At 35.3% G+C, this 72089-nt stretch overlaps 1 protein-coding gene across 1 annotated transcript; it reads left to right on the top strand.

The window, feature by feature from the left end:
• The first annotated feature begins 13513 nt into the window (after window positions 1-13513).
• Window positions 13514-61140, top strand: LOC129877424 (coiled-coil domain-containing protein SCD2-like). Its single transcript, XM_055952921.1, has 18 exons — window positions 13514-13720; window positions 13801-13899; window positions 14004-14491; window positions 14581-14656; window positions 17529-17570; window positions 17704-17766; window positions 17908-17957; window positions 18024-18051; window positions 19079-19153; window positions 19241-19288; window positions 19377-19437; window positions 19552-19665; window positions 19744-19856; window positions 25037-25100; window positions 25266-25316; window positions 25943-25983; window positions 41911-42037; window positions 61022-61140. Exons 1-18 carry the CDS (start codon window positions 13514-13516, stop codon window positions 61138-61140), a joined length of 1866 nt encoding a protein of 621 aa, XP_055808896.1.
• Window positions 61141-72089: the final 10949 nt, after the last annotated feature.

The following is a 72089-nucleotide window of genomic DNA, read 5'->3' as shown; positions in this document are numbered from 1 at the left end:
TGGCCTTTTCCTACTTAAATGCCAAAGTGATCGAATACCAAGTTGAGCAAATACCCATATCACATCCCATGTGTACCGTCCTTCACTATCATTTTTTTGTGCATATGTTCCATCATAACCGCTGGAAGATTGATGGCCCCAAGTTTACTGGGAGCTTCCATGTGAAACAAGTAAGCAGGAGATGCTACGGTCCTCCTTTTTGATCTAGGCAAAAGTACTTTATTGACAAACTCAACATAGAGTTGATATTGACCCTTCAAGAAATTTTTTGAAACTCCTATAAAACTCAACTTCAATAGCTTACCAACTTCAAGGATAAAACATTGTGAGGGACTAGCTTTATCCACCAAAGGATTCCCCTCCCTAGGCACTCCAAGAATTTCACCCAAAATTTCCTCAGAAATATGAAACATAATTCCACCAACATTTGTGTTGAAACTGCCATCATCAGTGAAATCCATGTTATAGTAGAACTCACATACCTCTGGTCATGAAGACTGGGAACAAGCCACTAAACAATTTTTCCCAACCCTGAATCTTAATAGCGTCGACTAGGTCCCTCATTCCTGGTTGCTCATGAACCTCTGGATCAAAAACTCTACCACTTAGCACCTTTTGAGTATGCAGTATTTTGACTCTCTCATCTTTGTTCAAGACATTTTTAACTTTTTGCCTCTTGTTAGCCGAACCTGGTCCTTTCTCAGGAATAGATTCGTCTGCAATTACTGGTTTATTTTCTTTAGCAATTTCTTTTTATTTCTTTTGCCCATCCTTGGACATAGTAGCGCATTTTTTGGAAGAAGCAATTGAAACTTCATGTCACCTTTTCTGTTACACCCCACACTTTTGAACCTTGAAACGTGTCCCTAATCTTCTTGGAAGTAGCCATGAGACCCCTACTATCCACACACATTAAACAACTTAAAGGAAAGAAGACTGTGATACCTCGTGAGAGGGGAGGTTGGAAATAGAGTCATGAGAATCCGGAAAGTGTTGGAGGCTAAAAAAATGAGTCGTAGGACTCGATTTACCTGTATAAGCTACTAAGTTAAAAGTCTTATACACTTGAGCTACTTAATAATATATCAAGCTTACGTAGTACGGATTACATCGACTCTTAAAAGAAGATGAGATTACGAACCCACGGGGGAAAGGAGAAGGCGACACATGGCAGCAAAAGGAGGTGCCACGTGGCAGCCTAGGGAAGTGCCACATGGAAGCAGGTGACCCACCTGCTTGGGGTCAAGTAGGTGACCCACCTACTTGGGGGTGGGCCCCACCAAGGACACATGGCAGCCTTGGAGGCTAAGGGTGGATCCGTGGCCCAATAAGGGCTTGACATGTGTCACCCTTAGGGGCTGACACATGTCACTTCCTAAGGGACCATATATATGTATGTTAATGACTCTTAAGTCATTTGGAACTCAACAATCATCCCAAAACAAAGAGAGAAAAACGTGGAGAAGAAGAAGAGAAAGGGGCAACCATGGTTTCTAAGAAATTAAGGTAAGTTCTTCACTTTTCTTCCGTGAATTAATTATCCACGGTGTTCTCTAAGTACGTGAATATGTATATATGTGTTTTATGATGTTCACAGAACCAAAACTTCAGCTTTACAATTGGAAAATTGGAAGAAAAAGAAGAGAAAAATGTTAAAGGGGCAAGGAAGGAGGGCTACGGGTTTGGCCCTTTTGAGGTAAGCTTCCGGGTTTCGTTCCATGAATTAATTATTTGAAGTGTCCCTAAGTTGTATATTGGTGTTTAATAACCTAAAAGTTCAATTTGGGGTAGCGAAGAAGTAACACAAACAACCCTCTCAATTTCAGCGCATTTGGAGAAGTTCCAAGTTGCGCTTTGATGGTTTTGGCCAAATTCGGGTAAGATGATGTTTGTCCTTTCAAATTTGACTTTATGGTATTGTTATGGAGTGTATTATACACCTTGTGTGTGGCTGGAAATGTGAAAATATTATACAAATGCTTGGCGTTGAAGACAATCCAAATTGTAGTCATTATAGTCGAATTGTCATCAAAGTAAGGCGTTGTTCTTGTGAGTTGTTGCTGCAGGGGTGTGATGTGTTATTGCAGGGCCTAAATATTTTCTAATGTGGGTTAGGGTGCTGCTGGTTGAATCCACATGACCCCTTGTTGCGTATAATTAAAGGCATTACAAAATAAAGGCTAGGCTCCCCATTGTGATATTATTTTTGAATAAGTCGTTTGGAGTTTATGTTGTATATTGTTGGTGTGAATTGCTGCAGGTTGTTGTTGTTGGTTGGCTGTAGGTCTTAGGGACCTAATTGGAAATTTGGATAGGGCACATTATAGGGGAGGTGCTGCCCAATTTTCGGCAACGCCTTAGCAAATAACAAAACTAGTCGGGGAAACAACTAAGAAAATAGATTCCATTAATACTAAGGTGTAACCTAGGGTGCTGGAAAGTTAAGAGGGGTTGATATTCATATTACTTTCATGTTGAATAGGTTCAAAGGACGGCGAGGCAAATAGGATAAGGAATAATTCAAACAAGGTACGTGAAGCTTCTCTTGGTATGTTTTTGGTATAGGTATGTAAAAGCATATCTTTTCTCTTTTGACATGTCTTAGATGTAAGCAGGATATGATATGAGCTTTGGGGGTAATTCCATTCCCAGGTTCTGAATATGACTTCAGGACCCTCACTCACTTTTGAATGTTTAAACTTTAAAGTAGTAAGCTGCTATCTTCGAGTCTTCTATATGACTGTATAACAATTGATTCGACTAAGCTCTTGTTTGTAAAAAAAGAAAGTCTCTGAGATAACCAATGCTCGGACTGCTATAAGATATTTCACATTGGTATATGTCTAAGAATTCCAAAAACTCCTTTTTACATAGTCCTTAGTGACAGTTAGAGAGTATATGTCAGATACCTTCTGCCCTGATCCCCAAGTGAGGGTTCACTTGATGACTTCATTGAGTCTCAGATAATGATTTAAACTGTGTTTTGTTTCTCACTACTCTACTCGTGTATACTGTAACACTTCTTCTCTGAGTCCCGAGCTGGTCATCAGATTCGTGCAATTCACTGCATTATTCGCTGAGTCCCTCACTAGAGGGCCAGCATCCGTATGTATATATATGATATATTATGATGATAAGGTGACGATGGCCTGGGGCCTGATACTGATACTATATGATGTGTTGTAATAAGGTGACGATGGCCTGGGGCCTGATAATGATACTATGATGATATGTTGTAATCAGGTGGCGATGGCACGGGGCCTTATACTAATACTACATATATGATTCATCGGACCCCTGACGGGGCCGGCTATATTGAAAATTTGAGCATGCATGTTTTTGTGAGTCACAGAGTACTGGTACATATTTCTGATTTGATAATTGGTTCCCCTGCTTCTCTATTTTGGATATACCTCTAGTGGTACTATGTTACGTTTTACATACTCAGTACATATGTCATACTGACCCCCTTTCTCGGGGGGGCTGCGTTCATGCCCGCAGGTACAGATACAGGTTTTGGGAGTCCATCAGCTTAGGATTCCACGCAGCTCAGCTAGAAGAGGCTCTATTGTATCAGAGCCTAGTTTTTGATACTGTCCACTGATGTATAACATTGTTTTGTCCATTTAGAGGTACGGCGGGGGCCATGTCCCGCCATATGTTGTCATTTATATTTTTAGAGGTCTGCAGACATGTATATGTGAGTAGTGTATGTCAGTTTGATTCAGATAGATCTACCTGATATATGATATATGTGATTATGTTATGGTAGCCTTGTCGGCTTGTGTGCCCTATCATGTTGTGATACAAACGAAAAGGGCTACAGGTTTATGAAAATGTTATCACCCAGTGGGGCTCTGTTATATGATATTGTCTTATTTACGATTCAATGTGACCACAACTAATAGACATGTGTACTGTGGAAGTAACAACATCATCAGAAATAGTATCACTTCCTTTAGCAACTTTAGACATATCGATCACTTTATCTTCAGAAACATCATCCTCCTAAACAACTGTTCTTTATCTTAGCCTTGTGGTTTTTGACTTATTTATAGCCATTGCATCACTTAGTAGTTTCTTCTGAGTTCCTCATGGAGCATAATTCTTACTGATCATGGAGGACTCGGTAACTACTTCCTTTCCCTTCTTAGAAGTAGTCACAACTTCTTTAGGAATTAATTTTCATACACTGCCTCTTTCTCCTTGCTTTCTTGATGCAATTGTTGGATTTCATTGCCTTCTTCTTAGTTAGGACTCGCCCTCCATCTTCAAACCTTTCCTCTCACTTTAGGACGCTATTAGAAACCTTTTGAGTTTTCCTTTTAAACCTGGTCACAAATGGTAACTTATCTTCATCCTCTTCTCCTTCTTCGATCGGTGCCCTAGGTAAATCATTCACAAGGGTCTGGTTGAAGACAAGCTTAGACCCTAAAATAGGTGCATCATGTGATTTTCCGTTCAAGTCAAAGAAGGGAGTTTTGATTTCATCCCCTCACATATCTGTCAGACTTTAGACAACTTATTCCTCACTTATTGCTAGTATATTCGACCCATCTGTGCGTTCGTTAGGAAAATCTCCATCAAAGTGTCTTTCTAACATATTTAAAGACACTAGACTAGGTTGAGAAGAGGAAGTGTGGTCAACTAAAGGCTCATTCTTCGTAGAATGGAGAATCGACCTAGTCTTAGAATGAGTAGAGACTTGTGGTGATGACTCTTGAGATTTAGAGATCAAACGAGTTGGAGAATAAATTGGGGTGTTGTCATTTGGAGGAGAGGATGGAGGAGTTGTGTATAAGCATGAGGTGACAAGAATCTGACTGGAAGAATGGGCAATTTTGGTTTCTGATATGGGTATGGTCGTTGAAATTTGAGATTGATGCACAGAGGTAGATGGGGAAGTGTCAACCCTTAAAAAGACGAGAGTGCCAGTTTTTGACAATAGAGGTCTCTCACAAGAAGATAGATCAAGAGACATACTTAGAATAAGAGAAGAAAGAAAAAGAATTTTTTGGAGTTAGACTTGAAAGCTTATATTTTAAAAGAAGAGAGAGAAAATGAGAGCAAGATAAAAGAAAAGAATTTGAACAAAATGGGAGATATAATAAGGGTGAAAGTGGGTGTTTGGTCCCTATGGGTAGTGTCATTTGGGTAAACAGTTTTGAAAAGATAGCAGATCAGAAGTGAAGTGATTGACACATGGTAGTTTTGGCAGTTCTAGAGAACAGTTCAAAATCAGTAGAGAGAATGTTAATATATGAGTAGGGACCTAGTCCCTCTCAAGTTTTGAATGTCAATTGCTGGGATCTGATTTGCCATTTCCTTCCCTATATTTGATCTGCCATGTACCTATACAGGTATGAAACTGAATTTAGATCACATGTGTATAATAAAAGTAAGGATACATGTGCCTGAATCTAGCCAATAAAAATGATAAACTAGATCACTTGGTTGGTTAGTTTGGCTTGATCATTCCGAGCTTTAGTGATTATTTTCAAACTAATCCTTGCTTAAGGCTTTTGTAAAAATGTCAGCAATCTGGTCCTTCTTTTTTCAAAACTTCACACATATATTGCCTGTCTCTACATTATCCCTTAGAAAACGATGTCTCACATCTGTATGCTTTGTTCTCTTGTGTTGGACTAGATTCTTGGCCATGTTGAGAGAATTTGTATTTCAAACAATAATAGGATGGTATCGGTGAATACTCCAATATCCTCCAACTACTATTTGACCCATAGTAATTGAGTACAGCAAGAAGCTGCAGCAATATACTCGGCTTCTGCAGTAGATAGAGCAACTGAGTTTTGTTTTTTGGTTCCCAAGAGATTAGAGAGGATCCTAGAAAGTGATCCATTCTTTATGTAGTATTCCTATCAACCGGGTACCCTATGTAATCTGCATCAGTGTATCCTACCAAGTTGAAAGAATCCCTAGACGGATAGTACTGGACTAGGTCCTCAATTTCTTTCAAGTACCTCAATATCTTTTTGCAGATTTCAGATGGGATTGTTTAGGGTAGGCTTGAAACCTTTCACACATTCCTATACTACACACAATATCAAGCCTACTAGCTGTCAAATATATTAGAGACCCAATAATTCTTCTATACATGATTTTATTTATCGCAGTACCAGGTTCATTTGTATCAAGTTTGGAGTTGGTTCCCATGGGAGTATCAATTGGCTATGATTATGTCATGTAGAAATTCTTCAGAAGATCTTTGATGTACTTCTCTTGGCATATAGAGGTACCATGTGATGACTTCTTTATCTGAAATCCCAAAAAGAAAGTTAATTCTCCCATCATGCTCATCTCAAATTCATTAGCCAAAGAGTGGCAAAGTCCTTGCATAGTGAACTCTAGGTAGCCCAAAATATGATGTCATCAACATAGATTTGAACTAACAACAAATCCTTTCCTCGTGCCTTCAAGAAGATTATATTATCAATTTTCCCTCTCTTGATTTCATTGTCAAGAAGGAACTTTGACAGTCTTCCATACAAGCCCTTAGCAGCCTATTTCAGGCCATTCAAGGCTTTATCAAGTTTAAGAACATGATTTGGCGGATCAATATCTTTGAATCTAGGAGGTTGCTTGACATACACTTCCTCTTTCAAGTACCCATTCAGAAATGCACTCTTTACATCTATCTGAAACATGAATTCCATATACGTGGCAAAAGCAATTAGAATTCTAATAGCTTTCATCCTGGCAACCAGAGCAAATGTTTAATCATAATCGATCCCCTCTTCTTGATTATATCCCTAAATTAATAATCTGGATTTGTTCCTAGTTATCACTCCATTTTCATCCATCTTATTTCTATACACCCACTTGGTCCCAATAATGGTTCTGTTAGAGGGATGAGGGACTATGCATCATACTTTGCTTCTTTCAAATTGGTGAAGTTCTTCTCGCATAGTTTTTACCCAATTTACATCCTTCAGTGCCTCTTTCACATTTGTGGTCTCAATGGAAGATAGAAATGCTGAGAAAGCCACTAAATTTCTAGTTTTAGACATGGTATGCATTTCAGACTCTAATGGTGAGACAAGATTATCCAAGCGGTGAGAGGATTGGTGTTTCCACCCTAGATGATTCTGTGATTGTTGATCAATAGCAATATTTTTCCCTTAGTCATAAGACAAAGTATCTTCCGGTTGAGCTTGACTATTCTCGCAAGTGTCTAAAGGCTTAACAGGTGCCTCTTCTCCTTGAGTTTAACCAGGTCTCTTATCTGGTTCCTTATCTTTATTAGTCTTATCATCCTTCTCAGCATCATGAGTTTGGACTTCACCATTGGAAATAATATTCTCTCTGAATTTGAAGGAGCTATTCAATCTCAAAATAATTTTTATCTTTTTAATTCTCGACTTTTCTAGACTCATCAAAACTAACATGGACACTTTCTTCAATGCACAGTGTCCTTTTGTTGTAAACTCTATAAGATTTTCTAGATGATGAATAACCAAAAACTATCCCTTCATCACTTTTGGGATCAAGTTTACCCAGATCATCCTTTCCATTGTTCAGTACAAAGCATTTGCACCCAAATGCTTTAAAATAACTTAACTTTGGCTTTTTATTATTCAGTAACTCATATGGAGTTTTGTTAAGTATTTTCTTGATCATGCATTGATTGACTACATAGCTAGTAGTTTTCACTACTTCAACTGAAACGTTCTTTGGAAGATCAGAATCTATTAGCATAGTTCTTGCAATGTCCACCAGAGTCCTGCTCTTCCTTTCAATGACCCCATTTTGTTGTGGACTTTTGAGGGCTGAGAAGTTATGATGTATTCCTTATTGCAAAACAAAATCTTTTGACTTTAGCATTCTCAAACTCTGTTACATGATCTGACTTGATCCCTACTATCTTGTAATTTAGCTTTGTTTAGATCTTTTTTGAGAATGTTATCAACATATCAACAGTCTCATCCTTGGTTCTTAGAAATATTTTCCAAGTGTACCTTCAGAAATCATTAAAAATGATAAAAATATACTTCTTCCCTCCTCGACTTTGAATCTTGACCGGTCTACACAAATCCATATGAATGAGTTCAAGAGGTCTGGTAGTACTTATCTCTTTCTTTTGCTTAAAGGAGGTCCTGGTTTACTTCCCCTTGACGCACGCATCACATACCCCATTCACTGCAAAGTATAAAGCCCATGAACTAGGTCCTTTGTTACAAGTTTGTTTAGCAAGGATGAGCTAACATGCCCCAACCTCCTTTGCTACAGCTCTGCACTTTCATCTTGAGCTCTAAGACATGTTAAATTGTCTCCTTGAGCAGAGTTCAGATCAGCCACATACATGTTCTTGCATCTTTTTGCAGTCGAGATCACTTTCTGCGATGACAAATTTATGACAATGCATTTTCTAGACAAAAATATGAGTTTATTTCCTTTATCACAGTACTTTAGCCCATTCACATAGTACACATCTTTAATTGAATTCTACAGTGATTTTTTAATTATTCCAATGCCAAAAATATACCCCTTTTTCAATTTCTGAAAGAAACACTTCCACCTTGAATTATTTTGAGAAAGAATAAATTTTCAGTCCTTCCAATCATGTGGTTTGAGTAGCCACTATCCATAAATCAGCACTAACTGCTTCCTCTGGACTTTTTCTTCACAAAAGTTACTAATTATGTTTGGGAACCCATCTATGTTTGAGCTCCCAATATGTAGGTAGTGGTGTAATCAAAGCTTTTCTAGTCCACTAAGGCAGCGTCAGCTTTCTCATTTTTATGTTAAGACCTGGTGCCTTCTTCTAACTTTCTTTATACTGATAGTAATTTGAGAAGCTTTTCTCAGTTCTTTTTCAGGCATCATAGTCCTTTTTTAGTTGATCATTTCTACCACAATGAATACACAACAGGTTATCAGACACAGATACATACATGCTATAAGGGTTGAAGGGAGGATCTATCATTTTACATCCTAGACCCTTTCCACCATTGTAACCTTGATTAGTTAGATTTTCTAAAATTTTGGAAAATGTAGTCCACTTGAGAGATTTACCTAACTCTTCCTTGATGTGGACCATGTCCTTCTCTAGTTGAAGTTTTCTCTCTAGTGCCATAGCTAATTTTAATTCAGAATTTTTAAGACTTTCTTCCAGCTCCATCTCAACTCTATTAGCCTTACCCTTTAACTTGACATTTATTTCAAGACTATGCTCTAGTATTTCCTTGACATTATTATTTTTAGCTTCCAACACAATAATTTTTTCTTCTAATACTGACATTTGGATGACCAAGGCAATTTTTTCATCTTGAAAAATGTCAATGCTATTATTCAAGAAATCTTTTTCAGAGGTCAACTCACATAATGAATCAACCAAGACACAAGCTAATTTTTTTTGTTTCCTCAGAGAATAGGCATTGAGATTTTCCTTAAGGTCAAGCTAGGTTACCTCTTCATCTGCTTCATCATTAGATTTCACCATAAAGTAAAACATATTGTTGAACATATAATCATCATTATCCTTTATATCCAAATAGATGCATCCTTTAGATGATCAAATTCTTCAGAGTCGCTTGAAGAATTTCCCCAGATAGCAAGAGCCCTCCTCACTACATAATCAACAGCAACTCTTCTTTCTGACTTGTCGGGGACCTGGTCCCTTCGTTTGTCTCTGTCACCTCCAGTCTTGCCATAATCTATGTATTCTCCTTTTTGAATGGGACAATCTTTGATAAAATTTCCTGGCATTCCACATCTATGACACAAGTCAATGCCATTTGCAGCTCTACTTGTGTTGTCTTTTTTCATGAATCCTCTATGCTTCCTCATGATTTTGTGAAATCTTTTGGTAAAATATGTCATATCCTCATCCTATTCATAATTCTCACTCTGAGTGACATTAAGAGATGAGGATCTGTCCTTCTTCATGTCCTTCCAGGAGTAGTCTTGTTGCTTATTTAACTCTTCAGTCTGAAAAATTTCAATTAACTCATCCATGGTGAGAATGTTCAAATCCTTTGCTTCAGTAATGACATCTACTTTTTTCTCCCAGGACTTGGGAAGAATTTTGAGAATCTTTCTGACTTGTTTACTGGGATAAATAGGTTCACCTAAGAATCAAAGCTCATTGGTGATGGAGCTGAACCTAGTATGCATCTCTTAGATTGTTTCACCATCTTTGATAGTGAAGCACTCGTATTAAGTGGTCAACATATCTATTTTGGACTCCTTCACTTGAGTAGTTCCTTTGTGAGCGGTTCTCAGACAATCCCATATTTCCTTCACTGACTCACAGACAGAAATCATGTTGTACTCATTAGGTCTTATCCCACAGATCAACAGCTTTTTTGCTTTGTAGTTCTTTTCAATCTTTTTTCTATCAACTTCATCATATTCCTTTTGAGTTTTGGGTATAACTCGTGTGACTTCTCCTTCTTTTACTACTCTTACAGGAACATAAGTTCCATCTAAAACAACATCCCAGAGTCTATTGTCCTCTCTCATGAGGAAATCATGCATACGATTCTTCCACCATCAATAGAACTGACCATTGAATCTAGGTGGCCTAGTGGCGAATTTTCCCTCTTCAAGATTAGGTAGAGCAGTCATCCTTCAGCTTACAGGATCTTCTCTCGATGTTAACCGCATAGAGAATACAAGCTCTGATACCAATTGATGGTTTTATACGAATCCACCATAGTGTCAATGGACCTGGTCCCTTGATAGAAGTGTAAATACTAAGATAGATTTAGAAGTAAAGATATTGCACACGATTGTCTGTGGAAAATTTTTTTGCTCAAGGGAGGAAAAACCATGACCTGTTCCACAGGGTTTGACAACGATTCTTCACTAAGATCCAAAAGTAAATTACAACCTATTGTTACTAGACACTAACCCTCTCCATCCCTTGGCTTTCAATACCTCTATTACAAGACTTTGAGCCTAAGCAATATCTCTATTGCCCACTACACAACTACCCCTTAGTTAATATATACTTTTATAACCACTTCAAAGCTAACTTCAGCAATGAAACAATATAAAAAAAATAATCAATATTTATTTATATGATAGGATTTAATTTTACAATATTAACATAAGACTCAATATTACAACAAAGCAACAAAGAAAGATATTTCTTAAACAACTCTATCATGTCCCTTTTCTGCGTTGGTGAAGTTGCCTTTTCTTGAGAAAACCAAATAGCCTTTTGATTGTCAATTCTTGATGTGAGAAAAACCAAAATCTTTATTATCCAAGGTTTGAGTATTAACGTTGGACATACTCATCCTAGGTTTCATTTGATTGGCTGTTAGGTCTGCTGCCTCGGCTGTTTCTACCAATTGCAGCAGATGGTGGCGGCTTTACAGTTGTCCCTATTTTGTCTGAAATACAATTCGCTCATGGGACCAGGTCAGTGTATTGGTTCCCATAGTTTGTTAATTCATCAAAACTTAAAAATAACACAATTCATTATTACTCTCTCGGCTTGTGAAGATGTGGCAGCAACATCATGCACATGTCATGATATTTGGTTGAGAAGATTGTTGAAGGAACTCATTTTGCTGCAAATTGAAGCCACAATGATTTGTGTTGACAACATATCTGCACAAGCACTTGTCAAGAATCCAGTGTATCATGACCGATGCAAGCACATACACACAAGATATCATTTTATTTGAGAATGAATTGCCAAAAAAGAGGTAGAGTTCAAGTATGTAAAATCTCATGATCAAGTTGCGGATATCTTTACAAAGCCTCTCAAGTTTGAAGATTTTCAAAAATTGAGATCAAGCCTTGAAATAAAGAAGAAAATTAAAATTAAGAGAGAGATTTGTGGGATCAAATGTTGGCAGCCATGACAGGCACATTTGTTGAAATTGGTAGTTAAATTTTTATGGAAGTTGGCAGCCAACTTTGTAGAAATTGAGTGTCACATTTGTCGAAATTGTTAGTCAAATTTTGATGAAAGTTGGTAGCCAAATTTTGTAGAAACTGGATGCCACATTTATGTCACTAATGATAAAATCATGAGGTTTTAATAACTCTATAAATAGAGTAGTAATTAAACATTTGAAAATACACCAAATATAGAGAGCAATAACGAGCATTGAGAAATTTACAGTCTATTTCTTAGTCTGCAAGAACTAGTGTAAGAGTAATATTATAGTGAGTTGTGTGAAATAAAATAGTATTGTTCTTTTAAAAAGTGTAGTCGTCTTTTGACACTATCGAGTTGTCATCACTATTATTATATCATATTAACCCCGTTATAATATTTTGTGTCGTTGCTACTCTCTTGTTATTGTTATTTAGCGTGAATATTATCCTGGGTGAAATTATCATTTCCCAATAAATAGAACATACAACCCTTAGAATGAGGTGATAAACTTATGGATTTGACTTAACTAATAATGATTCATATAGTTTTTCATATGCTTAATCTTCGTAATATAATTTATCTTTTAAGTATCACACAAGATTTTTATAATAGACCAGAACATTATAAAATTATGCCTATCACATTTCTTCAACTAATTGTCAAGGTAAATTATTTATGTTAAATTTAAAAAGTATATTACCTTGTTATTTTGTATTACTAACATTGCATCGATCTTTTGTTACCGATATAATTGAAGAGCCTAAAATTGCAGTAGATGTGATGTATTCGTTATTTGACAAAAGAACAAGTATAACGGGAAAATGAAACATACAAAAGAGTTTACCAAATCATTCCTGCGAAGAATGATTACGTGTGCTATTTTATATAAAGAGATTATTTTTTATTTTTCATTTTGACATATCTCTTTTATTTTACATGGAAAAAGGTGAATATTTGGTGCAGATTAAATTTCAAATTCATTGGTTTTTATCCCATGAAAATGAATGTTGTTTAGCTGCATCAGAACTCACTGTGAATTATTGTGTAATAGAAATGAAACTAATTACCTCTTAGCTGGGGAGCATATATTTTGATTTATTTCTTAAAAGCGTATATATTATCTCTCGTTTGTTCCATGCTAAATATAATGAACTTTGTTTTCGTTTATCACATTATATCATTGATCAAAACAATAATTAAAACAGATCATAATATTATGGTTTGAGAATATAACGTCGAATGAAGCGTAAATATTTTGCGCTGGCAAATTTCCTAATTGAGATATAAATAAGTGGAAATAAATGAGGCATTAATTATGGTTAAAGAAGCTATCATTTGACTTGTTATACGCAATTTTAGTACTGCTCTTAACCATAGCATTATTCGCATCTTAGATTTCAACTTATTCCCCCGCATGCAAGGTGATCTCATCTGCAAAATTTTAATTTTCATTCATTTTGTCACCCCAAAAAAAAACAAAAGCCAAAATCATAATTTCCCCTGTATTTTATATGAGAGAAATTTTCATAATTGGTGGGTAAATATGGAGCATGTATTTGATTAACATGAACGATTGATGGTTAAATTACATGGATTCGTCGCACGATCTTGAAATTGATAGTTGAGTTATTTGTTTGATCACTCTCCCCCTCCATCATGAATGGGCACGCACGGTCAGGGTCAAATGCAGGACGTCGTCCGCAGAATGCAAAGGCAGCGGCGCAGAGGCTGGCACAGGTAATGGCGTGTCAACAAGCGGATGATGATGATGAGGAAGAAGAGCTGTATGAGTATAACCCTGTGGCTCCCTCAACTGCTATTGGGCTTGCTTGTGGAAGGCCTAATAGAAGAAGTACTCCGCTGGTAACAAACTTGCACATGTTTTCCTATCTTTTTCTTTGACAAAGTAGCTTCAGTTTTTGTGTTTCTTTGTTTTGTATTAGTCAGTTCGTACATCCATTGAACCACAGGCATTGAATACACGTCCAGCAATCCGACCCTCTTCATCAACCGACTCTTCGGATCAGCAACCCCTGCAAAAGGTACTCTAATAAACTACTCCCTCGGCTCTCAATTTACATTTTGACAAAATGTCATCACTTGTGTTATAAATCAGACTTTGGTTTATTTTTTCCTCATCTGTCAGACAGTTCGTACATCCTCAGAGGCAAATGCATCAACTACACGTCCATCATCAATTCGCACGTCCGTAGAACAAGCTACACGTCCAGCATCAATATTAGGAATCCGTCCATCTTCATCTTCCGAGACTTTGGACCAGCAACCTTTGTCAGCTCGCTCAACCACGCCTATTCGAACTTCTCTCCATTCAGCAGAACAACAACAACATTCTCAATCATCTATCCAAACTACTTCTGCTGTCCCCAGTAAGCTGAGTTTTCAATCTAAAAATACTTTGGAACAACCACCATCTGCTCGCGCACCTACTACACCTTTGGCTGGCAATCACCTTTCGTCATCTCAATCAAGCGTCCCGGAACAACCTCTATCTGCGTGTTCTCTCGCAGCAAATCGCTCCGGTCACTTTGGTGGAAAGCCAATTCCTTCTAGTGTGCCTCTCTCACTCAGGCCAGCTGCAACTGAAGCTCAAACAGAAGCTCGTAAAGATAAAAGGTAATCTTAATTATGAATTTCCCATTTCTTTGAATAGTTTTGTGCATTGTGAGTAGTTTTAATCTTTTATTTATTGGATCACCGAACAGATTATCAGTAGATTTTGGTACTTTCAAGTATAAGGAACCTCCCATTCAACCGTCTTCTTCTGCTCTACAAGATGAGGTTAGTCAACTACCATATCTTATCAATCAACTATGTGTCAACCTGAAAGTTAAGAGTTGAACTTCCTGAATAGAGAATGTTTTTGTAGATTTTACAAGAGGAAAGACTTCATGTATTTTTTTACGTCTCATTAAAATGGGTATTTATATAAGTGAATTCCAACTCATTAAATAACGACAATCAATTACAATGAAAGGAAATATTATATTTCTATTATTACTTTACAAAAAGGAGAAATAAAGTATCCTAAAATCATGCTAATTAATTTACAAAATCAATACTTCTCCTCAAGTTGGAACAAAAATGTCGCATGCAAACAAAATGTGAAAAGTCTTTTTGTTGAGGCCTTTTATTAGCACATCTAATAGCTGTTTTTCTGGCGGTACATGAAATTAACTCAAGGTGCCACCAATAACCTTCTCTTTGGTCATGTTGTACAATATTCTTAGTTATACTGATTGCAACTTTGTTATTCTGTACAAGGAAAGTTTTCATGTTTTAAGATAATCTCAATTCTTCTGATAACTTTATAGACAAAGAAGCTTACAATCACCCTATGCCATGACTTTTATATTTTTCTTCAGCACTTTATTTTGCATCTACACTTTGTTTCTTACTTCTCCAACTAACTAGGTTTCCTTCTACAAGTGTATAGTAACTAGATGTAGATTTTTTGTCATCTAAAGATCAAGCTCAATCAGTGTATGTAAAATCTTCTATCTAGAGGGACCATATTTAGAGAAAAGTAAATATTTTCTTAGAAGATTTTAGACACTGAAAAATACGAAAGACAACTTGTATATAAGGTTCTCGTGGATCATACATGAAATGATTCACCAAGATGATTGAATAGGATATATTTGTTCAACCAACCTTCTGATATCTCTCCTTATATACTGACCCTACAAACCCTTATTTGTAACTTATGATTTCTTTTAACAGGCAATTCTGCTGGCTAGAAGCTTGTCATATCAATTTCTTTCAAGAGATCTAGAATATACTTTCGTTGAAAAAAAAATATTCATCTTTTTATCTAGCAATATCAATCGCCAAGAAATATTACAGAACCTTAATCTCAAATTCTTGTGCAATCATCTTCTTCAATCAAGTAATCTCCTCTTTGTCATCTCTTGTTAATACTATTTCATCAACTCAAACAATTATAAGTGTGAGTTCATGTATTTGATGTTTTATCAAGAGAGCGTGATCGGTATTTCTTTGTTGATAACAAAAAGAGATCTTTGCTTTTGAGAATTTGTCAAACCAAGCTCTAGGGAATTGCTATAGCCTGTACAAGGGTTTCTTTGGTCTCTAAACCTTTGCCTGCTTTTGTTCGGCTGGGGATCTCCATATACACATCTTTTCTAAGTCTCTATCAATAAATGTATCCTTAACATTAAACTGTCGTAAATACCAATCAAGATTAGTTGTACAAGACAAAAGAATTGCGATAGTGTTCATATTTGTAATTGGGGCAAACTTATCTTGACTCAACTGCATAAGTTTGATTGAATCTCTTAGAACCAATCATTTGAATCGTTTAGTCGAGCTATCAATTTTAGGTTTCACATTGAAGACCCATTTACACTCAACCAACCTTTTAACCATTTGCCGCCAACTAACTTTTGTTTTGATAGTGAAGTGAAAAGTTCTCAAATCCCTTTTTTTGACAGGGCATTCCTTTTATTCAATCATACCTTTCTTTTATTTAGGATCTGTACAAACTTTCATCCAATTCTAGGGAATACATAGAAGAAAATAGATTAGGCATAGACTTTATAGAAGGAGATAAGGAATTATATAAGAAAAATTTAGATAAAAAGATGTTTCGTAAAAGACCTGACTCATTTTCTATGAGAAATAAGCAAATAAACTTATTAGTAAAATATAAATAACTCACTAGTAGAAGAAGACTCAACTTTGGCAAATTGTGTAATGGCTTCTTCTACTCTATTTCTTCTTACCTAAGTTAAAAATAGGTATGTTCGAGGGGTGCATTGAATTCAAAATTCAGGTCATCAGAATCCCATAGACCATTAGCATAGGCAATAGGTTGTTTATTTTCTCCATTGTTATTTTATGTTGTCCCTGTTAAAATTGACAACATTTTAATTGAATTAATGTGAAGATTTGGTAGGAAGATAATTCTTTTTTGGTATAAAAAGTTAAGGTAGGAAATTTGTAGTTGAAATATTGGTAAATCATTAAATTGTTTCACAAGATAAATCTTGACATTTTAACTAATAGTGATGTCATGGATGACATCAAGAGGAAGATTTCATTCCTATAAATAGGTAGCACTTGGTTCATTTGTAACACACCTCTCACTTGCCTTCTCATCTTCTAAGAAATTTGATCTTCTTTCTCTCTTGTAGTATTTCACTTGTATTTTTTTGGAGTAAAATAAATATTGGTTGGTTGTGTCCGAGGATTAAGCAAAAGAAAATAAACTTTTGTTCAACCTCGTAAATTTCTGATAGTCTTTTGTATTTTTGTATCATTTACTATTTATGAGCTATCTTTAGATATAGTAATTATGATCTCATCACTCTCTATATATTCAGCTTCAGCAATAGTCCCTATGTGCATCCCATGAGACGGCTTATCTATACAAGGGAATCCTAATTAATTAAAGAAAGGAAATCAATTACAATATAAAAAAATATTATATTCCTATAATTATGTTAGGAAAAGGAAAATGACGTCTCCTAAAATCACTTTAATTATAAACACCATATAAAAAAAATTAAAATCATGCAACTTAATTAACACATTCAATAAAACTTTTGATAAATTGATCATGTTAATAACAAGTCAATTGATAGCTTCTTTAAGCATAATTAATGTAGATGATATGTGATTCAAAATGCAGGTTGACATGCTTCAAGAAGAGAATGAAAGTTTACTGGAAAAGGTAAGAACAACTTCCTTCTGAAATGTAATCAGTTCACTTGGATATGTAGGCGCCTATTGTGTCCTGATAGAATTAGTTTATTATTTCAATTCATCACGTTCACGGGCAGTGGATTGCTTATATATCCTTTCAGCTTCGACTTGCAGAAGAGCGTTGCGAAGAAGCTGAGGCTAGGACTAGGCAGCTTGAACAGCAGGTTAGTTTTTCTCCTTTCCTTTCACAATGTATGTTATACAAGTTGAGGACATAACTTAATTCCACTGCTGGCGGCGGACTCAATTTTTTTTATAAGTAAACAGTTTTGAGCTGCTTAATTAACCATGTTTTGTTTCTTTAGGTTGCTAGTCTTGGGGAAGGTGTGTCCATGGAGGCTCGTCTTATAAGCAGGTAAACTTCATATCATAACCAAACAACATTTCCCTTCATTCTAAAATTTATTTTTCCTTTATACAGGAAAGAAGCAGCTCTACAACAAAGGGAGGTATGGATCATATATAGAGACTTTGATGCATTCTTCCTTATTTTATTTATAACTTCAGAGAATTATTCTTTCCGTCCCAAAATAAATGTTATTTTAGCTTTGAAAAAAATATTTCAAAATAAGTGTTAGCTTAAAAATTTAAAACAAAAATTTGTGTATGTTTTTTTTTAACTATACTCTTATACTCCATCTTCTGAATAATGTTCAATTTTCAAGAGATATTTATTAAATAGGGATAGTTTAGTAAAATACACATTGTATTTATTGATTTCTTAATGAATGTGATTGTTGTTAAGGTGACACTTAGCAGTATTTCCTCATCCGTTTCAATTTATGTGATAGTGTTTGATTCGGCACAAATTTTTAGAATAAAATGAAGATTTTTAATACTCTCTCTAGTCCATGTCAAGTGAACTGTTGAGATTTTTTCATAATTCAAAATAAATAACTTTTTCTAGTTCAAGACAATTGTTGAGGTTTTTTTTCCATATTTACCATTCATTTAATGAGGTTCTTAATTACTTTATATTTTCTGAGAGACTATTTTGGAAATAATTAAAAAGGTAATAGTGGAAAGTAGACTTTAATTTATGTTATTAAATATTTTTCTTAAAAGGTGTGTCATACCATAACAATGCATTTAATACTCTCTTCATTTCAAAAAGAATAACCTACTTTAACTTAAACTGAAATTAAAATATTGCCAAAACAGAAAGAAAAAGAAGCAACAAAATACAATTTCCCATAGTTCAAGAATGGGGAAAGGTCTAATGTTTGTTTTGCTGAAGCAAACAGAGATCTGGTTTATTTTGGGTGAAATGTAAATAAATGAACACCAGTTCTAAATCCAAAATGTTCGATTTTGATCACCAACCAAAAGTATTACTACAACATCTTATAAGTTTCCAATAAGTAAAGTGGTAATTGTTTTCAGTAGAAGAGAATATATTTTGATAAACATTCCACAGTTTAAAAAAATTTAGTGCGAAAATGGAGAGGAGTTAATATGATATTATAAAATGGACAGGCTGCTCTTAAAGTTGCAGCACAAAGTTATGGTGGAAAGGGTGACGAGCTTGCAGCTCTTCGGACAGAAGCTGAGGTATATTTGAATTCTTCTTTTGGGAATAATAATTCATCATTATTCCTGTAAGTTTTTTTTTTCTTTTCTGTTGTTTGTTTTGCATAGTCCCTGCGAACTATGACACGAAGAATGATACTGAGTCAAGAGGAGATGGTATGTATATCTGTTTTGCCCAAATTATATTCCTAGTTAACTTCCCTTTTGCATACTTAGATATGTAATTCACAGTTTCGTACCTTAGGAAGAGCTTCTTCTCAAGAGGTGTTGGCTCGCACGCTATTGGACTTTATGCCAAACCTATGGTATGCTATATTTTACTTGCTAATTAACTTATAAATTACTTTATTTAACTGAATGAATACAGATAGCTATAGATATTCATGCCTCTTTATTAATTCGATATGAACATGATGCAGGTATTCACACAGATATAGCTGGAGCTAAGCAAGAATACTGGTCATCCCTGGCTCCTTTATCATTGGAAGTTGTGTTGGAGGCAGGACAAAAAGCTAAAGATGATAACTCATTAGGTGACATTAGTATTGGCCTTTCTCTTATGATAAAGCTAGTAGACTTATTTAATTTGACTTAAATATATATATTTGTAGTTTACGAGGATAGAGAAACACTTGCGGATGATTTGAATGAACTTTTGGGAGATGGGAATGTGGAGAGCATGCTACTGGTGGATAAAGCTCTTCGAGAAGTCACATCACTCAAGGTACTCTTCTACATATATAAATCCTACTCTTAATTCGATTATTTTTTTTTTGGATTATTTCTCTTAATATAAACGACCACCTTTGACATGAGGACAAATATTTTTCAGAAAATCTTTTCAACACCTCTTCTTTCTATGCAAATATTGAATAAGGGTTTAATAAGGAGATTCACACCCCATCAATGCTAGCTCGAACAAAAGCAATTGGTCTATCTTCATCTCTGCTATCTTTTAACTTTCTGGTAATTCATCTTAATTTCCTTAAATAGGAAAGTAAGAAAATGGTACGGCATTATTTTTTCTTATTAGATCGATTTGCTATCTTTCAGGATGCAAATATTATTTTGTTTTATTTATTTGGGGCCAAGAAATGTTGAGAAAATGATAATTCCGTCCAAGATAATATCCATATTAAATAACGCTAATAAGAGAGTAATAACGATACAAACTATTATATGAGGTAAATATGATATTCGAATAATGTAATACAATAACATTGATTACAACTTGATAGTTTCAAAAGATGATTACTCTTTTAAAAGAACGATACTCTTTTATTTCATACAACTCACTATAATATTACTCTCACATTATTTTCTCACAGATTAAGAAATAACGTGTGATTACTCTCATTGCTCTCTATTTTTGGTGTATTTTAAAATGTTCAATTGTCATTCTATTTATAGAGTTATTAAACTTCTTGCTTACATAACTAGTGACACAAATTTGAAAGCCAATTTGTACAAAGTTTGGTTGTCAAATTCCATCAAAGTTTGACTACCAATTTCAACAAATGTGCCAGTCAATTTCTACAAAGTTTGGTTATCAAATTCTACCAAAGTTTGACTAGTAATTTCAACAAATGCAGCTACCAAGGTTGCCAAACTTTGATCCCATAAATCTCTCCCTTAATTTTGATTTTGAATTTTCATTCCAAGACTTGATCTCAACCTCTGAAAATCTTCAAATTTGAGCGACTTTGTGAAAATATCTACAACTTGATAGTGAGATTTCACATACTTGAGTTCTACTTCCTTTAGACAACGTATTCTCCAATAAAGTGATATCTTGTGTATATGTGCTTGCTTCTGTCATGATACACCAGATTTTTGGCAAGTGCTTGCGCAGATTTATTGTCAACACAAATCATTATGGCTTCAATATGTGGCAAGTTAAGCTCCTTCAGCATTCTTCACAATCAGATAGAATGACATGTACATGATGTCACTTCCACGTATTCAACTTCTAGGTAACGATGAATTCTTCTAGCGACATTCAAGTGAGTGGAGGTGGGAGCTTCCATGAGGCGACTTACTACTACAACTACAAAAAGTATATGTGGTCTCGTACATGTCAAGTAGCTCAGACTTTCCACGAGACTTTTGAACAGAGTAGAGTCCACTTTTTATCCATAATCAAACTTTGACAATTTCATTCAACTTTCCATAGGGTTTATAGGTTTGCAATCGAACATGTTGATATTCTTCAAAATCTTCTTTGTATAGCTTTCTTGTTATATGAAGATGCCTTTCTCCATTTTCTTCACTTCTTGTCCTAAGTAATATGACATGAGTCTTATATCCTTCATCTAGACCTCAAGGAACATAGGTTTCTTGAAAGCTTCAAACAAAATTAAGTTTACTAGTTAGAATAAGATCATTAACATAAAGATAAACAAGCAGAATATCACCATTAGTATGAACTTTAATGTAAAGAGTTTATTCATGAAGGCAATGAATAAATCCATTATCTTGAAAGTACTTGTCAATGCAACTATTTCACGCCCGTGGAGCTTATTTCAATTCATATAATGCTTTCTTCAACCTCAACATCTTTACTTCATGATTTTTGACCACAAAGCCCAATGATTGCTCACCATATACTTCTTCTTCAACATATCCTTTCAAGAATGTCGATTTGACATTTAGTTAATGGATTTTTCACTTTATTTGCACTGCCAGAGAGATCAGCAGACAGATCATCTCCGTGCGGGCAACAAGTGCATAAACTTCTTCATAATTGATGCCATGCCTAGCTTTAGCCACAAGTCTTATCTTGTATCTCTCTACCTTTTCATGAGCATTTTTTTTTGCCTTGTATACCCATTTGACTCTAATTGCTCGATAATCCTTGGAAAGAGTTGTTAACTCCCAAGTGTTATTCTTCTCTATTGGATGGATTTCCTCCTCCCTGGCTTGTTTCCCCCTTTTTTCTATAAAAGTTTCATCAAAATTCATTGGTTCACTATCAACAAAGAGACAATACAAAATCTAAATTAGTAACTTCTTCTGTGTTATCATAGAATTCTGGAATGCTCGTCATCCTATGCGGCCTTTCACTTGAACTTTCTTGAGTACAAGGAGATATAATATTTACTAGTGAAGGAGGTGGGGTCACATCCCTTGTAGGTGTTGTGATCTCCTGTTTTTTTTTCATTTCAAACGTATGAAAGAAAATCATATGTTCTTTCTTCCTGAGCCTTTCAATTTCATGTTGCTTTTTCATCAAATTCAATATTATGACTCACTATCACCTAGTTATTATTTGGATTGTATAACTTGTAGCCTTTTGAACTCATGTCATAGCCAACAAACAAATACTTGACACTTTGATCGTAAAGTTTAATTCTCCCTTGATGTGGAACCTGAGCATAGACTATGCTCCCAAATATTTTCAAGTTCTTGACACTTGACTTTCTTCTGCTCCATGCTTTTTAAGGCGTTTGATCCCTCACATTTCTTGTTGGACACCTGGTTCTCAAATAAACTTCACAAGAAATAGCCTCGGCCCAAAATTCTTTTGGCATACTTTTAGCTTTCAACATACATCTAGCCATATTAAGAATTGATCTATTCTTTTTTCTACAACTCTATTTTGTTGGGGCGAGTAAGGTACCATTAGAGGGTGACGAATTCAATGAGATTGATAAAAGTCATTAAATTCTTTTGAAGTGAATTCGCCTCCTCTATTTGACCTTAAAGCTTTTATTTCTAGTCGCTTTCTTTTTCTACAAATACTTTAAAATTATTAAAAGCAACAAAAGTTTTTGTGCTTTGCTTAAACAAATATACCCAAATCTTTCAAATGAAATCATCAATAAAGAGCAAAAAGTATTTACATTCACCAAAAAAATATGGATCGATTAGACCATACACATCGGTGTGTACAAGCTGAAGTGGTTTGGTTACTCTTGATGTGGCGTCTTTAGAAAAACTCCTCCCTACATGTTTTCCAAGAGTACTAGCTTCACACAACTGATTAGGATGGTTAATTGATGTAATTCTTCAATCATGTTCATGTTTTCCATTAATTTGAGTGCTTCAAAATTCAAGTGTCCAAATTGCATGTGCCAACACCACGAGTCATCTTGAACATTAGACATCAAACACTTTGCATCGATGGTATTAAGATTCAAAGAAAACAATATATTCTTTTCCATATTCACTTTAGCAATTAAGTTGTTACGTGAATCTTTAAGACAAAGATGCATATTTTTCATATGAATATCTTATCATTTTTCACGAAGTTGACCCAAACTCAAAATATCACTTTTCAATTTTGGCACATAATAAACATCGTTAATCAATTTATGGCCACCATCTTTATAAAATATCATAATCGTACTTATCCCTTCAATTTGGATATTTGAAGTATCTCCAAAAGACACATAACCTTTCACCATCTTCTTCATCTCCACAAACTTGTCTTTGTGTCCATAAATCTGATTTCTTGATCCATTATCAAGATATCATGAATTGCAATCACCTGTATCTTCTTTTTGAGTGTCATTAACAACGTTGACTCATTTTGGTCTTTGTTGTTGTCAACAAGGTTAGCTTTCTCTTCAGCATTACTATGGCATTCTCAAGATTAATGTTCAAATTTATGACAGTTATAGTACTCAATTTTAGATTTTTCATACCTCATTTTTTTGGTACCATGATAAAATCCTCCTCTACCTCATTGTTATCTACAGCCACGACCTCTAAATAATTAGTGCCTTTTATCTTCATTTTTGAATTTGTTAATATAACTTCTTCCTCTTCCACGACCACCACGGCCTCGCCATTGTCCATTTTCTATACAACTTTTTACACCTTCAAAACATTTGAAGGATGCCTAAGTTTTAAGAATTTACTCTAGTGGCTCTTCTTTTCTCCTTTTAATCTTTTCTTCATGGGCCTGTAAAGAGCCTTCCTTTTGTTTTACCTTCATAAAGTCTAAATCTTTATAGTCCTCAATATCACACACCACATAATCAAATTTAGGAGTTAAAGAGCAAAGTATATTTTCTACCACACGCACATCATGTACTTCCTCTCCAAACCTTCTTAGTTGATTCACAACAAACATCAATCTTGAACAGAAATTCAAAATATATTCGGATTATTTCATTTTTAAAATTTCAAAATCAACACTTAGAGTTTATAATTTCATCTCCTTATCAACTCCTTGAAGAGAATTTTGTAAAATCTTTCAAGCTTTTTTTGAGGTGGTTGCCTTAGCCACTTTCTCAAACATACCATCTTTCAAGCACTGATGGATGAGAGTGAGGGCATGTTGATCTTTCTTTTTTTTCCTTAACAAGATATTTTTATCATTTTGTAATAAAGTTTCTTCATTAGGTGTTTTGTATACCCTTTGTCTACAATGTCGCGAACATCTTGAAAGCCAAGAATGACTTTCATTTGTTGACACCATTTTTCAAAATTGTTTTTCTGATATGTGGGTACTAAAGGACAAAGGACTATTATTTTCCATGGCTCTCACTATGGATACTCTCACTGTTCTTTATCGCTCTCTCTGTTTGGTGTATTCTACTCTATTTATAGAGTTATTAAACCTCTTACTTACATCACTAGTGACACAAATGTGGAAGCCAATTTCCACAAAGTTTGACTGTCAAATTCTATCAAAGTTTGACTACCAATTTCAATAAATATGGCTGCCAAGGCAGCCAAACTTTGATCCCACAAGAAATAATTCAAGAAATTTCATTGGTCAATAATTATACCTTGGTATGTAAGATGCTAAAGCTTTATTTCTCATTACTGAACACTGAATATAGAGTGTTGATAACAGACTAGTTATAATGTGAATGGTGTGGAAGAAGTGCAAAATTGAAAGATGTGTACAGAATGTGTATTGATATAATTTTCTTTTATTTTCTCCTTTAAAAGATAGATGAAGCAGTATCCTTAGCAATGGCCCAACGAAGGCGCCCAACTGCATTGAGAGCTACAGGTAACAGAATTCATATTCATATATAATCAACAGCTTTGATGAGAGAGAGAGATACATACATTTTGTTGACTTGGATCTACTGAAATCATTTTCAGTCTCTTATTAACTATATATATATAGAGAGAGATATAATGACCTAGCAATAACTATTTGTTATAGCTGCAGATGACATTATCAAGCTACCAATTGAAGGCCAGAGCTTTTTGGAATCATTTGGTGCGTTTATTAGGTCACTGTCAATTAGCAAACTCAATGTTTTAGGTTAGGTTAATTCACCAAACTTAATTAATTCTAATTAGAAGCCATATGATTGGAGTACATCGTCTATACCACTATGCAATATTCTATGACAAGCTAAGGTTTTGGGTTAGGTTAGGTTGTCATTCCATGAATTCCGTTTAATATTCTTTTTCTTTTCGCCCCATTTATTATTCTATCTGTGATTTAGACTATATTTTTGCATGAATAGTGATCAATAAATAGCATTACAACTTTCTTTGTTTCCTAATACTCCCTCAGTTCATTTTTTCTTATCCACTTTACATTTTGCATGTCTTTTAAGAAACAATGATTAATATGAGTTGTTTATCACAATATTTATATTAATTGATATATAGTCTTAGATTTTGATAAATGATTTAGAGAATAAGTAATTAATATTAAGAAAAAAATAGAAAAAAATTATTTTTCATCTTTTTGGTATATTAAAATGAAAGTAAAATAAAAATTTATATTTGAAATACTAGACAACTAAATGTGGACGGAGATAGTAACATTAATTTTTATTTTATTTTATAATAAGGTAGCAATACCTCGTATCACTAATGTTGTCTATACCACAGAATTGAGTCCAGAGGAGTCAGAAGACGTGCAATTTAAGCAGGTATTTGACTCTGATTAATTCTTGACTTCCTCCTTTCCTCTCTTCCTCCTTTCCTCTTTCCTTTCTTTATCCATTAGGGTATTATTCAGTTGAATTTAAGGGAAAATAGGCTTCTTACTATTTTGTGTTCTTTTTATAAATCATGAGGGTATTTATATAAGTGAATCCTAACTAACTAAGAAAAGACAATTAATTAAAATAAAATAAAATAAAACAGAATATTCTATTCCTATAATTATGCTAGGAAAAAGATAAAACTCTTAAAATAATGTGAAGAAAATTAATATCTCCATCTTTAATCTAGGAATCAGGTTCTCAGAAAAGTAAATAACATACAATCGTTACTCGAAAAACCCCCGTTCTCAAGGAGTAAATTCCACAACCTCAACTTTAATATTTTACTCAAAATTTATGATTACTACTTAATAATCAAAGGAACTAAATCTAGTGCCTAACTCCAATAATTCACTTGAATTATTTCTAACTCTAAATTCTCTTCAAGAAGTCAAACCCACTGCTTGTTACAGCCCTCACAAGACTCTCACAATAACACAAACACAATAGAAAACTATTACTGAAAATATCTAGACCTAAAAAACTTGCTTGAGTTCTTCTAATGCTTTTAACCACTACTTCTTCTTTTCACGTGCAAAGAGTGATTTGAGACTGCCCATATCTTTATGCTTTTATAGTTGTAAAACTGTGTCCTCCTTGTTGGACATTGTTTTCTTGTTCTCTTCTATTTTGGCTTGGACAATCACATTCTCTTGTTCCTTTCTAGTAGGACTCTGTTTCCTTATTAGACTTAACTCCATAAAATATTCTTTTACCAAAAATAGATTTTTTCATATTATCAAAACTTTTTCACCAAGGTTTGCTCTTCCATTTTTCCCTTTTTGATGATGACAAACATATCCAATTTTTGTAAAAGATTTTTTGTTACTTTCTTTCAACATCAATCATTCTAAGTGTATATCAAATATCAATAATATCATAATAATGTAACATTAACAACTAATAATGATCAAATACAGTGCTCCTGCTCCTTTTATATGCATTATCATCACCTAAAAACATGTAATCACATAACATAAGAACCCACATAACAATTTAACCAAAATTTAACAATCCCCACCGCTACTTCCCCCTTTTGAGATCATTAAAAAGAACAAGATAAGAAAACAAGTGCTAACAATTAACATATACAATAAACCAAGCCATCAATTAGAGATAAACAACCAAGAAACAAAGATAAGCATTCATTCAGGCAAAAACATATCCAAGATTAGAAATCCAATCTTGCCAGCATTAGCACAATTTAAGCCACCTAGTGGCCCAAAACAAAACAAGTCAAAAAATAGTTACAAAAAACATTAATATTATTTGCAAAAAGAAATAAGGAACTAGTAAATGTCATGAAGAGGAGAGAGGAAGATTTGATCAGGAGGGCAGTAGAGGATCAGGAGGAGGGCTGATGTTTGGGGAGGAGTTCCACTAGTGACTGAATGTACTGAAGGTGTTTGCTCTGCTGCTCAATCATATCTGTCTTCAGAGAGTCCACTTGCCTAAGATGTAGCTAATCTTTTCCTTAGGCTAGCATTTCCCCTTTTCATCTCATGAATCTTCTTTAGTTCAGCTTCTAAATCCCGTAGAAATTGAGTCATTGGGAAAGAACTCATGGGAACAGAGATAGTCACACACTCACACTCCTCTAAGGTCGATAGAGTGATATTATCCTTTCTTGTACCAGCCACCCCTTTTCCAAGGACACCCCAAAGCTTCTAAATACCTCAGTCAACAAAAAATCATATGTTAGTCCATGAGGACCAGTATTGAGTGTAGTTACTCTCCCTATATACTTGATCATGAGGGCATGCAAATTTATTCTTTCATTAAGGTCAAGGGAATTCATGATACCCATATCTCTAAAGCATGCCTCATGCCTTATGCCTTCTCTATGAAGTATCTCCTCATTCACAATCTAAAAGGGAAGCTTGTTATCTGGAGACATTTCCCCCTTTAACACCTTCTTAGCCACCCTTGTTTCTTTGCCCTGAGAGAACTTACTTTTTAGTAAGCAGTCCTTATCACATCTCTAAAAATATTCCTCCAATCCCTTTGAAGGAACAATCAAAATCTCCCCCAACTTAACATAGTCAAATACTATATCCACTCCCTTCACCCTACTACTAACAATCAGTCCATCAAATATTTTGAAATTAGCATAAAATTAAACAACCTCCTCCCTATGCAACATAGATTTTATAAATTTGAACAGATGATTCCAATCCTGAAAGTTAAGCCTACCCAATAAAATTGAATAAAGGAATTTGACTTTACCGCTTTACCTAGTACTCTCTCTTTCAAGAGGCTAGGTAGCATAATAGCCCATGGGACCCAACCTCAAGAACTTTTCAAGGTTCTTTTTTCTACCCACCTGTGGAGTAGCAATATCTTCTTCTACTTCATCTTCCAACTCGTTAACATTAATGGGCTCATCATCATCCCCTATCTCTTTCTTCCCTCAGGCAATGTCACTCTCTATTGTTCAGCCTCTTTTTGAGCCTTAACAACTCTTTTCCTTGTGAATGGTGTTCGTAGTGGGTGAGATGATGATGATGCAGAGGTCACAATGGGTTTTGACCTTGATTTGTGAAGTGGTCTTATGGATGCCTTTTTTTGGTTCCAGGAATGAGTTTGATTCCATCCTAGAGTATTTAGGGTTGAGGATAATGTCACCATCACTGTGAATGTCCTCATCGTCAGAGGATGAAGGTTTTGAAGTAGTGGTAGGAGAAGCGACAGACTCTATTTCATTTGATGTCCAAGAGTAGATTAGAGAGTCATATTTTTGAGGGTTTGAGGATGGATGCGATGATGGTTATGAGATGAGTGATCTAGGAGGAGAGTAAGAGAGAGTAGGAGAATGAGAACATGATAAATGTTCTCCCTGAGTGAGTTCATGAGGAAACTCATCATCATCTGAGTAATCTATGAGGGTGGTAAATTGTTTGGGAGATTGAGAAGTCATTGTTCTTGTGTACTTTTTGTTCTAGTGAGAAACTTATAGTTTTTTTTCAGTAATGGAAGTTTTGTAGGGAAAGGGTTTTCTTGTTGAAGAAGAAGAAGATGATGAACGTGGAGGGTTTTTCTTTGTGTGGGAAAAAAGTGTTTGAAATTTTTGAAATGACGATTGTCAGTTATGAGAGAGAGAGAGAGAGTGTAATGATTAGCTAGGATGCAGTTGGTTTTTCCACTTTGGTTTGTTTAGGTGGAGGGCAGGTTTTGAGGATCAAGTTCTTATTTTGCAGAGTAACATTAAAAAATTTGTGTTTATTTATGACTGCTTTAAAAAGGATGTGCGTACCTTAAGGATCACATCCTTGAGAGCTTATCATCTTTTCTTTGCATGAGGATGATTTCCTTGAGTCCTGAAAATGTAGTCTCTATGTGGTGAGCTCTCCTTGTGGTGAGCATAACCCTGAAAGATAAAAGACTCAGTTAGTTACATAATTCATAATTTGACACTCATCATCTCACCCTTTTCTTTAAGTCAGTCTTTATGTTATTTGTAATTTATCATTTCCAGGATCAGTCTATTTCTCTCAAATGCTTCTCTTCCAAGAGCTTTAGTGAAGATATCTACAATTTGTTTATCAGTTCCATAACGCATTATTTTATTCAATCCCTTTGTAACACAATCTCTGAGAAAATATTATCTCACATCAATGTGGTTAGTCTTTTTTGTGTTGAATAGTATTTTGGTCATGTTGACTGCATTGGTGTTGTTACAGAAGATGGGTATACAGCCTAGATTGATGCCAAAATCACTGCTTGTTTCTTGATTGAGCGAAGTTGAGAGCAATAAGATGCAACATCTACATATTCAGCTTCTGCATTGGATAGTGCTACAAAATTCTATTTCTTTGTGGCCCAAGATACAAGGCATGATCCTAATAAGTGTGGCATTTCAGAAGTGTTCATTCTATCCACTATGTAGCCAGCATAATCTACATTAGCATAGCCAATTAATTTAAATGAATTATCAGCGGAATACCAAAGAACCAACCCTTGAGTCCTTTTAGGATATCTGAAAATTCTTTTTACAACTTTCAAGTGGGATTCCTTGGTAGAGGATTGAAATCTTGCACATAAGCCCACATTGTATATGATGTCAAGTCTACTTGTAGTGAGGTATAGTATGGATTCTATCATTTCTCTAAACTTTATCTCGACAGCAACTACCCTTGCCTCATCTTTGTCTAGTTTAGTGGTTGTTGCTATAAGAGTGTCATTGGTCTTGACACCATCCATCTCATATTTTTCAGAAGTTCTTTCACATATTTTTGCTGATGTATTAATCCCCTCCTTGATTTGATGCATTTTGAACCCTAAGATAAAATTTAACTCACCCATCATACTCATTTTAAAATCACTACTCATCAAGAATGCAAACTCTTGGCTCATCACATCAGTAGTGGCTCCAAAGATTATGTCATCTACATATATTTGTACAATGAGAAGTCTGCTTCCTTCTTTTCTAATGAATAGTGTATTGTCTATTTTTTCTCTTACATACCCATGCTCTAGAAGAAATGCTGATAATCTATCATACCATACTCTTAGGGCTTGATTTATATGATACAGAGCTTTGTTAAGTTTATACACATGATCAGATAGTTCAAAGCTTTCAAAACCTGGTGGCTATTTTACATACACTTCTCCCAATAGGTACCTATTTATAAAGACACTTTTGACATCCATATGAAATAAGTTGAATTCCATATGGACAGCAAAGGCAATTAACATTCTAATTGCTTCCATTCTGGCCACAGGTGCAAAGGTTTCATCATAGTCAATTCTTTTTTCTTGATTGTACTCCTGCACCACCAGTCTGGCTTTGTTCCTAGTCATCACTCCTTGATTATCTAGTTTATTTCTAAAAACTCACATAGTTCTAATAATGGTTCTATCAGTAGGTTTAGGGACCAGATGCCATATTTTGCTTTTTTCAAACTGATTGAACATTTCTTGCATGGCCACATTCCAATCAGCATCCTGTAGGGCTCCCCTAGTGTTATTTGTCTCAACCAATGATAAATAAGCTGAATATGCACACATGTTTCTTACTTTGTTTCTAGTTTGCATGCTTGAGTCTAGGGGAGATATAATATTTTCAAGAGGATGTGACTTCTGTGTTTTAAGTTTCTTCCAGTTGGACCCTGTGATGGTCCAGGTAGGTCTAGTTGATAGGATGACTGCTCCTGATAGGTGGTTCCTTCTGATGTTATCTACTCTTTCTCATAGTTTTGCACATGCGTGTTTCCCCTAATTTCCTGTGCCTCTTGTCTTTCTTGTGTTGATGAGTGTTCTTTGATATCTCTTGTTTTTGTTCATCTCTTGAGTCATGGACCAATCCAATCCTAGGATCATCTAGAGTGACTTTTACAATTCTCTTCATCAAATATGACATGTATACTCTCTTCCACACTATTTGTCCTTTTATTGAATACTTTGTAGGCCTTTCTCTAGGACGAATGTCCTAGGAATATTTCTTCATCACTTTTGGCATCAAAATTTCCTAGTAAATCCTTTCCATTTTTGTGAACATAGCACTTGTATCCTGAAGGTCTTAGGTAAGACAAATTTGGCTTTCTTCCTTTAGCAGTTCGTAAGGAGTTTTTTCTAGAATTAGCCTAATCATGCATCTGTTCAATAAATAACATGTTATGTTCACTACCTCTGCCCAAAAACTTTTAAGAAGTCCACTAGTAATCAATATAGTTCTGGCCATGTCCTCTAATAATTTGTTCTATCTTTCTACCACACCATTTTGTTCAGGAGTTCTTGGTGTTGAGAAATTATGATCAATTCTATTTTCAGCACAGAAGGTTAGAAAATTTGAGTTTTCAAACTCAGTTACATGATCTGATCTTATTCCAATCACTTCCCTAGTAAGCTTTTTTTGTACCATTTTGATGAATATTTGAAATACTTCAAAGGTTTCATCCTTGGAACCTATGAAGAGAGACATGTGAAATCTTAAATAGTCATCTACAATCACAAACACATATCTCTTACCATCTTTACTAAGAACTCTCATGGGACCTCATAGGTCCATATCAACAATTGTAATGGTTTATGGTGCTGACTATATCTTGGGTTTGAAGAAGACTTTACTTGTTTCCCTCTTGCGCATGCATCACACAGTACGTTTTCATCAAATTTGTCTTTTGGAAGACCTAGCACCAGCTCTTTTGATAATAGTTTGTTGATTGTTGAAAAGCTTATGTATCCCATTTTTTTATTCCATAGTAGTGAGCTGTTGGACAAGGAAAACAAGGCACTGAGGCATATCAGATCTAATTTAAGGGGATCCTTGATGTCTCTTGGTATACATTTTTGTGTCTTCTTTCTTTCAACACCAGGTTGCCACTTTTCTCATTTTTCACAGTACAGTCAGCAACAATGAACAACATATTATTTCCTTTGTCACACATTTGAGATATGCTCAGCAAGTTATGTTTCAATCCATGTACATAGTATACACTTTCTATTGCATAGGAGCCTGTTCTTCCTATTCATATATCAATGATCTTAAAAGGTTTTCCATATCTAAATGCCACACTTCCACCTTGAAAATCAGTCAGAAAGAGGAAATTTTCTTTGTATCTATTCATATGTCTTGAACAAGCACTGTCAAGGTACCAAGGCTTGCTTTTTCCTCTCTTCTTTTCTTACAAGGATGAAATAATTTATTAGTCTTGGTTACCCAGATTAACTTGGGTCCTTTTTTGTGAGTGAGAGGATGAATCAAGTTCCTTTTAGCCCAATGAGGAAGATCTCTTTTAATAGAGAGAATCCTTTTTAATTCTTTAATTTTATGCTTGTCCACAAAGTTCATGTTATTTAGAGTGGATCTTTGATGAGTAGGACATTTATTTCTGAGGTGTCCCTCTTTGCCATAGATAGTACATACCAAGCTCATGGTATGGCTTGTATTTCTTAGCTCTGATCTAAAATCTAGTCCATGTTTGGAGGAGGATTGACTGTTGTGTATGTGAGTGAGAAGGTTTGAGGATTTTATCCATTTTTGATTATGTTCTAATTCACATCTTGCCAAATTGAGTTTTTTACTTAGCTCACCATTCTCTTCAATCAATTGAGAGAGCCTTTTGGTTAGATTTTCAATATCCTCTTCCAAGGTTTGTCAAAAAGTAGTAGTCAGAATTTTTGTTTTGTCAGAAAGTTCTTCTAAGGAGTTGTTTAAGGTATATTGACTTTCCTCAACCCCTTCACACTCCAATCTTAGAGATGTATAATTATTCAATAAATCCTTTTTGGAACATACTGAGTAATATGCATCTATAAGTATGGACGAAAGAGTTTCCATTTTTTTTTTAAAAAAAGCTATGTAATTTAGTCCTTAGATCAAAAAAACATACCTTTGTATCATCTTGTTTTGAGTCTGAGCCTGCCATGAGAGAAAGAGTTGTTTCTTTTATTTTTTGAATAGTGGCTTTATTAGACTTTGTTCCCTCCATGGTGGCAAGTGTTGTTTCAGCAACCTTTTCTTCTTCAGATTAACTTTCAGTGTCACTCATAGCTAGAAGGGCTAGATTGTCTTCTTATTTTGCTTCAACCATAGAAAGTAGTGATTGGTTATAAGAATTCTCATCATCTGACTTATAGATATGTTCTCCTATAGAAGATAGAGCTCTCTGAATAGTAATATCAACTTCTTGTGAGGTCATCTTCCTATGTGAGGGAAGAGTGAGCTCTTTACTGATGTTCAGTTTTCTCTAGAGTAGCCTTATTGTGTTTTATATCCCATAATGTGCAGAATTTGATGAAGTGCTCAGGACTACCACACTTATGACAAACCTGAACCTCCTTCTCAATATTTGTAGAAGACTTCCTTTGAAAGTTTGACCTCTTTTGAAATTCCTTTGAAAATTCTTGGTAACTAGTGCCAGATTCGCTTCCTCATAATCAGTAATTTCAATTGCCTTGAGAGATATAGTCATGTATTTCCTTTTATTTCTAATGTCTTTTTCTTGGTTTTTCTTTAACTCATAGGTTTTCAAGTTCCCAATGAGTTCATCCATAGCTAGAGTGTCTAGATCTCTTGCTTTTATGATAGCTTGTACCTTACTTTCCCATAATTCAGGTGTCACGACCCAACCCCGTGGGTCGTGACTAGTGCCCAAATTAGACACTCGTATCTACACCTGTTATCTATAATCAATCAACAACTAAACATGATATAGGACTTTAGGGAAATGAATGTCATCTCGAAACTATCCTATATTTATATATTAACACAACCTATCTCATGAAGAGTTAAAATATCAAAAGGTAATATAGTATGTAAGCCAGTAAAATTGTCATTACATGTAGAAATGCCCCACTATATATATACTCACGCCGATAAGGCTTCCACTACACACCATATTCCCAAAATATACATGTACATACGCAACCCGATAAGGCTGTCACTACAAGTGGGAACGTCTCAAACGTAAGTCATACTAGTATATCTAGATAACATCTATATACAACCCACACATGTGTCTACAGATCTCTAAGAATATCAACAGTAATATATGATGAGACAAGGCCCCGTTGTACCCCTAGATAAATAAATATATACATCAAAAGATCTATATCAAAAGTCTAGGCTCCGGGACAATGGAGTACTTCCAAAATAGCTGAGTGGAAATCCTAAGCTGGCGAATCTCCAAAATGAATATATGTATCTACGAGCATGAAACGCAGCCCCCCAAAGAGAGGGGGTCTGTACGACATATGTACTGAGTATATAAAGCATAAGAACATTAAGTATAGATGAATCATGAAAACAGTCTCAATAATTGAATGAATCTGTGGCCAACATGTGATAATAGCTGCATAACTCTATATAACTGAATTTGACTTTACGGCATAGTATAACTGTTAGTGTTGTGGAACGTACAACTCGATCTATATATAATATAATAGTGCCAAAAAACGTCCGGTCCGATCCATAAATATAATATGTTAGTGCCGAGGAACGTATGGTCCGATCCGTATATAATATAATAGTATCAAGTAATGTATGGCCCGATCCATATATAATATAATATGTTAGTGTCGAGGAATGTATGGCCCAATCCATATATAATATAATACATATACGTGCATGTGTAACTCGAAAACATATCAGACATCCCTCAAATATCATCATAACGTATGTCAAAGAGCCTTAAGAATCATAGTCACATGTCACTATAGTATGAAACATCTTATAGAAGTCCGAACATTAGTTATCATAGAGTCCCTAAGAATAGAAACGGGTATATATCGACTATTATCCAATGTACAAAAAACCTGGAGGGGGAGGCTCAATCACTTGAGAATTGTAATATCAAGAAGTGAATAAGAATCATGAATCACACTCAAATCTTATAAATGGAATTACCCCAAATTTCATATACGTATCATTCGTCTCTTATATCTAAGACATACCCAAAAGAAAGAAGGGATAGGCTTTACATACCTTTAGCGTTTACTTGCACTCAATACGTATATTCTGCCCAATATTGTCTCAATCTATATTAAAATGTTAAGCACTACAGTTAAGCTATGAAAAGGCATAAAACGTACTTTATTGTTAGTAGGTTATTTCTAAAAATTTGGACAGCACCTTCCCTATACCGCTCACTTTCTCTACTTCCAAATCAGTCATACAATCACCAAGCAACATCAACAATCACAAATTCAAATGCCATGTCAAGACAAGACAAGACTATATTCAAAAATACCCCGAATAATCCAAATAACATTCGACTTTCGTTAATTATCTACATGACGACCACGGTGCTATCAAATTACTCTTAATAGGTTGCAACCATCATACCTTATCGAAATGATTTATAAACGCCCAACAATCAACCATACAATGCGTAATCATAACTACACTTACTCTTTCAATTCAACACAAGGAACCACACGTTACAACCAACCCTTAAATCAATTATAACTCCAACTTGACATATTGAATTCTTTTATTTTCATAATATAATCAGCCACAATAACAACTACAACATTAATCGAAATTAATCCATCATTCTTAGCTTAGAATAGCCCCAAATGACCTAAATGGAGATTTAACATTAACATATACAATTCCTTCACTTTTAACACATAATCCATAACAATAATAGCAACAACAACAATCAACCAAATCTAATTCAAGAAACTTCAATTCTGTCCATTTTAATACCAACACTAATCATGGAGTTTTCTTACTTCCAATTCTATTTAATACAAATTAATATCTTTATTATAACATCATTTCTAAAGTAAGATAGCCCACATTCATAACATCTAACAACAATCCAAATCCACATGTAACTACTACATCTTCATGTTATCTTTAATGATCCATAGTCTTAACATTTTCATCAAAACATTGCTACAACAACCCAACTAACATACAACACAACATATTATCTTAACTATCATTAATATTCTAAGATCAACAAGAATAACAACAATATACCAAAAGAGTCCCTGATTAACCACATAAAGATGCTCAAAAACCTTACGAACACCTACCATACGCCAAGCAAACCACCTCCAATTTTTATACGTTATTTCATACAATCTTTTCATCTATTTTAATGGCATATAGAAGCATCCCCATGACAGCAACAACACTCATTTAAATATACGAAAACTATAGTAATGTTACACTAAGTTCTACAACAACCCACAACCAATGACAACTTCAACTTTAACCATTTAATTCCTTCATCCTCCTCACATAATCCATGATAACAACAACCAAATACTAATAAAATTAATTCATTATTTTCACACCAAACAGCCCCCAATGTTTCACGAACATTTCAGCATCAAGAGACATGATTTTATACATCTAATTCCCATTTATATACTCACAAAACATCCAACTCACCCTAAAATATATAGAAAATGATCAACTCTTACCTTGATACTTAGTTCCTTAGTTTTCTAAAATTTGAGAATTGAAAGAATGAAGATTTTTGGTTGCTCCATGGTTGCTTCACGTCACTATAGACCTTCCCCTTGGTTGGGATACTTGAAGAAAACTAATCTTGAATCACCAATCTTGGAGCTGCTGCCATGGCCATGGCTGAATCTCTCTCTCTCTCTCTCATTACTTCTCTCCATTCTTTTTCTAAGTTGAATGTTCTAGAATTTGAGGGAACAAGCTGCAGATTTTTGGTCAACTAATAGACCATTTTGCTGCCCAAGAAACATACTTGTCCCCTACTAAAGCATGAGTCAATCAGATTTGACCATGTGGTAGTGGAGCCCACTTTTTTATCCCACTATTAGCTTAATTCATCTTAATTAATCTCAAATTTCCACTTAATAATCCAGTCATGTTTAATTAATCTCTAATCTCAACTAATATTTTCAAATTAGAATTAGGAATCAAAGATTTCTACTTCATGTCCGAAAATGATCTCGTCTTTAATTTGAGTCGATTTTCTTGCGAATGACTCAATGTATGAAAATACAAAATATAATAAATTTGAAATTAAAAGTTCTTGAATTTATGGCGATTAGCTCACGAATAGTCCAATGTACTAAAAATATGAAATATAACACCGTCTTTAATTTAAGTCGACTTGCTTGTAAATAATTTGATGTGTAAACATATGGGGTATAACATCAGGTAACATAATTAGAAATTTTCAAGCAGCCTTTTCTGTGGGAATGTGCTCTCCCAGGGAGTAAATTTCATTGAGAATTGCAGTGAACCTAGTGTGCATGTCCTGAATAGTTTCTCCTTCCTTCATTCTGAAGAGTTCATATTGCCTATTGAGATTATAAATTTTATCCTTTTTCACAGTTGTTGTTCCTTCATGAGTTGCTTGTAGAGTTTCCCAGATTTTCTTTGCATCCGATACAAGAGGAGATCCTGTTGTACTCATTAGGTCCAATGCCATAGATTAGAATTTTCCTTGCCTAGAGTTTGTTCTAAATAGCTTTCTTGTCTGCAGCATACCATTCCTTTCTCTCTTTGGGCACTTGGTCCTTACCATTAACAAAGGTCTTCATGGGAATTTTAGGTCCGTCTAGAATAACATTCCACATATAATCACTTTCTACTATGAGATGATCCATCATCCTATTTTTTCACAATCCACAGTAATGACCATTGAACAAGGGTGATCTTATTTGAGAAGAGCCTTCCTGTGCGGCTGGAGAAGCTACCATTGAATCCTTTACAGGTGTTTAGCCTTTAGTGAAAAGACCTTGCTCGAATACCAATTGAAAAAACTCAATACCTCCAATTTTAATCTAGGAACCAGGTTCTCAGGAAAGTAAATAACAAATAATCGTTATCTGGAAAATCCCCTTTCTAATGGAGTAAAAAACATAACCTCAACTTCAATATTTCACTCAAATTTTATGATTACAACTCAATAATCAAATGAACTAACTATAGTACCCAACTCGAATAAATCACTCGAATTATTTCTAACTCTACAAGAAGCCTTCTTGTTACAACCCTCACAATAAACAAAACATAATAGAAAACTATTATTGGAAACACCTAGACCTAATGAGTTCTCCTAATGCCTTTAAACACTACTGCTACTTTTCGCATGCAAAGAGTGATTTGAGACTGCCAACATCTTCATACTTTTATGGTTGTAAAACCATGTCCTTTATCTTGTTCTTTCCTAGTAGGACTCTATTTCCTTATTTGACTTAACTCCATAAAATATATTTTTACCAAAAAGAAGTTTTTGCCGTATTATCAAAACTTGTTCACCAAGATTTACTCTTCGTAGTGCTAATAAATTAATACAATCAACATTCACCTCAAGTTAAAGCAATGACTTTGTCGCACATGCCCAGCATGCAACCAATTAAGTATATAAAAGTTCTTTTGCCGAGATATTTCTTAAACACATCAACTAGCTACTTTTTTTGACAGTACATGCAGTGGACTTAAGGTCCCATAAGTAACTTTTTCATTGATCAAATGCCGATCAATTTTAATATTTTTTATTCGGTCATGTTGAATATGATTCTGAGCTCAACGAAGTACAACTTTGTTATGCAGTTTAAGGAAAGTTTCCTCTTTTCAAACAATCACAATTTTTTCCATTGACTTTTGTAGCCAAAGAAGCTCGTAACATACCTTGACCCTCGTAACATACCCTTTGCTTCTTACTTCTCCAAGTAACTAAATTCCTTACTATGAGTGTACAGTAATTGGATGCAGATCTTCTATCATTAGAAAATCCATCCCAATCTGCATTTGTAAAAGCTTTTATCTAGAGGTGATCATGTTTAGAGAAAATCAAATATTTTTGGATAAACTTTAAATACAACAATATGTGAAAGACAAATATAAAATATGGGGATCTCAAGGATTATGCATGAACTGACTCATTAAATATATTGAATAGACTGTGTTTGATATAGTGGGAGATAGATAAATGAGTCTTCCACTCGACCTTAAATATCTCTCGTTATCAACTAAAGATCTAACCCTTGTTACTAGTGTTTGATCTCTTTCAATAATAGATGATTTTGATGGCTTATAACCTGGTGCTCGAGTTTATTTTAACATATCTAGACTATAATTCTTTGAGAAATATAGATTATTTTTTTCATCTAGCAACCTCATCCCCTAAAAAATGCATCAACTTCCCTAAATTGTTTATCTCGAATTCTTGTGCTAACAACTTTTTCAATTGGTCATCTTCTATTTGTCATTTCTTATCATTTCTATGCCATCAATGTAAATGATGTTATCTTTTGAAGTGGGTGTGATCATATCATGATCCGAGATTACCCCTAGTTGCGACACGTGTTAGAGCCACAAGTTGCTCCAAGCTAACCTCATGCTCTAGCATGACACTAGATAAGAAAAACAAGATCAACAACTGAATATACTGAAATACAGATTATAACAAAAATAGTTTAATAAGAATCTAACATCAGATAGACAATAAAATTTAATTTTACTATCTGGAAAGCCTTTATTAACATGAGTTGTTAGGAAAAATTCCCTTCCTAACTTCAATTGTCTGAAACTAAAAGTAAATGACTAAAAAGGAAGATAAGGGTTGTCCTCGGAAATGATGAGGACACAACAACTCGTTTGCTGGTCATTAGAAGTATTACTAATCGGGAACTAAATATGGAGCGTTAGAACCTATATTATAACACATTATACACAGAAAGTGTGCGATCAATACTTTGAATGTACTGAGTATGTAAGATAATGCATGATGAACATGATATCAAAACATGCTGAATTTGTAAAACACATTGATGTAATGACCAAGTAAAATAACATGGAACTGAGATACACTGAATTAGAATACCTAAATACAAGTCATGTAATAACTGAAAGTCCAATTATGAGAGATACTAAAATCGACATATAACCTTGTGAGCTACTACATGGAGCTTGATGTATAATCCCCATCAAAAGAGCTAATATACTTTCCAAGGTATAAAGGCTGAAGCTGAGCTACTATGGATCCACTAAACTAATGTCTATAAAGACAAGTCCTAAGGTGAGATGCAGTTCTAGGACTTAGAGATTGCTATTAAGTTTCACGGATGCTTACCGAAATACTTCATCCCTAAATCCTGTGGGTTCTAAGTATAACTCCCATAAAAATATGCAATAATCGAAGACAATAATAATATGATAGTACTGACTTATACTGATAATTAATAAATTCTGAGTAGCTCATAAATCATGATAACTTATAATATATTGAGAGATACTTTATCTGAAAGCATCATAAATCATGAAAATCTGATAATCTGAGATATGCATCTAAAATAACATAATTCTAATCATGAAAATACCGTTACAAACATGTAATTATAATCAAAATCATGCAATTGAAGGCTAATCATGAAGGAGAACTGAATTTCATCAAGAACCCATGAAAATCGCTCACACACACTATATTCCTTCATAGACTATTTTGTATACTATCTGTAAACGACTCTCAACTCTCCGTTAAGTAAACATCAAGGGCGAGGTGCATGATCCCACATGCCTTATAAGGCGCCTTACACATTATTGGTAGGCCATCCTGCCACTCCAGCCGTGTTTCATTATTTTCCCCTTTTCAAATTAGTTATATTAGTAAAAAATAAGATAAAGAAATTAAATTTTCTAATGTAAAATTCTAGCATCATCAATATCTTTTGGTCTCTTCAAATCAAGCAACGTAATTACATTTTTATAAATGTAGGAGAAAGAGCTTGATAAGAGAAAAAATGTTAGTAATTATGTCAATGAATGGCCATAATGAGGAGGAAAAAACGTTATGAAATATATCTTATTGTGAGATGATTATATTAATTATCCAGTATTTCTTTCATTTTTGGTGTGTCAAAATAAGGAGATGAAGAACTTCTTTTATTGCCTTGAGAACCATGGCTTCAACCAATCACAACCAACACTGCTTAATTAATTATTTTCAATTGTTTTCAAATTGTACATAACTTCTTTGACGATATACTCCAACAAGAATAATAACTATATGATTAAGGATAATTTTTGTTTTATGTATCTTTGTAATAGAAACTATGAGAGAACCAGTGACTGTATAGCTACATGATCTGATATGAAATAGATGTTCTATAAGAATACTTATTATCAGGGCTCCAAAACTATATCAATTGAATAACAAGTCCTAATTGTCCCCCTTTTTTTCTCTGCCTTTTTCATTCTTTAGGCGTTTATTCTGTTGCTAACTACAAATACTGGCATTGTTTTTAAGTACTATTATCATTTTAATCGTTGTTATACCTACTTTTGATTTTCTTTTTGAAATCTATTTCAAATTTATATATTTTCTAAACATACTGGCAGTCAAAGATTCTCTTTTGGTAATATTCTTTTAGGCGTGGCTCACATACTTTTGGAGAAGGGCCAAAAATCATGAAGTGGAGCCAGATATTGCAGAAGAGAGATTACAGTTTTGGATCAACCAAGGTGGCCAACCTCTCACTTCACATGATGCTGTTCATGGTAAGACTTTACCTCTACCTTGGGTAAGATAGATTATTTTTTGATTGACCCTCAATTTAAAATATATTATTAAAATAAGTTTGAAAATAGAAAAAAAAAAGTCACTCGTTGCGCGCTTTGGAAGTGCTGCAGCAGTTAAGCGTACTAGTTTTTTTGGTTGACAATTTAAAAGTACTAATGTTAATTAAAAAAACATTTTATTTTAGAGTTAGTTTTTGACCAAGCTTTTGAAAAAACAATTGATATCTTTTTGTAGTAAGAAAAGTTGTTTTAAATTTATGTTAGGAAAATAAGACCTTTATTAAAAATACATATTTATCAAATATACATGTTGTATGGACATAATATAATTATATGCATTATCGACTACACATTATAATTTAAGTCTCAAAAACTTGTTCCCTCTCAATTGTCCCATTTTAACTAATATTAAATGAAAAATTGTCACGATCCAACAATTGGGGTCATGATGACATCTACTAATTCCCACAAGTAGGTAAGCCTAACCCTTAGCCTTGAATGACAAGTAATGGGCCCAGGGGAGTCGAAGGAATAGAAAGAAGCATAATAAACATGAACAAGGAAGAAACAAAGGAAATAAGAGAATTAATATCTACTCCTTCGAACGAGGAAAAAAATACAACGAGGTTCATTCCAAAACCTGGTGGATGCTAGCGAAAAGCTACTACAAAAGACTGAGTACAAGACTAAAAATATACTGAAAATACATACTGTCTCGAAATATAAAAGACTAGTCAAAACTATACAAAAGAAGATTAGCCAGCCATGGAAGCTAATATGCTCCCCCTCTATCTCCGGTACAGCTGCAACATCGCAAAATCAATAGGGCTAATAGAGCTCGGATCTACATCAATGAAAGACATGCAGAGTGTAGTATGAGTACTGAAACAATGGAAATCTAGTAGGCATCACACACCGACCGATCTTGAGATTGGAATAACATACTAACCAGGGAGTATCTAAACAGGTAATAAGGCAATAACTAGGCATGCATTATTGTAAAGATACTAAGGAACCAACATAAGTAGTAACGTTATCTAAGCCTAATTGGACCCCATAACCCCAGAATGTACACACAAGGCATAGTAATGATAAAGCAAGCAAACAATAACCCAGCCAAACCCCCATAAGCCCGATGGATACACTGAAAGACTACATTATAAGGCACGAATTTAAAATGAACACCAACACCCAAACCTAGCATCTTTCAAAATCTTATGTCGTTATAGCTAGTACTCTCTGGAATCTTACATCGAAAAGCCTTATCGAAATCTAACACATCCCAGAATCTTACATCAAAACGACTAGTCTTTTTCAGAATTTTACATTGAAAGCCTTGATATAACCTAACATATCGTGAAATCTTACGTTGAAATAACTTTTCTTTCCCGGAATCTTACGTCTAAAAGCCTTTATCAAAATTTAGTAGTCCCCGGAATCTTAGATTGAGGAGGTTGTTCCCACCCCATAGTCTTATATTGGAATGGCCACACAAAAACCTAATAGCTCCCAAAATCTTACATCAGATCAGTTGTACAGAACCATAGCCTATTATGGAATCTTACATCAGAATAGGAACCACACTAACTAGCCCATCTCGGAATCTCACCTTAGTTCAACTATACTACTAAAAAGGAACATGATCCTAAATGAGTCTAGGTAGTCATCTCACCACAACCAGCCTACCTCACATATAATCAAAGCTACCCGAAGGTCACCACCTGACAGAGATTATCGTATCTAACCCAATTCCATTCCCGAAATAGCCCTAAGGGCCTTAAAAACCAACATCTAAAGAACTCTAGCCAAACCTAGGCTAAGGCTCCACAATAGAAATACGAAGGCCATTCTAGCCTATACATAGCTCACAGAAACAACCACAACATCAAACAAATCAAGAACAACCCATAGAACACCTGAAATACCAAAATAAGGCCAAAACTATATAATTGAGAAAGCAAAAAGGATTGATGCTAACTACCAATCCAACACTTAGCCAATTATCACACTAAAACAATCACAAGGCAAGGTCTAAGGATAATAAATGGTAGCTTACCTGGAAGCCGATCACGTACGCTCCAATGTTTTAAAGCGATGCTTTTCCCTTCCGAGCATCTTTCAAGTGATGCTATACAATAAAATTAATGATCTCAACATAAATACTATTGTTTTGATACTCAATTCGTAACAATAAAAAATGGGACTAAAATGAGCTAAAAGTGACATTGTGGAACCCGTGCATTTTACAAATTATCACAAACCCAAATTCTTAATTTGTCTAAATTTTCCATTTTGGAGTTTTATCAACAATTTTCTTGTGTAGGTGGCGATCCAAACCCAAGCAAAATCCGTAGTAACATCGCCCTTTGCCCCTCATTCTTCAAGAATAAGGAAGATCCTTTTCAAGTTTGAATTTGTCATGGATAATTAAACTATGAGATCATTGATAAAATCCAAAGAATGGGGAGGGTCATAGGTATAGGAAGAAGCCCTATCAAATAGACTTGAATCTAGACATTGATTCATAATTTTTTTGAACCGTATGGGCTAACTGTGGATATGATGCCGGAAATAGAAATTCTCTTTTTGGTTTGATAATGAATAGAGTTCGGAATCATCGGAGAGATGCCCTTGAAGATCACTTACCCAGCTCTGGAAGGATGAAGGATTTATCACCAAGTGTGAGTTCTTCCTTTAGTAAAATTTGGAAAATAAAACAAATTTGTTGAGAGGGAAAATATTCATATTAAATAAAGCCATCATAGTATTTTTGAATTCCTTCGAAAGGAAGGATGGCAATTTGAGATTATTTTCGAGCACTAGAACAAAACCCATTCTTACCATAAGCCTTTTTGTTTTGAGATTAGGATCCCGTTTAATTAATTTAGAATTCCCCGTCTTTAGAAAAAAAACTTGCTCAAAAAGACATTAAGAGAGGTTTAGCCTATTCCACAATGAAAACGAAAGATGAAACATAAAACATGGATCAACTAAGCCCTCTCGGGGACGCGAGGAGTCTTGAAATAGAATTCGTCAATGGGTCCCAACCAGCTCAAGGAACTTGTCCCCAAAAATAGGCATAATCCAAACTTCAAAAATACCTCAAAATATACCATGCACTAGAGTTTGAAAGTTCACAATCAAATAATTAAAATGGAGAAAAACAAAGGGGACTTATGAGTTTAATGCGCCGATAATAAGTCTATCAACGTCCTTAAGAAATCCCCTAATATTTTCCAACACCAAACACTGGTTCCACACTAAATTAAATATCTCAGGGCTGACTTATGGAGGAAAACTTATGAAATTGAGAGCTAAAATACAGACTTTAACTACCAAAGATGACTGCAAAAATGGTCACTTGGCGGCTTAAGTGGCCACCGCTAAAGCGGTGCCAGGCTGTTAAATCGTCTAGGTAACTCACTGGTAGGTCCCGCTAAAGTGCCTCCCTGGTCGTTTAAGTGATCTCCACTATAACGGGCCAAGATGCTACAACACCGACCACTAAAGCTATCCCTGACCACTTAGCCAGCTACATCAGCTCAGGCACAACCAACTTTGCTAAGTCCCAATGGACTCTAATTGGGTGCTCAAAATTTGTTTGGAAATCTGAGCACACAAACAAATCATACTACCACCAAATTTGACATTCCTGACTCAATGGAAAATGTCGAAACTTCCATCGGAGGTCATCTCGAAAAAAAATGGGTTCCACGCTCAAGGCTCTGTTTTAGCCAAAATCCACAAGGTAGTTTGAATTGAGCCGAAAAGCCTTGTGACCTGAACAAAGGGTTCTTCAAGACCAAACTCGACTTTCTAGAGATCACAGAATCATAATAATTGCATTATGAGGTTGTTTATGTAAAGTTTTGACTGAAGTCAACCGTTCAAACTTCAGATGCTCCAAAACACCAAAACTTGCATAAAAACTAAACAAATGACTAGGTGACAAAATGTCATCACAATAAGTCATTAATGACTTGGGGTCACTATAGAAAAGTTCTAAATGTCAAAATACTGCAAAATAGAGAAAATGACCTAAAGGGTCATTACAACATCACTACTAAAAGAAGTTTCATCCTCAAAAGTAAAGAGTCAAGAAGTACCTGAAGCCTCGAATAGGTGGGGATACTGGGCCTACAAGCCATGATCGGTCTCCCAGGTAGCCTTCTTGACTAGACGGTGTCACCACTGGCTCTTCCACAAAGGTCAAACGATCATCCAATTGAACTAAATCATACCGAAGCACATAGGACTCGTTAGGAACATAATAGCAATGCATCGATATATAGAAAACTAGACGAACAGTCAAATAGGTAGGTGGCAAGGACAATATATATGCAGCATCACCAATATCTTGAAGGATCTTAATACTCCAATATACATAGGTCTAAGCATGACCCACCTGCTCAACCTCATCATACCCTTCAAGGGTGACACCCAGAGGAAGACAAGATCACCAACACCAAAATTTAAAGGATAACACCTATAGTCAGCATAGCTATTCTGCCTACTCTAGGCCTCCCTTAGCCTATCTTAGATCACATGGACTCGAGCCAAAGCATCCCGAAGAAAGTTAGTACTATGTGTCCTAGGCTACAAAGTTTCGAACCAATCAACAAAAGATCAAAAACGCCTTCCATATAAAGCCTCGAATGGGGCCATCTAAATACTTTAATGGAGTTGTCGTTATAAGCAAACTCCACCAAGTCTAGAAACTAGTCCCACTAACATCTAAAATCCAATACAAATGCTCGAAGCATATCCTCCAAAACCTGAATAGTTTGTTCTAACTGCCCATCGATATGCGGGTTCAATGTTGTTCTAAGATTAACCCGAGTACCCAACTCCTCCTGGAATGCTCTTTCAAAGCTAGAAGTGAACTGAGAGGATCTATAGGAGATAATACACATTGTTACCCAATAAAGACATGCCACCTCTTGAACATAAATATAGGCGAATGTCTCAGCACCGAAGTAAGACTGAACGAGCAAGAAGTGAGCCAATTTGGTCAATCGATCCATGATGACCCTAATGCTATCCACACCTCAAAAAATTTGTGGTAACCCCGTAATAAAGTCCATAGTGATTTGTTCCCACGTCCAATCAGGAATAGGTAACCTTTGAAACTCACCAGCAGGCCTCAAGTGTTCGGGCTTGACCTACTGGCAATACATGCAATGAGATACGTAGTCTGCTATATCTCTCTTCATAGAACTCCAGCAGTAATGCTGCCTCAAGAAATACCTGGAGATGTAAACCTCAAGAAATACCATTTAAATCAAATCCCCAACTTTAGGAACACCAAAACACGTGCTAAATCTTAGAACACCGTCAGAATCTAATGTTGCCTCACTAGCATGACCTCTCAAAACTCGATCACGAATGGCCATCAAACGTACATCCTTGAACTAATGACTATGAATCTACTCCAATAGGGTGGAGCGAGCCTTAGCATAATCTAGAACTTGACTAGGATCGATGATATCAAGCCAAACCAATCTGTTGGATAAGGAATGTATGTCCAAAGCCAAATATCTCTCAAAAACTAAAAGGAAGGCTAGACTCCCCATACATACCGCCTTTCGGCTCAAGGCGTCCTCCACCACATTCGGCTTGCCTGGATGGTATAGAATAAAAAGGTCATAGTCCTTCAAGAGATCAATCCACCTATGTTGCCTCAAATGAGGTCTTTATTTCTCAAAATATATTGAAGACTCATGTGATCTTTGAAGATCTCATAATGAACTCCATACAAGTACTGCCTTCAAATCTTAAGCACGAAAACTATCACCTCCAACTCCAGATCATGAATGGGATAGTTGCACTTGTGCACTTTAAGATGCCTTAATGCATCTACTATAACACGACCCTAGTGCATCAAAACACAACCCAAACCAATGCCGTTGCATCACAATACATTATAACCCCTCACTCTTAATTGGAAGAGTCAGAATAGGAGCAACAATAAGCAACTCTTTGAGCTTCAGAAAGCTCGCCTCACACTTGTCGAAACACTCACAGGGAATATCCAATCTAGTCAACCTAGTCAATAGTGCTACAATAAAAGATAAGCCCTTAATGAACCATCTGTAGTAGCCTGCTAAACAAACAAAACTTTGAATCTCAGTCAATAAGGTAGACCTAACCCAATCACGAACAACCTCAATCTTAAATTATTTTATCATAATCATATCCCTACACCACGTGCCCCAAGAATGCTATAGAATCAAGCCAAAACTTGAAGTTTCAAAACTTGACATAAAGACATTGATCTCTTTAAGTCTGGAGCATAATCCTCAAATGCTGCTCATGCTCCTCCCTACTCCATGAGTATATAAGAATATCATCATTGAACATAATGACGAAGGAGTATATATAGGTCCTAAACACACGCGCCATCAAGTCCATGAATATTGTTGTGCATTAATCAACCCAAAAGACATCACTAGGAACTCATAGTGGCCATAACAAGTCATAAAAGCTATCTTAGGGATGTCCTCTACCCTAATCCTCAGCTAATGGTGACTATATCTCAAGTCGATATTAGAAAACACTACGACGCCCTAAAGTTAATCAAATAAATCATCAATACGAGACATAGGATACTGATTCTTCACTGTCACTCCATTCAGCTGCTTGTAATGCATACACATAGTCATAGACCGATCCTTGTTCTTCACAAGTAGAAAGAGAGAACACATAGGTGAGACACTCAGTCTAATAAAGCCCTTACCCAAAAAATCTTGAAGCTAAGTATTGAGCTCTTTAAGCTCAGCAGGTGCCATGAGATAGGGTGGATTAGAAATAAAATGAGTACCCAACTCAAGGTTAATAGAAAATCAATATCATATTCAAGAGAAAGACCAAGCAGGTTAGTAAGGAAGACATTGGCAAACTCTTGCACAATAGGGATAAAATCAATAGTAGAGCCCTCCCTACTAACATCAAGAACACAAGCCAAATAGGATAAACACTCGATGAATAGTATTCTTTAAGCCCAAATATAAGAAATGATCCAATTGGTGTGCGGCTATAAGAATCCTACCATACAATCGAGGGAATACTAGGAATGGCTAAGGTCACATCTTGGCAAAGCAATCCAGGACTGCACGATAGGGGGATAATCATTCCATGCCTAGAATAACATCAAAATCAAGCATGTCTACTAAAATAACGTCAGCTCACATGTCACACTCCTGATAGTCACCACACAAGCTCTATTGACCTGATCTATTACTAAAGAAGCACCTACAGGAGTTGATACATGCAACGACACTGCCAAGGGCTCAAAATGCAGCATCAATCAACAAGCAAAATAAATAGATACATGAATAAGTAGAACCTAGATCAAATAAAGAAAAATCTAGTTGACAGCAAACTGAGATCATACCTTTAATCACTTGATCTGAAGCATCAGCCTTCTGCCTAGCAGGAACCACATAGAAATGCCCATGTTCACCCCGGACTGGGCTTTACTCTACCACCTTCCCTTCCTGCTTGAGCATCTTCGGGACCACCCGTATGGCCATGAGAATCACCTCTACTCAGAGGAAAAACAACCCTATGCCTGGGGCAATCTCTAAATAATGTCCAACCTTGTTGCAATCAAAACAACCACAGTCATCCCAAGGTCTAGAAGGAAAACTACCTGATCCACCCTGGACTCCACGGCCCAGTGTTTGAAGTGAGGTTTGGATTGATCGGCTAGAATGTCCCTGGGATGGTAAGCATGCTGACCCCTGCCTTAGAAGCCTCTATCATAGGACTGGGATCAATTGTAGCTACCCTAAAAGTGAAGCCTCTTATCGAGGCCCCTACGGGCCTTACGATAGGTCTCTTTCATAGTACGAGCATGGTCTACCACTTCCATAAAAGACTTACCCACTGATGCCAAGGACTCTGTAGAAATTTGGAGCAAATATCTTAAACCTCAGACAAAAAACCAAACTCTCTCCTCCTCTGTGGGTAGAATCATAGCAGCATGTCTAGAGAATTCATGGAAATAGGTCTCATACTTTGGTACTAACATGCAATTCTACTTCATCTTGAAGAACTGATCTCACATATTTTCCCTCATACTATGAGGTATAAACTTTGCCAAAAGAGCCTCTACGAACTGTATCTAGGGGTGAGTATTGTATGGTATATATCGAATTACCATATCGTACCAAAATTTTTGATACATTGGTTTTGGTATTATGGTATTTGGAATGGTATATGGTATATATTTTAATTTTTTTGGTATTCAATATGGTATTTGATATTTAGAAATAACATACTGAATTACCGAATACCATACCAAAGTATATAGTTACATAAATATACTATATACTATATATATATATATATATATATATATATATATAATACTAACACATATGACATACTGAATTACCGAATACCATACCAAAGTATATAGTTACATAAATAGACTATATATATATATATATATAAAAAATACTAACACATATGCAACCTAGTATTAGTATAAAATTAATGTTTAGAAGTTGAAACTTTGACTACTCTATTTTGATTGAAATATATTTTAAATGTAATTTATTAACAAAAGAAGTTATCTGTATTCTCTTTTGAATATATATTTCTGCATGTGTAATGTCTTAGTATGATATAATTGAGATCTTTTTTTAAAAATTGTTGAAGTCATAATACTCTTTTATATGGGTAAATATTAGTCTAAATTGAACAAACTATGATTACCAATTTATCATACTATAAAATACCAAAACCAAAATTTATAATACCGAACCATACCGAATTAAACTGATATGGTAATACCATAAGAATTTTAACAACCATATATCGAAATTGCCTTCTAAAGCTTCAAATACCATACCATGCCCACCCCTAATTGTGTCCAAGTTAGGGGAGGTGATCCAACTGGTCTACACTCCATATACAAATGCCATCACTACCTGGCTTGCACGTCTAGCTGATAAGCCATATAGTCTGCCTCTCTACACTCAACTATACCTAGTGTATACAACCTCTCACGGGATATGGTCAATAACTCATGCACATCATCACTTGTAGCCCCTGAAAACCTTTGAGAAACACACCTCAAAATAGGCCCAATATCTTGTGTTCCTCCAGTGACATAGAGACCTCAACCACCGCCAGTTGAGCAACCACAGGTGCTAGCGGTACCTCTACCTGGGAAGCCGCAATGGCAGGTTGCTTCTAGACTTACTAGGGCTTGTTGCATACTCCCTAACACTACTAGAAGATGAGGGATGACCGTCTTTAGTCTCAGCTCAACTGTAGGCCCAAGAGGCAATTGGGATGGTCGTAGCCCCACTGGCAGCAAATGAATAGGTACTTTTTTGGGCTCTATAACTAGATTAGTTGTCATGTCTCTAACCTGCTCCTAAATAGGTGTTACCATTCACGCACAACCTCAGGGTCTACCTCTAGCCCTTCCCCTAGCTGGGGCTCTATCTATCATGTCGAGAGTATCATCGCTAGTTGTGACACCTCTCATGCACACCATTAATGAAAGAACAAACAAATGAGAATTTCAGAAACAATTAGGATTAAGGACGCATGATATACAATGAAATGAAACATTCTCCTAAAGATTCTTATAGCCTTCCAAATATAGGATACAAATGTCTCTGCATTTATCTACAGGACTCTAGTAGATATTAGCTTTGCACCAACAACACCGGTGAATCGAGATTTAGAATGCAATAACATAATAACAAGCGAGTATAAAAATAGGTAATAAGGAAGTAACTAGGCATACATCATAGTAAAGCTATTAAGGGAACAACATAACCAATAATTTTATCTAAACCTCACTTGACACCATAAGCCCAAAAGGCACATACAAGACATAGTAATGATAAAGCAAGCAAAACAATAACCCATCTGAATCTCCATAAGTCCAACGGGTACACTTAAAGGCTACATTACAAGGCACAAATTTGAAATGATCACCAATACCACAAACCTAGAATTTCTTGTAATATTACATTAGAATAGCTAATCCTCAGAATCTTACATCAGAAAGCCTCATTGGAACCTAACACATCCCTATTTCTTACATTAGAATGACTAGTCCTTCCTGGAATCTTAAATTGGAAATCTTTGCTATAACCTAACATATCCTAAAATCTTACGTCAAAATAGCTAGTCCTTTCCGAAATCTTATATCAAAAAGCCTTTATCAAAAGCCAACACTCCCTGAAATCTTACATCGGAGAGGTCGGTCCAAATCTAGAATCCTACATAAGAATGGCCATATAAAAACCTAGCAGCTCCCAAAATCTTACAATGGATTAGCTGCAGACTATCTCAAAATCTAACGTCGAAATAAGAACCACACTAACTTGCCCTTCTCAAGATCTCACCTCGGGTTAGCTATAAGACTAAAAAGGAATAGGATCTTCAATGAGTCTAGGTAGTCAACTCACCACAGCCAACCAACCTTACATATAATAAAGCTACCTGAATGTCACCACCTAACCTAGAGGGTTGTATCTAACCTAATTCTATTCCCAAAATAGCCTTTTGGGTCTCGACAACCAACATCTAAAGAAACTCTAGCCAAACCTAGGCTAAGGCTCCACAATAACAATACTAAGACCATTCTAGACTATACATAGCTCATGGGAACAACCACAATATTAAACAAATCCAGATCTACCCACAGAACACTAGAAACATCTACAATAAGGCCAAAATGATATAATTAAAGAAGCAACACGGATTGCTAACTACCATCCAATACTTAGCCAATTATCATGCTAAAACAATCACAAGGCAAGGTGTAAGGATAGTCAACCGTAGTCTACCTCGAAGCCAATCAGGCTCGCTTCAACACTCTAAATTTATGCCTTTTCCTTTCGAGCAACTTTCAAATGATTCCATACTATCAAATTAATGATCCTAGCGTCAATATGGTCGTTTTGATACCTAAAATTCACATCAATAAAAAACAAGACTAAAATGACCCAATAATAGTATTATGGGACATGTGCAAGGAATCCTAAAAGTGACTTCGTCAATGGATTCCAACGACTTGAAAAACTTATGCCCCAAAAACATGCACAATTCGAGCTTCAAATTTTCTCGAAATAGACCATGCAACCAAGTTGGAGAATATTTCACAACCAAAGAATTAAAAATAGAGAAAAATGAAGGGAACTTATGAGTTTAATGTGTTGATCAACGTCCCAAAGAAATCCCTCAGCAATTCCCAACACCAAACATTGATTCCATAATAAACTTGAGCTCTCAAGACTAACTTATGGAGGAAACTTATGAAATTGAGAGTTGAAGTACAAACTTTAACTACCACTGATGACTGTAAAATCAGTCACTTGGCCGCTAAAGTGACCACTCGCTGGCAAGTCCTGCTAAAGTGGCTCCCTGTCTGGTTAAGCAACCTCCACTAAAGTAGGCCAGTCTAGTAAAACTTCAACTGCTAAAGCGGTCCCTAGCCGATTAGGCGGCTACACCAGCTCAGGCATCAGCCAACATTGCTAAGTCCTAACAAACTCCGATCGGGTGCTTGGGATTGATTTGGAAAACCGTACACAAAAACAAATTATTTTACTCTACCAAATTTGATATTCCAAACTCAACAAAGATGTCAAAGTTCCATTGGAGTTCGTCTCGATAAAAAGTGGATCCCATATTCAAGGGTTTGTTTTAGCCAAAATCCACAAAGTAGTTTGAAGTTAGCCTAGAAGCCTCTAGACCTGAACCAAGAGTCCTTCTAGACCAAAATCGATGTTTCAAAGCTAACGAAACCATCAAATTTGTATTCTAGGGTCATTTACCTGATGGTTTGACTGAAGTCAACCGTTCAAACTTTAAAAGCTCCAAAACACATAAATTTGCAAAAAAATCAAACAGGCGAATGTGTGAGCGAACTGGCAGTCTCAGCAAGTCATAAATGACTTACATTGCTATAGAAAATCTCTAAATATCGTAAATACCACAAAAAAGAGCAAATGACCTAACAGATCAACAAAAAATATTCAAAATCTCTCAGAAAATAAAAATATCTATTCATTTATCCATTTAAATAGTTAATACTAATTGTAAAATGCAATTTTACATGTCTTTTTAGTAATTCGACACTCGAACACTTTTGAGTTGATTGACCAAACACAATATGTTACTTCCTAAGAGAATTTTACTTGAAACTCTAATATATATGAAGTTGTGTACATCTTCATTTTGTTTCTAATAGACAATAGTCTAATTTTATTACATTTAATAATCAATAGAGGACCAATAATTTCAAAGTTATTGGTGCTCGCCTAAAAATGTTCTAAAAAGAAAGGAAAAAGAAAAATATTTATTTAAATTTTTGATAATTACGTACGAAAATCTACTAAATCTAATGAAACGCATTTGTTCTTGAGCACCCACAAGGGTCCATGTATGTCTACCATTGATCACACTAACACCTTCCTTCTTTTAACGAATGCTGATTGGAAAAATTCACAAGTATAGATAACTTTGCCAAATTTCAGAAGTAAGGAGGTTACAAAAGGTAATGTTACCTTTTGGGCTGAATGGAAACATAATATCGAAATTCTTTCTAGGGAAAATTGTTATAGTAGGATAATGACTTAAGAGAATTTTCTATTATGATTTGAAAAATTAAAAGATTTATACAAGTTATAAGTTTTTCCATTACTTTGTGGGAAATCTAATTATTTGTTTTACTCTACCAATGAGTATCTTTCACGTCCCAAGCCCAGGCGAGGCAGAAAAATACCATGTGAATGCAAATACTTAACTATATATATGAGTCAAGGGACATGACATACTCTATAAATTAATAAATAGAGAAAAGTAACACAATCTCTCGAAACGAAACTTGTAGATATATAAGGGCCATCGGGCCTCAAAATACATATCTGGCACAAGGCCTAACTAATACAAATGACCAAACATATTGATGTTACACATGAACATCATCACTGATCTATGAAGCCTCTACTAGAATTGAAATGCTGTAAAACTGATATACTTATTGGGATAGGGCCCTGACCTACTCATAATATTTGAATACACATATATATATATATATATATATATATATATATATATATAACTAGTTCTAGAGACAATTGGTTCTAGATATTGGTGGAGCCCACAACCTCAACAACTGAAATATAAGTGCGTGCTTAGCGGGGTGGTATGATGTCCCGTGCATCTGAATCTGCATCGTAGATGCAGTGTACCCAGCAAAAGGTACATGAGTACATAATAACTGTGGAGATCAAATGTTGGTGGGATTGGTAGCCACATTTGTTGAAGTTAGTAGTCAAATTTTATAGCGAAATTTTGTAGAAATTGGCTTCATCATTTGTTCAAATTGTTAGTCAAATTTTGGTAAAAGTTGACAACCTAACTTTATAGAAATTGGTTTCCACATTTATGTCACTAATGATGTAATCAAGAGGTTCAAAAACTCTATAAGTAGAGTAGAAATTGAATATTTGATAACATACCAAATAAAGAGAGCAATAGAGAGCATAGAGAGTAACCCACAAACTATTTCTTATTTTGTGGGAAAATACTGGGAGTAATATTTTAGTGAGTTGTGTGAAATAAAAGAGTGTTGTTCTTATAAAAGAGTAGTCATCTTTTGATACTACCAAGCTGTCATCGTTATTATTGTATCATATTTACCCCATTATAATATTTGGTGTCATTGTTACTCTCTTGTTACTACTATTTAGTGTGGATATTATCTTGGTTGAGATTATAATTTTCCCAAAAATATGGTATCAGATCCATAGAAAATAATAGTTCACTGTCCTTTTAGTACCCTCATCTCACAAAAGAAAATTATGAGAAATGGTGTCTACGAATGTAAGCCATTCTTGGTTCTCAAGATGTTTGGGATATTGTTGACAAAGGGTATACAAAACTCGCTAATGAGAAAACTTTGTCCCAACATAAAAATGAGGTCTTGTTAAATATAATGAAGAAAGATCAACAGGCCCTCACTCTCATCCACCAGTGTTTGAATGATGGAATATTGATGAAGGTGGCTGATGCGACTACCTCAAAAGAAGCTTGGGAGATTTTACAAATTTCTCTCCAAGGAGTTGATAAAGTAATGACTTCAAACTCTAAGGGATGATTTTGAAGTTTAAAAAATAGAAGAATCTGAATCCATTTTGGATTTCTATTCAAGATTGATGGCCATTGTGAATCAGCTAAGAATGTACGGAAAGAAAGTAGATGATGTGGGTGTGGTAGAAAAAATCCTTCAATATTTAACACCTAAATTTGATTATATGGTGTGTCCTATTGAGGAGTCCAAAGATTTAGACTCTATGACGGTAGAGTAATTCGAAAGTTCTTTACAAGCCCACGAAGAAAAGATGAAAGGAGAAAAAGAAGAGCCACTAGAAAAACTTCTTAAAACTCATGCATCCTTCAGAGATTTAGAAGGTGTAAAAAGTTATAAAGGAAATGGGCAATGGCAAGGCCGTGGCGGTTGGCGGTTGTGATGGCCGAGGAAGAGGAAGAACCTATATTAACAAATTCAATAATGAAGATAAAATCCTGCAATCATTCAGAGGTCATGGTCATGCACATCGAGGAGGTAGAAGACGTGGAGCTTATCAAGATACCTATGAAGTAAGGTATGAAAAAATCTAAAATTGAGTGCTATAACTATCATAAACTTGGACATTACTCTTGGAATTGTCATAACAATGTTGAAGAAAGCTAATCTTGTTGACAACAACAAAGATGAAGATGAGTCAACATAGTTAATGACACTTGAAGAAAAAGATACAAATGATTGTAGTTCATGGTATCTTGAAAATAGAGCAAGTAATCACATGTGTGGACACAAAGATAAGTTTGTGGAGATAAAGAAGAAGGTGAAAGGTAATATGTCTTTTGGAGATACCTCAAAGGTCCAAATTGAAGGGATAGGTATGATTTTGATATCTTGTAAAGATGGTGGCCATAAATTGATCAATGAGGTTTATTATGTGCCAAAATTGAAAAGTAATATTTTGAGTTTGGGTAAACTTTTTGAAAAAGGATATCATATTCATAAGAAAAATATGCATCTTTGGCTTAGAGATTCAAGTAACAACTTAATTGCTAAAGTGAATGTGGCAAAATATATGGTTTTCTTTTGAATATTAAGACCATTGATTCAAAGTGTTTGAAGGCTAATGTGCAATATGACTCATGGTGTTGGCATATGCGATTTGAGCATTTGAATTTTAAAGCAATCAGATCAATGAGCGACAAGAACATAGTTGATAAGATTCCATCAATCAACAATCCCAATCAGTTGTGTGAAGCTTGTCTTCTTGAAAAACACGCAAGGAGGAGTTTTATTAAAGAGTCCACATCAAGAGAAATCAAGACACTCCATCTTGTACACACCGATGTGTTTAGTCCAATCAATCCACCTTCTTTTGGTAAAAGTAAATAGTTATTTTTTTTATTGATGATTTCAGTAGAAAGACTTAGGTATATTTCTTGAATTTAAAATTGGAAACTTTTGTTGCTTTTTAAAATTTCAAAGCACTTGTAGAAATGAACGTGGCAATGAAATAAAAGCAATAAGGTCTGACAACGGAGGCAAATTCAGTTCAAAAGAATTTAATGACTTTTTCAATCTCACGAAATCCATCGCCCTCTAATGGTACCTTACTTGCCCCAGCAAAATGGAGTTGCAGAAAGAAAGAATAGAACAATTCTTAATATGGCTAGATGTATGTTAAAGCTAAAAATATGCCAAAAGAATTTTTGGCTGAGGTTTTTTCTTATGCAATTTATTTGAGAAACAAGTCTCCAATAAGAAATGTGCGAGATCAAATGCCTTAAGAGGCATGGAGAGAAAGAATGCCAAGTGTCAAGCACTTGAGAATCTTTGGAAGCATAGCCTATGCCCATGTTCCACATCAAGGTAGAGCTAAACTTGACGATTAAAGTGTCAAGTATGTGTTTGTTCGATATGAGGCGAGTTCAAATGGCTACAAGTTATACAACCCAAATAATAATAAGGTGGTGTTGAGTTATGATGTTAAATTTGATGAAAAAGCGGCATGAAATTGGGAGACTCAGGAAGAAAGAACATATGATTTTCTTCCATACTTTGAAGATGAAAAAGAACAGGAGATCATGAAAACTACACATGATGTCACTCTACCTGCTTCACTAGAATATATTGCATCTCCGTCTAATCAAGAGTGTTCAAGTGAAAGGCCGCGTAAGATGCAGAGCATCCAAGAACTCTATGATAACACATAAAAAGTTACTAATTTTAATTTTGTATGTTGTCTCTTTACTGATAGTGAACCAATGAATTTTGATGAAGCCATTACAGAGAAAAGGTGGAAATAAGCCATAGAGGAGAAAATTCAGTCAATCGAGAAGAACAACACTTGGAAATTAACAACTCTTCCCAAGGATCATCGAGCAATTGGAGTCAAATGGGTATACAAGGCAAAGCAAAATGCTCATGGAGAAATAGAAAGATACAAGGCAAGACTTGTGGTTGAAGGCTACAAATAAAGGCATGTCATTGACTACGAGGAAGTCTATGCACCCGTTATCCGCATGGAGATGATTCATCTGATAATTTCTTTGGCAGCGCAAATGAAGTGAAAATTCATCAACTAGATGTCAAATTGGCATTCTTGAATGGAGTTCTTGAAGAGGAGGTCTATGTTGAGAAACCATTGAACTTTGTGATAAAAAATCATGAAGATAAGGTGTTGAGGTTAAAGAAAGACTTATATAGGTAGAAGCAAACTCCAAGAGAGTGGAATAGTCGCATTGACAAGTACTTTCAAGATAATGGATTTACTTGTTGTTTCCATAAATATACTCTTTACATTAAAGTTCACACTAATGGAGATATTCTATTTGTTTGTCTTTATGTTGATGATCTTATTCTGACGAGTAACAATCCAGTTTGGTTTGAATCTTTCAAGTAAGCTATGTCCCTTGAGTTCGAGATGACGGACGTAGGACTCATGTCATATTACTTGAGCCTAGAAGTAAAACAAATGGAGGAAGGTATCTTTCATATCTCAAGAAAGCTATACAAAGGAAATTTTGAAGAAGTTCAACATGTTTGATTGCAACCCTGTGAACACCCCAATAGAAAGTGGAATGAAAAATTGTCAAAGTTTGATGATGGAGAAAAGGTAGACTCCATTTTTTTCAAAAGTCTCATGGGGAGTCTAAGGTACTTGACATGTACGAGACCAGATATACTCTTTGCAGTTGGAGTAGTAAGTCGCTTCTGTGAAGCTCCTAACTCCACTCACTTGAAGACCACTAAAAGAATTCTTCGTTAACAAAAAGGTACGATCGACCTTGGGCTATTTTATTCTTCTTTTAATGATTTTAACCTTGTGGGATATTGCGATAGTTATTATGCGGGAGATGTTGATGATAGAAAAATCACATTTGGTTTTGTGTTTTTCTTGGGTGATTATGTTATTTCTTGGAGTTCAAAGAAATAATTCATTGTTACTCTCTCGACTTGTGAAGCCAAATACGTGGCAGCAAGATCATGTACATGCCATGCTATTTGGTTGATGAGATTATTGAAGGAACTCAATCTGCCGCAAATTGAAGCGACAATGATTTGTGTTGATAATAAATTTGCGCAAACACTTGTCTAGAATCCAGTGTATCATGACCAGAGCAAGCACATAGTCATAAGATATTATTTTATCCAAGAATGCATTACCAAGAAAGAGGTAGAACTCAAGTATGTGAAATCGCATGATCAAGTTGCGGATATCTTTACTAAACCACTCAAATTTGTAGATTTTCAGAGATTGAGATCAAGCCTTGGAATAAAGAAGAAAAATCAAAATTAAGGGAGAGATTTGTGGAAATCAAATGTTGGTGGGATTGGTTGCCACATTTTTTGAAATTAGTAGTCAAATTTTGGTGAAAGTTGGTAGCCAAATTTTGTAGAAATTGACTTCCACATTTGTTCAAATTATTAGTCAAATTTTGGTGAAAATTGGCAACCTAACTTTGTAGAAATTGATTGCCCCATTTATGTCACTAATGATGTAATCAATTGGTTCAAAAACTCTATAAATAGAGTAGCAATTGAACATTAGAAAACACACCAAAATAGAGAGAGCAATAGAGAGTCTAGAGAGTAATCCACAAACTATTTCTTAGGTTGTGAGAAAATATTGGGAGTAATATTTTAGTAAGTTGTGTGAAATAAAAGAGTGTTGTTCTTATAAAAGAGTAGTCATCTTTTGACACAATCAAGTTGTTATCACTATTATTGTATCATACCCGTTATAATATATATTTGATGTCGTTGTTACTCTCTTGTTACTACTATTTAGCGTGGATATTATCCTGATTGAGATTATCATTTTCCCAACAATAACACTACTCGTACGTAAGGTAGAAAAATAATTCAGGCATATACTGAAACTTATATGAAGAAATATCAATTATTAATGGCAGAGAGAATGTATGATTACTATGAAACACATGTCATGTCTTACTATTTCTGGTGCATTAACCATATCTTTTGGATAATTTGTTATAGCCTTTCATTATGGCATTAGGATCATTAAATATTAGATAAGTCCTTATTTCTTTTAGCGTATACATATGAAATGAAGGCCACAAACCAGGCAACGTATGAACAAATGTACTGTGAATGCATTATGAATGTACTCAAAATGCACTCCTAAAATACTCCGAAGATCTCGTGCTATGAACGGTGTCTTGGTCGCATGGCGGGCATGGTAGAAAGTATATCACAATGCAATGAACATATATCGTACAATATAAATGAAATTATGTTAACTTTAGGCTATGCTACGTACGTATGATCATATGATACTGTGTCAAAATGAAAAATAATTTACTTTTACGATATTAGATGAAACAGTTATATACTTTTTAATGCAAATAACTAAATGAAGTTTTTCATCCACATTGCAGTAGAGCGAGGCCTCATAGAACTCAAGAAATTGGGGATTGAAACTCAATTATGGAAAGAAACTCGACGATCAATAGATCCCGAAAATACCAAAAAAATGCAAAAGGAAAATGATTTTTGACAATGAGTTGTTTTTCTCTCTAATTACCCATTAATAACTTTTTCCTCTTCCCGTTTTGGCTTTTCTCAGTTCAGTTTATTATTATTATTTTTATTATTATTATTATTATTATTATTATTATTATTATTATTTGATAACTTTTGTTATAAAGTTTTGTTCATGTAATGACAGATATACTGTAAGTGCAGATTGAAAATTTTTGTTACACACTGTACAATATTGTATATAATATACTAATTTTAATGTTCATGCGATATGAAATTATTTTAAGTGAAAAAGTTGAATTGAAATATATAGACAAAAGACTATTGTATGGACAAATATTTAGCTAACACGTGGGACTAAATCTGATGCTTCTATATATATATCTTCTATACTGCCTTAAAAATATAAATTCCCTAACATAAATATTAAATTACTATAATATCCCACAATTAAAAAATTTCTAACTTGAATGTTAAATTACTATAAGGCAAATGCTCTGATGAATTACTATGAGTTTGAATTTTGGATCATTCTACTCATCACTTTGTCAATCAAACTCTTAAACTCATTAGAACACAATAATTAAAACCCCTTTAACTGTAGACCGAACCTATGTGGCATGAATGTTGTTGAGTTAAAATATGTTTCTAAGTGCGTAAATATAATATTTCATATTTAAAAACATTAAACCATCTCCCCCCTTCCACCCACCCCCACCCACCCCAATTATTCGTCTTCTCCAGCACTCTCCCCACCCCTAACCCTCAACTCTCTTCTATTCATCTTCAACAAATTCCCACAACACCCATTCTTACTCGTCTTCTCCAGCACTCTCCCCACCCCTAAATATAAATATATTATTTAGTTATTTATATTATATTAAAATTAGACATCTTTTTTACATTGAAGGGTTGTGACTTCTCCGATGAGTTGAGACTTTTTATGTCACGCCTTAAAAACAGGCGTGATGACACTTATTTTTTTCCACCAAAACAACTCAGCCTAGTACCCAAATAAAAGAGGAAATTGTGGAAGTAAAACAAAATGATAGACTATCACATCAATAATAATGAGGATAACTTAGCATAATTCGATATAACCCCAAAACCTAATTTTTACGTGTACAAGCCTCTAGGCATTACAATAGATTTGAAAAAAAAAAGTCTTAGTGTCATTATTTCTAGAACAAAATAAGAACATAAATAGGGAGGAAGAAGTGTCCGCCGAGATGACGAGCGACTACCTCTCAACTCTCAATAACAAACTTTGGATGCAGAAGAGAAAGGGTAATCATGAGGATCCAGACCCGTAACCGACACAAGTGTAGAACCAAGGGAGTGAGTATCTAACGAAACGATACCCAACAAGCACACAAATAAATTTAAGTAATGCAATATAGAACACAAATATTTTTGACACTCCAATCGAACCTGCTGAAACTACAAGTGCACTGTAACATCCCAACCTACAGTTCACATAGAATATAAATGGTATAGGACACTAATACAAAATTTCATAATCATCAACCACAACAACCATAACAAGTACTCATAAGGTTCACAGTGATAATGATTGCAATGCAATGAAATGTGATGTCAAATATAGTGATGCATGTCTGTCCTATGATGCACATCTATTGAATATCAGGACGGAACCCATGGGGGACGCATACGGTCCATGTATTTGTCGAAATCATCTTTCATCAGCATACTTATCAATCACTAGAATCATTTTCCATCGACTTAATCATCAATCACTGGAACCATTTCCCATCGGCATCTCTAGAACTGTTTCCTATCGGTATCACCAAAACCATTTTTCATCGACATCATCATCAAATGGATCTCATCACCGTATTCCAGAACCAATGCAAATAAGCATGTTCACACAAATAATAAGAAGATGGTAAATTTCATATCAATACACAATCCATTTCAACATAATCATAGTATATCATCAATAAATAGTCAATATGACCATTCAAATCATCCACAACACATCACACGTCAATATATCATCAAGTTGCCTTTTTATTCTCCCTCATTCATTATTAGAATCATAAATATGAACATGTGACCACAACTATCAACCCTTTACAAATTCTCATTACCCCCCAACACACACAACAAGGAAAATAAGATTTTATATACTTAACAAAGGGTTATGAAGTCCACTTGCCTCTAATACACAATCAATCTACCCGGTACTTGAGCCTTCTCTCTTCGATGGGTCTCCAAATCAATACAATCTATTCAAATATGTATCATAATAAGAATAAGAGCACAACAACACCCACATCATTAATTTTGAAGATGAAGTCCAAAATGACCCAAAAATCTATTTTTAGGAAATTAGGTGTAAATATGAAAGTTTGTATAAAATCATGTTACCCAAAGAATTTGGGAGTCACCGATAAAACCATTTCAAAAACTGAATTGAAATTAAACATAAATCACCATTTACCTTAAAAAATTAAGTTCTGACAAACCCCCCCAAAACTAGAGTTCAAAAATAGTGATTAAATATTAAAATCATGAAATAATTAGTGGGTAACGAAGGTTTCAAATCAAAATCACTTACCCAATTGAGAATTTCAAAAAGTTCTTTTAAAATTACCTCTACCGAGCACTCAAAATTCAAAAATTGTGAAAATAAGGCTGAAACCCCGACTTTGGAAAGAATACTATTTAGGTCTCAATTACTCATTGGGATCATGGGCCTCTTCCACGCAATCATGAAGAGGAGCAAGTCAACTATCTTAAATTGACAATCGCAATTGCAATTGGTCCTCCTGCAATTGCGATGATCTAAATACTAATGCTACGCAATTGAACTGATCTCTATGTGACCACGATGTATAGCTAATTGAAAACTTCACAATCGCAAGTGATAGTCATGTGATCGCGAAGAACAAAGGCTCCTGCACCATACTGCACACCAACAAAATTTCAAGGCACAAAATTTTACTAAAATGACCCTCGAGATTCATTCGAAATCCCAAGGATACAAACCAGATAGGTTACCCTACTAAACTCAACGTTTTAGACTCAATTGAACCTTTGGAACATGAATTCAAGGTCTCATTGACCTGAAACTCATTTTAGTCGCAATAAACTAACTTAGTGCTAAAAAATACGGAATAACTCTCAAAACCTCTGAAAATCAACCAAGGCATCACTTAGGCTTTTAATTATCTCCTGAATCCAATAGAATCATTGAAAATTCCTTCGGAGCATCTAAACTCTGAATATTGACCAAAGTTAAATCTTGATCTAATTTCACTTAAACTTCTAATTCAAGAGCTCAAATCCATGAAACAACTCCGATCCAAAACAAAAAATGGCGACACTACTAACCGAGTTCCACATTCTAGAGCTGATAAAACTGATGAAATTCTATTCTAAGATATGTAGCTCCGGTTGCTATCAAAAGTCACTTTTGAGCAACTTAAAGCTTCTAAATTCTAAAACATCCGAAATTCACATTGTTTCAATGAAACTTCATAACTAACTTTGCAAACTGATCAAATATGACCCGGGGAAACTATCGAAAGGGATAAAATGATAATGTTCTAAAAATTTTAAAAATGACCTCTTAGGCCATTACATTATCCACCATTAAAAATCATATTCATCCTCTAACATAGAGTAAAATAAAGTACTTGTAACTTCAAAAAGCTGAGGATATTTGACACTCATATCGGACTCCATATCCTAAGTAGCCTCCCCGATCGGATGATGCTTCCACTACACCTTCAATGAAGTAATCTCCTTTTTCCTTAGCCTTTGAACCTGCCTATCGAAAATAGCTATAGGCACCTACTTAAATGACAAGTATGGACCCAACTCCACTGAATCAGGTGAAATTATATGGGACTCATCTAGCACATGCTTTTGAAGAATGAAAACATAGAAAAATGGGTGGACAACTGATAAGATAAGTGGCGAGGCCAACTTATAGGCCACCTATTTGATCCATCTCAAAATCTCAAAGGGGATAATGAACCTAGGGTTAAGCTTTTTCTTCTTCCTAAATATTATCACACCCTTCATAGGTGATACCTTAAGCCAATCATGATCACGTGTCATAAACTCCATGGCTCAAAACCTCCTATCAGCACAGCTCTTCTATCAGCTCTAGGCTATCAACAACTAACTCTAAATCAAGTGAATCTGCTCCATGTCATCTATAAGCAATTTTGTATCCAATGCATCCACCTCAACAACATTGAACCATCCAATCCTACTATACAATGCCTTAAATAAGGCCATCTAAATTGTCACGATCATAACTAGAATCTAGATATGACACAGTTCCTAGGATCTTGAGAGACCCTAAATAAGACTCTTAGCATACATATCATATATAAGATAATCAAGAAATACCAAAATAAAATCATAATGTAGAAGATAAGTCTCAAAGTTTAGATGTCTCAATATAGGAGAATCAAAATATAATCTCTGAATCAACGGGAACTGCATACTCATAGTGGTCTGACAAGCCTCTACTAGTTTAGACAGAGACGTAGGACAAGCCCTATCTCAACCAAAGGTAAGATAAAGTCATGGAAGAAAGCATAAGAACTCATGTTAGTTTCACCCTTGAAACATGAGAACTCAAAAATCAAAGTGATCAATAACAATCGAACTAGCCACAAGAGGGATGATGATAGTCAGACCCTACATTATGAGACAATGTAGGTAAATATATGCATTAGTACATGAAATGCACTAAATATATGAGAAATATACATAATCATAAATAAGCGGACATAACAAGAATGAACATGTGATTCATGACCAAATATCTTGAAAAATGTGAAGTAAAACATAAAAACATATAATAAGGTCAATGCATCATAAAACCATTGTTTAAGAGCTTATAAGAAAACATAGACATTTTTGTGGGATATTAACCCGTAACCAATATATTAAGATCATGTGAGCTATAACATATAATCTAATATAACTTTCACATCGAGAAGAGAGAGGCTACTTCCCAAAGTAGACTCTATATCATAATCATCATCATATGATATATGTGGATCCACTATCTAGTCCAAATAAGGCAGAACTACGGGGGCACATAGTTTGGGACTAGGGGTTGCTGCTAGAAACTCCCTTATCAAGTCTCCTTCAAAAAGTCCTCTCGGTGCTAAGTTAATACCAATGAAATAAGTGAATTATTCATCATTAGAAAAGACAATAATAATACCAATCCCCATCATAAAGTATATCATAAGAATAACTCCTTAAAATGATGATCATAACATTATTCATATAAGCACTTACCTTTTATGCATCTAAATCGTGATTCCTTCAGATTGTGAGAACCTTACACATTTCTTCATTCATACTTGAAAAAAATAGTTAAAACATAATTCATAGCTTTTCATACATCATTCATAAATCTTTCATAAAATTCATGGGTCCACGTGAAATCAATTTAAAATCATGTTGTGATGTGAATTTATGCATAATCAAGTAAAATAATACCAATTAAACCAATATACAAAAGACCCATGAAGAATTGATATGAAAACCTCTTGAATTTGGTGAAATTGAATTGAGAGAATTGAGTTCTTTTGGGACCCAATAGATGAATGGAATCCATTGGTGAATTCTCACATACCTTATCTATCAAAGCCCTAATGCAATAAAGTTTGACCTTTACTTGAAGCTTGAGACCTATTTGTTTTGAAGAAGAAGCTTTAGAAAGATTACATTAGAGAGAAGATTTTGATTTGGGGAGTGTCTGAGAGAATGAATAGTAATGAAGGGTTTTGGATAGTTATTGGTGTAAGAAATATCCCCAAAAACTTTGAAGCTTAATTATAAAAGAGTGGGGAAAAGTCTGGATTACCCTTTAAAAGATCAACTGGGGCCCTCTTTCATGGAAGCTCCTACGGACCATGTAACCCTTCACTGTATGTGAAGGGGCTCATAGACTCGGAGGTTTATTGGTCTCCTAAAAGGTTGACTTTCATGGGACCCTTACAACCCATATTAAGCACTACGGATCATGGAGCCTGTCCTGAACCTTTCCTTGCCTTTCTATTTTTCTCAATCACTTTTATGTGACCACATAAAGACCATGGTTCCTTTCATGGTTGGTATGAGGGTACGCATACCCTCTTCCTCTGAAACCCTCCCATGGCCTTTCCTATGGATGGGTCTACGGTCTGTAGGACCTTCTACAGACCATATGACCGTCTGTATGAAGTCACTTGCCATATTTCCCATTGGGGTCTCTTGTATGGGTGGTCTTCAAAGACTGTAGACCTCCATATGGTATATGTAAGACCTCATAAAAGACCAATATCTGCAACTTTTTACACTAGTTGGTATTTTTTTAATTTTTCCTTTCCATTTCAACTTTTAAACTTCCCGGGGTCTTACAAGAATTTTGTGAGTTAGAGTAAAAAAATTGTTCTAGTCATGCGTGATAAGCTCAACTACACCCTTACAAATCAAAGTATAGGTGGTCGTTAGCAATATAGCCCAACATATAAGGCCGGGGTCGAATCCCACAAGGAACAATGTTTAGGCTATTGAAGAAATAAAGAATTACAAGCTAGTAGTTTAAATCTGAAATAAATAATATAATTATAATATGAAGATATTGGTAACAATTAAGAAAGGGGGATATTGGTCTCTTGAAGGGACATTGGTCTCCTGAAGGGTTGACTTCTATGGTCACCCTTACGGCCCGTCTTAAGCTCTACAGGTAATAGACACTATCGTGAACCTGGCTTTTCCTTTCCATTTTGCCCGATCACTTCTATGTAACCCTATACAGACCATGGTTCCTTTCACAATTTGTATGAGGGTCCATACACCCTCTTCCCCTGAAACCCTCCTGTGGCCTTTCCTACGAATGGGTCTACAGTCTGTAGGACGTTCTACAGACCATATGGTTGTCTTTATAAAGTCACTTGCTATATTTCCCACTGGGGTCTCTTGTACAGGTGGTCTTCACTGACTGTAGGCCACTACATGGTCCATGTAAGACCTCATAAAAACATCTGCAACTTTTTGCACAAGTTGGTATTTTCCTAATTTTCTTTCCGTTTCGACTTTCCAACTTCTTGGGTCTTACAAGAATTTTTTGAGTGAGAGGAATTTTTTTTATTCTAGTCATGCGTGATAACTGTTACACCCCGTACTTTGGTACCTCAGAATGCTTCTTAAGCTTCTTAAGTTTCTGGGAAGGCTCTTAAGTTATTTTAGAAGTCGTCATGTGAGTTGGATAATCTATAACACTATCAAATAATCCTAAGGAAAGGAGAATGAGATACTCCATAATAGAGAAGATTGGAAATAGGGTTATAAGAAGTTGGAAGGAGTTAGAGGACAAGTAATGAGTCGTAGGACTCGACCTACTTGCGTAAGCTATCGATTTGGATGTCTTGCATAATTAAGCTTCTGGAGCACACGCCGAGCTTAAGTAGCAAGGAATACGTAGGCTCTTGAAGTGAGACGAGATTACGAACCCATGAAAATAAAGCAAGAAGATGACAAGTAGGTGACACACCTACTTGGCCTAAGTAGGTGACCCACCTACTTGGGGTGGATCCCATGCTGCCACGTGGCAGCGTATGATTGGTTGCATGGTATGAGGTGTCACCCTAGGGGGCTTCCATATGTCACCCCTAGGGGATGCCATGTGTCACACCTTAGGGAAAGCTATATATCCTTATTCTTATGACTAAGCCTTCATTTTCCATCCTTTTACACTTAGAAAAAAAGTTGAGAAACATTGAGAAGGAGAGAAAGGAGCTACGGCAGCCATGGCTTTGAGGTAAGTCCTCCAATTTCATTCTGTATGTTAAGTGTCTAAGGTATTCTTCAGTTAAGCAATGGTGTTTAACAACATAAAATTTATCGTTGGGGCAATGATGAGGTTTTTGTTCTTGTTAACAACATAAAATTTGTTCTTGTGTAAAGCTTTGTTTCGAGTGATTCAAGATGTTTTGGAAAGCTATTTCATATGGATATAACTTTTATTTATCCTCTAAAACTCATTTTTTCTTTTATCTTCTCAAAAAAGGATGATGAAGTATAGATGAGGTGCTGTCCAGATTTTGTTTTTGAAATCCTACACGGACTGTTGTTGGTATTTTGGGCATATCCTTTTGTACATAATTGTTGTAGGGGTGATTCGAAATTGTATGCGACCCTAAGACACATGTATATAACTTTAATTGAAGCTACAAAGCCTGTTTCCCCTAATTACCCCTTCAAAACTAAGTGACAATACAAGATAGTAGGCTGTCCAAAATTCACGTTTTGATAATTTTGAGCAAGTTGTTTGGGGGTTTGTATTCTGTAATGTTGAAGTGAATTACTTGTATATATGCTGATAGTTATTGTTGTTGGTTGGATGTGGTAATTAGGTATGTAATTGGAAGTTCGGATACGGCATGTTATAAGGGAGATGCTGCTCGATTTCTGTTAATTTATTAATCAATTAATAAACTACTTGAGAAAGACTCCTAAGGAAATGATTCCTATGGATGCTTGGTTGTAGTTTGAGAAGATGGAGAGTCGAAGGTTATTGATATGAGTATTATTTTTGTCACAACCCAACCCCGTAGGCCGTGATGGGTGCCTGAACTGGACACCCCTGTCTACCCTGGCCAACTATACATAGTCTGTCCCCTGGTTATACTCAAAATACATCAACAGATAAGAAAACTCATAAGCCAACAAGGCTATTGTAACATATGGGGTCGTCCCGTGATACATATATGCGGGCCGACAAGGCCGCCACAACACAGGGAATGACCTAAATCATAAGTCATATCAGCAGAGCCGTATATACCCGTATATACAACCCATATACTACTCAGGCACAGCTCATATACAGCCCATACACAACTTATATACAGCTCATATACAGCTTAGATACAGTCCATATACAACATATATAGAACTTATATACATATACGCTCTACACATATACAACCCATATCTGTATCCACAGACCTCTAAGAGTCAAAAGAACAGTAACATAAGGTGGGACAGGGACCTCGCCGTACCCGTGAACAAAACTTATATACATGCAACAAGTTTTAGTACCCAAAATCAAGCTCCAGCATAATAGAGCATTCTTGGACCGCTGAGTGGGACTCCTATATTGGCGGATCCCCAACCTGTATACCTGCACCTACGGGTATGAAACGCAGCTCCTCGAAGATAAGGGGTCAGTACGACATATGTACTAAGTATGTAAAGTGTAATGTAACCAAACCAGAAGTACATCCGAAATAGAGGAGCAGGAGAACAATTAATCAAATCAGAAACATGTACCTGTACCCTGTGAATCATAAAAAAAACACGCATGCTCAAATTTTCAATATAGCCGGCCCCGTCAGGGGTCTGGTGAATCATATATCTAGTTTCAGTATCAGGCCCCGTGCCATTGTCGCCTTATTACAACACATCATTATAGTATCAATATCAGGCCCTAGGCATCGTCACCTTATTATAACACATTATCATAGTATCAGTATCAGGCCCCAGGCCATCATATATATATATATATATATGGATGCTGGCCCTCTAGCGAGGGACTTAGTGAGCAATGCAGTAAATTGCATGAATCTGACAACCGGCTCGAGACTCAGAGAAGAAGTGTTACAGTATACACGAGTAGAGTAGTGAGAAACAAAACATAGTTAAATCATTATCTGAGACTCAACTCTATAAGAGGACTAGTTTATTGTCTAAGAATTCGAGTAACAGTATAGTTATACTAGCTGCCTTCTCAATGCCATTAGGGGCTACGTTAATTACATCTCGAGGTTCCTAGACATATACCAAAGTAAGACTATTCACTTAAGAATTCCAGAGTATTTGTCTTTGAATAGTGTTATGACTAGGAGTCTGTATATTCTTTAAGTCCTCAGTGTATAAAAGATTCAACGAAATTAGCTTAACTATCATACAAGCCTTAACATTCAGAACTGAATAAGGCGAGTATTAATAACCCTTAGACTTTTAACACGGAACTAAGGCGAGTATTAATAACCCTTAGACTTTTCAGCAACTTAGGCTACACACCAATATTCATAGCATTCATCTCCTCGCTCACCCTCTCGACTAGTTCCTTAACTAGTTAAGGTGTTAACGGAAATCGGATAGCACCTCCCCTGTAATGTGCCCTATCCGAAATTCCCAACCATGTCCTTAACACCTGCAGCCAACCAACAATACAACCAGCAACTCATATATATATAACATGGCAACATTATACAATATAAGCTCCAAAAGAGGGTTTCTAGTTGCTATTTTGCGAAACCTTTAACCGTACGAAGCGGGGGGTCATGTGTCTGTAACCAGCAGCTCCCCCACTTCATTTAGAGAACTTTAGACCCTGCAACACTCCACAACACAACCAGCAGTAGCCCCCACGCGCACAACACCTTATTTCGACAACAATTTAACTATAGCGATTCCAAATTCGTTTATTTCGAATGCCGAACTTTTCAAACCTTTTCCCCAACTTCCAGCAGCCCCTAAGGTGTGTAATACACCCTAATATAATATCATAAACTTCAAATTAGAGGGGAATAACTTACCTTTCCTGAAATTGGCTAGAACTCGCCGAAATCGCGCCTCAGAATTTTTTTAGCGTGCTGAATCATTGTGGCAGCTTGCTGTCTGTTTTTTGGCTGCAATGAACTCTAATTTTATTCTAATAATACTTCCATATCATCATGGTATACACTATATAATTAATTTACGGAACGAAATCGGGACTTACCTTATTTTTCTCCCAAGCCATCGCAATTTTCTCTCTAGATTAGGGTTTGTTCATCTATTTTTGTTTGCTGGAAATTTGATGAAGGAAGCTGGAGTATATGATACATATCCATACATATATATGGCCCTAGGGTGTGACACGTGTCATCCCCAAGAGGTGACACGTGTCCAGCCCCTATTGGGCCACCGCATCTACAT

The sequence above is a fragment of the Solanum dulcamara genome, chromosome 12 (genome assembly GCF_947179165.1).
Source record: "Solanum dulcamara chromosome 12, daSolDulc1.2, whole genome shotgun sequence".
Taxonomy (NCBI): Eukaryota; Viridiplantae; Streptophyta; class Magnoliopsida; order Solanales; family Solanaceae; genus Solanum; species Solanum dulcamara.
The sequence above is the reverse complement of the archived record's forward strand: the minus strand, read 5'-3'. Positions and strand labels throughout refer to the sequence as shown.

Coding starts and splice junctions, on each gene's coding strand:
- LOC129877424 (XM_055952921.1), top strand. CDS start 13,514: ATGAATGGGCACGCACGGTCAGGGTCAAATGCAGGACGTCGTCCGCAG. Junction 17,571..17,703: donor ATGAAAGTTTACTGGAAAAG/GTAAGAACAACT, acceptor ATATCCTTTCAG/CTTCGACTTGCAGAAGAGCG. Junction 25,984..41,910: donor AAGACGTGCAATTTAAGCAG/GTATTTGACTCT, acceptor ATATTCTTTTAG/GCGTGGCTCACATACTTTTG.